Source organism: Haliotis rufescens, unplaced genomic scaffold (genome assembly GCF_023055435.1).
Source record: "Haliotis rufescens isolate VD_foot unplaced genomic scaffold, xgHalRufe1.0.p SCAF_8, whole genome shotgun sequence".
Taxonomy (NCBI): domain Eukaryota; kingdom Metazoa; phylum Mollusca; class Gastropoda; order Lepetellida; family Haliotidae; genus Haliotis; species Haliotis rufescens.
The window spans coordinates 8,199,107-8,271,195 of record NW_025964372.1 but is presented as its reverse complement, the minus strand read 5'-3'; the positions used below and the strand labels follow the sequence as shown (position 1 = coordinate 8,271,195).

At 40.2% G+C, this 72,089-nt stretch overlaps 4 protein-coding genes across 4 annotated transcripts; 3 read left to right on the top strand and 1 right to left on the bottom strand.

Moving 5' to 3' along the window:
- Positions 1-12,207: 12,207 nt before the first annotated feature.
- LOC124119822 (polypeptide N-acetylgalactosaminyltransferase 13-like) lies at positions 12,208-17,671 on the bottom strand. Its single transcript, XM_046482473.2, has 3 exons — positions 17,376-17,671; positions 14,558-15,253; positions 12,208-14,256 (listed from the first exon to the last, which is right to left on the bottom strand). Exons 1-3 carry the CDS (start codon positions 17,561-17,563, stop codon positions 13,323-13,325), a joined length of 1,818 nt encoding a protein of 605 aa, XP_046338429.2. The 5' UTR covers positions 17,564-17,671; the 3' UTR covers positions 12,208-13,322.
- Positions 17,672-37,092: 19,421 nt separating this feature from the next.
- On the top strand, positions 37,093-40,949 carry LOC124119820 (deleted in malignant brain tumors 1 protein-like). Its single transcript, XM_046482471.1, has 6 exons — positions 37,093-37,167; positions 37,649-37,685; positions 38,263-38,514; positions 39,133-39,417; positions 40,450-40,707; positions 40,843-40,949. The coding sequence occupies exons 1-6, from the start codon at positions 37,093-37,095 to the stop codon at positions 40,947-40,949; spliced, it is 1,014 nt and encodes a 337-aa protein (XP_046338427.1).
- A 1,156-nt stretch (positions 40,950-42,105) lies between these two features.
- Positions 42,106-44,810, top strand: LOC124119826 (procollagen C-endopeptidase enhancer 1-like). The gene is made up of 6 exons (XM_046482476.2): positions 42,106-42,350; positions 43,014-43,268; positions 43,471-43,563; positions 43,934-44,161; positions 44,399-44,485; positions 44,735-44,810. The coding sequence occupies exons 1-6, from the start codon at positions 42,317-42,319 to the stop codon at positions 44,740-44,742; spliced, it is 705 nt and encodes a 234-aa protein (XP_046338432.2). The 5' UTR covers positions 42,106-42,316; the 3' UTR covers positions 44,743-44,810.
- Positions 44,811-53,913: 9,103 nt separating this feature from the next.
- LOC124119825 (cubilin-like) lies at positions 53,914-67,035 on the top strand. Its single transcript, XM_046482475.2, has 20 exons — positions 53,914-54,016; positions 54,525-54,561; positions 55,211-55,462; positions 55,830-55,919; positions 56,035-56,250; positions 56,394-56,648; positions 56,901-56,993; positions 58,739-58,996; positions 59,163-59,252; positions 59,484-59,711; positions 60,129-60,383; positions 60,955-61,047; positions 63,417-63,674; positions 63,849-63,938; positions 64,192-64,470; positions 65,194-65,448; positions 65,683-65,775; positions 66,150-66,377; positions 66,615-66,701; positions 66,962-67,035. Exons 1-20 carry the CDS (start codon positions 53,942-53,944, stop codon positions 66,967-66,969), a joined length of 3,240 nt encoding a protein of 1,079 aa, XP_046338431.2. The 5' UTR covers positions 53,914-53,941; the 3' UTR covers positions 66,970-67,035.
- The last annotated feature ends 5,054 nt before the right edge of the window (positions 67,036-72,089 follow it).

Sequence of the window (72,089 nt, the reverse complement as noted above, 5' to 3'; positions counted from 1 at the left end):
ATTGCTTGTCTTTTTTCTGCACCATCATTTCTTTCATCGTGAAGTGTTCCAAAAACGGAAACTTATAATTAATCAAGGAAATAATACTAACCTGACCTGCTTTTATATATGTCTCTGTCATTATTATCGTTAATATGTGTCTACTATGTATGGTTGTATGTATGATTACATGGATGAATGTAAATTATGTGGGTGTGTCTGGGTGCGTGCGTGCGTGCGTGCGTGTGTGCGTGCGTGTGTGTGTATGTGTAAATGTATGTAAGCCTAGATTACAAAATAAATGCTTCGGTCGTTTAAAGCCAGAAGGCCGGGGTATTCCCGGGAAGGAAGCCCACTCTCGCAGTCGGTTACTAGAGCAGAAACTTTTCTCGCGGAATAAGGTGAGTTGAGCCGAGTCAGCTGGGGGGTTATCGGCTGTTGTGTGAAAACAATACTTCTGAAAGGTCAACGTCCTGTCCCTGTGAACAAACCTACAGACAATTGTTTATTTGAGTCTCACCCCGGTAATACAGTATAATATATTTTTTTTAAATTTAAAGTTTACACGATATACGGCTTTTCCATTGGACGAGAGGTCGGTCACATGACTGCGAAAGTGACGTTCATAAGTGTATGAACGACACAATTTGACGTCCATACGTTTTTCACGAGACCGTGTTCATGAAATGACGTAAACACTGACGGACTACTTCCACATTCCTGGGAAACCCCTGGGAATTCCTTAACACGAAAACATGCATTAGCGTTCTTTCTGATCATTTAGAACCTTTATTCTTGGTCTCAGCGTTTCAGTATACATTGAGAAATGTCATAGAGCGTGACTGCATGATTGTTCACGAATATCCTCGCTACGGCCTATCCTAATGAACAAACGAAGAAATGCACATCCAAACTATCGTAATATCGACTCGATCCGTGTCTGGGCTGACATTGACCGTCTCCAGCAATCTATGAATTCACCTTAGTGTCTGTTTGACGCATCATTTAAAAAAAGATAATCTAAGCAAATTCGATATTACCGTGTGTCATATCAGTCATATATTTCTAACTTAGATCACCCGTACGTAACCCAGGTAAAGCATGCATATCGGGGAACATTGTAATGTTGGTACAGTTTATCGTGTCTTCGTCCTTTAGCATTACACATTGGCTTTTCATATTCTTCAAGGTTTTAATGTTTATTTGTTTATGTATTTTTTTATTTATTTTTTTCTCTCCTTTATTTTTTCTGGGTTATATATTTATCTAAATATACATTTAGTTACTTGTGTGTGTGGTGTGGGTTTTTTTATTTTTATTTTTTTTTTATTTTTATTGATTTTGCGGGGTTTTTTTTCTTTTCGGGTGTGGGAGGGGGGGGGGGGGGCACTTTTCCTTTCGTTTTTCATAATAATATTTTTTTAAAGTTGTATATAACGTATGAATCCCTTCTCAGATTACTTTATCTCATTTCTATATGACGTCCTATTTTACTTCTCTGTGTTGTTCTTGTTTTCTCTTCAGTATGAGGTTATACTGTATCATTTTTACTGTTTTGATAATTTGTAATATGTTGTGGTCTTCAGTTATGCAAATCAGTTTCGGTGTGTCTTTTTAACAAGGTGTTCTTCATTTAGATTCACCGCCAGTCCGATTGTAACAATTACTTGTTCACTTTGCTTTGACGATGCCGGTTGATGTTGGATGGCAGTGGGTGTTTTTGAATCTATTCTACATGCTAATCATTTCGGGAAGATGATACACATTTCTCTGTATTTTGGGTTACTTTGCTTATATAATTTCCGATTATCATTCTTAGTTTTACTTTTTGTCTTCTGCTGCGGTGATATCCATCCGTATCCAGGACCTTTGTATAGTCCAGATTTAAAGATTATACATCTAAACGTACGCATTCTTAAAGACAAAGTAGATTTAATCAGTGCTGAATTAGATAGTTATGATGTTGTATGTTTAACAGAAACCTGGTTGCACCATGATATTCTAGCCACTGATATTACACTGATACCATTTTCAAATCGTAGTCTGTATCAAGGAATATATTTTAGATCTTAAATCAGCGGGTAACGGACAGCCTGAGCTGGAGGCGCGCGTGGATATATTGACAGTTTTTACGTAGTTAGTGTTAAAACCGAATGTTTGCGAGGATTAATAAGATTTCTGAATTCAGTTACAACAGTAACCGTACATGTACATTTGTTACATTAAGTCATTTCATTCAAATCTGTTTGGTAAGATTATGTCTTATAATTATTTTCGGAGGGAAGGTACAATTACCAAAAAAAATATGCTGAAATATCAATTCATTATGACCATATTTCATCATCTATTTTTTAAAGTAACCCTCCTTACATTAAAGATAACTATTTAAAGAATATAGTACTTAAAGACATTGCAACAAACCGAATAATCAGGGGGGAGACTTTATACTGAGGGGGGCGCGAAATATATCCGCCCGGGGGAGATTTTATTTCAGAAGAGAAGTTTAGGAGAATCTGTACAGGTATAAAATCTCCGGGGGGAGAATTTGTACGGCGGAGAGTTTATACCGGGACACCGGCTGTGACTTCTCGCTTCTGTGTCGTCTGCTCGCTGGTCGGTTGGCTGGCCCTAGTCACGTGAGACGTGTTTGTAAACACGACCACGTGAACGCGAATCGCTGTGGTGGTATCGCGTGTCTCTCTCCCACGTGATGGCTGTCGAGCTGCGACTGTCCTCTCTGTCCCGGGGCCTGACTGGTGACCTGCTGTCACTGGAACCACTTGACAAGTACTTCCTCCCTCGATGTACCCGCTGCAGTCTGCTTCCTGACAGTTTCAGCTGACTCTCACCCACCGTTTCAACAAGCAACTTCATGTTGTTCTCCAATATTCTCTGATGTAGAGGTTTATCATTTTGAATAATATAATCTTCTTGTCGTCGATGGATCTTCATTTGGCGATTACTACACCAGGATATCGGGAAAGCATAATTAGAACTGATAGTGAAAGACATTTGCCCCTTGCTATGTCCATTCTTTCACCTATCAGTGCTAATTACACAACCCCACTAATCGTAGTATCCATGCAATCCGAAATCTGAAAATGCTTTCATTGCAGGGATACTCTTTTTTATTATTAAACCATAACCATCAGGGGTATTTCCAAATAACGACATCCGATGAGCTTTCGCGGTTCTTTTTGTCTGCTTGTTTAGGCTGAAGAAATTAATTAACATGCGTCCTTTGTCGAAATCTTTATAGATCACGGGTAACCAATCAGTGTTCAAAATCCGTAAAACAAATAATACCTCCAAATTTATTTAGCTATCCTTGCAGATGGTAGCCCAGTCTCTTGTCACGCTCAGTTGCGTTAGTGAGCAAATCGACACACGGCAGCTACTGAGCTAGTGCCCCTTTAACCTAATCTCCCATGTCAGTGACTGATGTCAAACCCTATGTTCGCCCTCGTGATCTAACGTTCTAACATTTCAGGGCATAGACATCCTCTTATACACAACGGATGCGTTCTGGACATATTATCGCTCGGTTCCATAGCCTGTACTGTCTTAAAATGGACTTTATTTGTCTCCGAATGTTACGTCTAGTACACGCAAACAGGACTGTTTAGTCTATAAAAGGAATGTAGCAGTCTTAGCATACTTACTGTTGGTAATATCCGTTTTCTTTTAGCAAAAAAGAGGATAGTTAGTAACAAAAAAAATACGATATACAACGATTTTTCTCACAACTATCACAAAATCATTCGACACTGACACCGCATCAAAATCCGTGGTAGACTGGACACAGTTATTTGCGATTACATTACTAATAATAATATATAACAATAACAATATAGTTTATAACAGTGTCATATGTTACAAAGTAATACAACATTTAGTACATACTTAGAATACAAACACCAGGCCTCAGAGGGCCGAAATGACACCTTAAGATATTACAAATAATAAAATACAATTAGATATAAAAAGTAATCATGCACATTCTTAATATCTACATATACACATATTCTCTAACACAATCACATAATGCATGCATGCATATACACATACATACATACGCACGCACGCACGCACGCACGCACGCACGCACGCACACACAATCAATCATTCTAATATTCTCCCGCACATACTAAACAGACACCCAAACACATTCAGATATCCCCCACCCCCTCACTCGAGACATACACGCACATACACACACTCAACCTCACTCACAAATACACCAATACCCAAATTCCTGCATCTACACACACTCCATATCCTTTCTTCTGACCGTACCAACATTCGAATTCATATCCCAGCCCCACACACACCCATGACCCATAACCTTACACACTCAATTACACTTTTCATATAAAATTCATACTGAATAGTTATTGTACACCTTGCAGCCTTTTGTGATACATTTTCTGAATACATCTCGCCAATTCCAACTGGATACATTCAGTGTTCATCAACCACTTATATTTATCTAACGTGGACAGTTCACAGAAACTACTGAACTGATTATTGCATGTATCAAATAAACATTTCCTTAAATCATTGTAGAATTTGCACACCATAACAAAGTGTACTTCATCTTCGATTAACTGTTCCTGACATAGTTGACAAAGTCTATTTACCAAAGGAGTCACAGGCTCACATTACTCCTACCGACAGGGTTGGGTGGTGGTTCAAAGCGAAACGGATAACCCTGTATGTTGTCTTATAAATGCTGGGCGACGCCCTTGATCTTGCCCCCAACCATGCATGTAGTAGAAGTAAACGATGATTAGGATGGCCTGGAAATAAACAGGATTTTTCTAGTTGCATATCAAGGCACCAATTCATCAGTCACGGGGTTTTGTTATGTATGTATAGCCTAGTGTATCCACAAATAACTAAAATATCTACAAATATATATTTAAGTTAGATATTTGTCCACACCACATATTTATTTGCTTAATTGTGTCAGTGTGGTTTATCAACACTTGTATAACGCTCATTCACGCGATAATAGAGGTCATAAGACATAATTATATTTGCTTTTCTGGCTACAGCCCATGGCATATGAAAACCATACATAAATATGTTTGACTTACATGGGCAGCAGGCTAGAGCATTTATAGCGATACAATGCAAATATTGTGTTCAATAAAAGAAAACGTTGATAGATTTTAACACACATATTTTTGTACTATTAAACAAACTGTGGACTTTGAAGTTATTTTCGCTTAATGTAATAACATCTAGGTAACATTTCATGTCTATCGCTGAAATCCACGTTGCTGTCAAACCTAAGAACATAATCAGGGCGGCCAGTTTTGACTTTTCATGTGCCTTAAAGTGAGTTTATTCTTAAACATGTCAAAAGCTATTGAACCTGCAATACATAGCTCGAAGCTGTATTTCGGACTGTTATGGGTAATGATGTATTTTATAATATTACTGGGGAATGTTCAAGTTAGTTACTGTCAATTACTCCAAAGTTCTAACTGTCAATCGCCGCAACAGACCATCACTTTGGTTACATATCGATTCCCTGTCTCTATGTCCGAAGTTGTTTATCGGTAATTGCGGATCGTATTTATCACCTTATTCATCTATTGTTGCAAACGTGACTGATTTGTTTACACAGTAAAAAATCTAATTGATCATGAACTACTGAGGCAGTCAAGCACCTGAATCAGAAATGTAAAAGCAGCCATGTTACATGTAGTCCCAAAAGCTGGCAATTATTTCGCCACAAGATAACTGCAAATATGCTGGTGTGACGGGCCTTTAAACTTACTCACAGACAATATATTTCGCGCGAGTAAAGCACAATTTTATTATAGTTTTATTTCCAATTTAATAACACTGTAATAATATGAATATCAAAATTCAACATCACTGGTCAAGTTTACTAAAATGACACCAGTTGGAAGATGTCACAGATAAACAATGATTCTAACTAAGTTTGATCGTCTTTGACACAGACGTTTATCCCCACTTTGCCAGTACAAGCAGAGGATTAACAGTTACTGTAAGTGAGTGAGTATGGTTTTACGCCTCTTTTAGAAGTTCCTGTGTCTACATGTATTTATGCCAAAAACGCTCTCAGTAGTCAGCGAATGAACTCAACTGTGGATGTTACAAATATCCATCACAACCTTTGAAAGCTAACATGTGAATTAGTGCAGTGACCAGTTAACAAGTACTCAGTGAGATAGTATTTAAATACTGCGAACGCCAAACAACTACATCATAAATAGACAAATGTACCTGTGAACATTCCACCAGAAATATATGTGTCGCTGACTTTTTGGACACTTTGCTATCGCAAATACTTGAGTATCAAACAATTGGAAAACTGTTGTATATTTGAGGAGATTTGAATAGTAGATGCGGCGATCAGACTGATTTTTTTGAAGGAATAGACAATATCCAAGACAGAAATGTGGTGGATTTCACATGCAATGCAAACGGGCGGCGCTTTGTAGATTTTTTGATTGACTCTGTATTCTCAATGGGAGAAACGCTATTTTGAATGATTTTACATATGTATCATCTAGAGGTCAGTCAGTGGATGACTACTGTATTGTGCCATATGAATAGCTTCCTAATTTTCGGAATTTTGAGGTTATTAGATCAGATGTATTAGCGTGTAATGCAGATATTGTCGGTAAGGTAGACGGACATCTAATCACCAAGTTAGACCAGGACATACGTGATAAAAGTGTCAGAGTGACTAAATACAGTACGTCAGATATACCTTGTGACTTTATGTCATCACCGGAATGTTTGACGACTTTAGATGACATATTCCAGTGCTTGGAGAACTCACATGTGACACAATGTGATATCGACGCAGCCTCAGGCAGTCTGATTGGCTTGGTTAAAGAAGAAATGAGATGTAAGCTGAAAAGTAGGTCCTATATGCTGAACTCCAAGACTTCTAATAAACGACGGAGGAGCAAGAAGCCATGGTGGTCAGATTCACTGACGACTTTTTGGAACGAGATGTGTGAAGCCGAAAAGAAATGGTGTAAATGCAGGACTAAGTCGGATAAACAGTTTCTGAAACACTGCTTTGTGACTTTACGTAAGAAGTTAGATTTGGTCTCTGTACTGCACAGCGTTCAGGTTTCCCTGTATAATCAGCAAATCAGTCTTCTGATCTCCACAAATACCGCCCCACACCATGACATCTCCCCCGCCGAATGGATGGACCTCTCGGATACGCCGGAGCCAAATCGTTCTGCGTCGATAAATACACCTAAACAATCAAAGCAAAAGCTATTCTGCGCATTTATCGACTTCTCAAAAGCGTTTGACAAAGTCTGGAGAGTCGGCCTATGGCATAAATTACAAAAACAAGGTGTTAGTGGAAAATATTCGAATGTTATCAAAAATATGTACCGAAATATTAAATCATGCGTTTGCTCAAAAAAACAATCTGTCAGATTATTTTGTAACCGCTTCCGGCGTACGACAAGGTGAAAACTTATCACCACTTCTATTCTCGCTTTAAACGACTTGGAAAATTACCTATCCGCGGATAATTGTAACGGTGTAAAGCTTGACATAACAGAAGAACATTTCGATATAATTTTACAATTCCTTAATATCCTCGACGCCGACGACACAGTCTTATTTGCTGACAACGCACCTGAACTTCAAAAGTCCCTTGATTCATTTCACAAATATTGCAAAAATTGGAAATGAGAGGTAAACACCTGCATAACTAAAATATTAATATTTGGATCAGGTACCAAAATACCCCAGAATTTGAAGTTTCATTTTAACTCTGTTGATTTAGAAATTGTAAATAGTTATGTCTGTCTTGGTATTTTGTTCCATCGAAACCGTCGTTTTGTATGTGCAATTAAAAACCTCGCTGACAGAGCCACAAAAGCCATGTTCTGCTTATTAAAAAGAGCAAGGAATTTAAATCTAACTGTTGATTGCCTTCTCAAAGCTTTTGATGTTCTAATCTTGTCTATTCTAACCTATGGTTGTGAAACTTGGGGATACGAAAACCATTCAGTATTGGAAAGAGTACATTTGAAATTCATTAAACTTGCCTTCAATCTTAGAAACTCAACACCAGATTATATGTTGTATGGTGAATTTGGGAGATTTCCAATAAGTAAACTCATATATAAGAGAATGATCTCGTTTTGGCACAACCATATAAGTAATAATCGACCTGTTATAAAATTATCAACCCTAATATTGAAATACATAAATTCTATAAATAATATTGATAACAATAGAAGCAACTGGATTGAGTCCATTAAGAGCTTATTAAACAGGTGTGGTCTTTCTGTAGGTTTTAATCAACCGGATTCTGTAAGCCACGGCTTGTTAGTCTAAAAAATTGAGATCATTTTAAAAGATCAATTTATTCAAAAATGGAATATCGATTCAACTACAAGCTCCAAAGCTTGCAACTATAGAATTTACAAAACAAATTTCAAATTTGAACAATATTTTCTCTTATCACCAGAAATCTTTACTCCAATTTTAAAATTCAGAACCCAAAATAATAATTTACCGATTGAGACTGGCCGCTGGGAGGGCATCCCACGCGAATATCGAACATGTAAGCTTTGTACCTCCCCAGCCATAGCCGACGAGTTCCACTACCTCTTTAGATGTAAATTTGTAAATATATTACTTCCTGCACTAAAGTAAACCACTGTTGCCATTTGATCACATTGTATTTTTGTATACATGTATGTTATTATGTTGCTCATATACCTACGGGCGGTGGTTTGAGTAATGGAATTGAATTGATAAACTCGTTCTCTGCCGTCATTTCGAAACAAGTTAAAGCGACTTTCATCAGTAAAAAGCACTCGTGGCCAATTTCTCACTTGCCAGCGTCGAACCTGCCTCGCCCATCGCAGTCTCAGGCGTCGATGTTGAGCAGTCAGTACCATTCCACGGAAAGGACGATACGCTCGGATTCCAGCAGCACGTAGTCGTCGTAGTACTGTACGTTAGCTAATGGGATGTCCCAACGCTGTTGCTGCCGTCGCCGTCGCCGTCACCGTCACCGTTACGAATCTGTTTCGCAGGTGAATGAGCCGTATCTGACCGTCTTCCAGTGGTGTTGTCACTCGGGGTTGTCCGGTTCTAGGCCTGTCCTGTGTCCTCCCTGTCTGCCTGTACCGTTGAATCAGCCTGGCTACTGTCAATGGTGAAGAACCAAACCTTCTGGCAATTTGGACCTGTGTTGCCCCAATTTCGGCCATACCGATCTCTCTCTCTCTCTCTCTCTCTCTCTCTCTCTCTCTCTCTCTCTCTCTCTCTCTCTCTCACACACACACGCTCTCTCTCTCTCTCTCTCTCTCTCTCTCTCTCTCTCTCTCTCTCGGCTGCTGTGACAGTCGTGGCATTTCTTTCGTGTGCTTTCATCACGTGTGGTTATACCCTGCAGACGAACGCATTTATACAGTTAACATGCACGTGCAGTTTATGCCATAGGCGGGAAACCTGTTTCACCATTTTTTTGTCACCGCACGAGCGCCGTTAAAGGTGGCGCGTTCGGGTGAGGTGTTTTTGGGTACCTGTTCCTGGGCAGTCATATTCCCAATACCCACTTTCCACTAGTTATCGCTGTTTTTAGGAAAATTGCAAATTGCCAACCTATACTTTCTTTTGCCGCTTAGTTTATAACCATTCACAACCTTCATTTGATAAATTTTGCACTCTTATGTCTTGCCAAAATGAACATGTTATTAATAAATTAGCTAAATATATTTTTCTTGCTTTTAAGATACCACAACTGTTTTTCAAATGTATGCAATAATTCAATTGTTTCACTGTGTATATCACTTGTGATATCTGGCACCTGCTATTGTTGTAATCCACTGTATCCATATTGTATAATGGGCCGGTGGCCTCTTTACTGAAATAAACTCATTCAATAACTGAATATTTTGGCGTTAATAAATTTCCTAAGTGAACATTTTGCACAGTGTGACTATATATATATATATATATATATATATATATATATATATATATACATATATATATATATATATATATATATATAAGAAACGCAAGTAGTTTTTAAGGAAATAGGTAACAAACACGGAACCATAAATTGATACGAGTTTGAGCATGTGAAGCCTGATGGTGTTATCAATATTTTTGGTTGCATTTTGAGAGCCCCGAGTAAAAACGCAACATAAAAACGAATCGCCAAAACGCACCATTTCAATGAATATGTGGGTATCATGCACCCATTTCTCGCGAAATCGAAAATACCAGAACTGTCACGAACTGTAGTGGTTATAAAACTGTGGCCGATTCTCAGACCTACCACTCCTTGGTCAACAATGCCACGCCTAACTCAAATTCAGAGAATCCAGGCTATCGGACGTTTGGAAGCTGGAGAGTCTGTCCAAGATGTTGCCCGTCATTTCAACGTTAACATAACCACAATTTACCGTCTCCTGCATCGATACAATGCTACACAGACCACAGATGACCTCCATCGGAGCGGTCGTCCTAGGGTCACCACATCTCGACAAGATCGGCAGATTACCCGTCAACACCAGCGAGATCCGTCCCTAACTGCAAGTGAAAGTGCTCGACAGACCATAGGAACACATAATCGACACATTAGCCGGGACACTGTGATCCGACGTCTCTGTTCCAATAACCTCAGATGTCGCCGACCAGCACGTCGTCCTGTTCTCCAACCACGGCATCGACAAGCACGACTTCAGTGGGCACTGGGTCATCACAATTGGCGTCACCGTGAGTGGAGGCGTGTCATCTTCTCTGATGAAAGTCGCTTTTGTGTCTCCCATGCAGACTGAAGAGTCAGAATTTGGTGGTATCGAGGTGATCGTTTGGCTGACAGAAACGTTGTGGAAAGGGATCCATGTGGTGGACCTAGCGTCATGATATGGGCAGGGATTGGACTTAATGCGAGACTTGGACCCATGTGCTTTCTGAATGTTGGTCAAAGTCGGGCACACGGCGTCACTGCTCAGCGGTATATCGACCAAGTGATCAGACCCCACGTTGTTCCATTTTTTGCACAACATCGACAACACATTTTCCAGCAGGACAACGCTCGTCCCCATGTTGCCAGAGCTACCATGGCCTTTCTGCAACAACACAACATCCGTGTTCTACCGTGGCCAGCCCTCAGCCCTGATCTGAACCCCATCGAACACTTGTGGGATGAGGTTCAAAGGCGTCTGCACAATGTGCGCCCAGTCCCTACAACTGCCGATGAACTACGCACAGCTGCTCTGGATGTGTGCAGGAGGACCCCTAGGGCCTTCACAAATCGTCTGATCCACTTTATGTACAGGAGATGTGTGGCAGTGATCAATACTAATGGTGGTCACACCAGGTATTGACTGACATCCCGGTATTGACCCGAAACTGTGTAAGCCCTTAAAATTTGAAAAAACCAACAATTATGTCATATGCCTTTTAATCCATTAAACTGTCTTCAGTCAATTTTTTGTCAATCTAGCCCTATTAGTATTTCTTGTCTTTACTGTTAAAAATAAGTAACATGTATACTGCATACTCGACTTGCGTGTGAGAGACGCAGCTTGCAAGCCAAGCTGTCCAACAAACGATTGAATACGCAGAAAAAGTCTTTGCGTGACACAGCAAACAGACCGCGGACATCTGTTGCCATGGATGCAGCGAGCGTGGTCATGTTAGGACATTACACAACAGTGATCGAACAAAACCAGTAGCAATTATTACTGGTATCATGGTTATCGTAAATACGGTACAGTCACCATGCAACTTATGTTATATATCGTATACTCAGTATAACTACCATATCTACCGTAGCTATCTCATACTTACAATGTAGACCCGTGAAGATCCGGGGTAGAATAGGTCTTCAGTAACCCATGCTTGCCATAAAAGGCGACTATGCTTGTCGTAAGAGGCGACTAACGGGATCCGGTTGATGCATGTCATCGATCTCAATTGCGTGGATCGATGCTCATGATATCAATCACTGGATTGTCTGGTCCAGACTCGATTATTTCCAGACCGCCGTCATATAGCTGGAATATTGCTGAGTGCGGCGTTAAATAAACAAACAAACAAACAAAACATACAATGTAACTAGTATATATCTGTCGAATATTCATCCTTCAATTTTCTTATTCATCGTAGCCATCGTATTCTCATCGTGTATCTATCATATCTTTCGTAACTATCAAATATTCATCATGTACCTTTAACATTTACTGTATTTCTCACATGTTTATTCAAGTGTTCATAGCATAACTGTCATAACTCTCGTACATACAGTATGCAACAGTCGTATATTCACTGTGTAACTATCTTATAAATCGTATCTATCTATCGTGTAAGTGTCATATATACTATAACTATTGTAACATGTAAATGTTATCTCTAAAGTATCATTACTGTAACGAAAATTCCCATTACAACCATTGTGTTTTGATTGCATAGGTATCATGGTACTTTCGACAAAAAGGCAAAATAGTATTGGTTTGGTTGAATGTTTCCTTTGACATTACATTGTGCACGCTTGAAAAATTACACAGCGAATTAAAGTTCATATGTGCGATCGCGCGTGTCATGTATTATGTTTGTAATTTGAAGAAAGACTACGATATCTACAGTTGTACATGGTAGTTGATTACACAGATCATGATAACATAATGGTTGTTGACAAAAATGACAGTCTTGATCGTTCGAGAAGTTTCGGGATTGGTAAGTCTCTGGAAAGCTATCCGTAAGAGCGACAACACTGTTACGGATGCCAGAACAGAGACAGGTTTGTCTTTACAGTAAAACAAATCTGGACATTCGTACATTAATTCTAAGGCATGTTAACTTCATGTACTTATTGATGTTGCCACTTATTTAACCCTTTGTATTGTCTTGTTTGATTGTAAACCTAAAACTGTGTTTCTCAATGCAATTTGTTAATTATTCATTGCTCGTTCGTGGTCCTTTACAGAATTCACAATCTAGTTTTGTACGAACCAATTTCTGGGTTAACCTTCACGTTCCACTTTGAAACTACATACAGATATATCCTCACCTAACAGATGAACATGGTCTATGCAGTTCAATCACATCCTCACTCAGGAGCGAAACAAAAGCAACACTTGCTGTGAATAGCTAAAACAACAGTCATATTTCTGAAGATACAGTCAATCACCCCCTTACTATGCTAATTCTTATATTACACTGATTGAACAGCAACCTGCACCTTGGGTCCTAGTAACCGTTTCCCCACTGCATGATCTACGACTTCATGTTCATGTATTGTAGCACCAGCAAAGTTAGTGTCAGACTACGAACACTTATAAGGCATATCATGGCCTTGCTCATTTGTACAGAAAATGAAACTGAAAAGACCACTTTTGAACTTTGCGTTTCTTATCACAAGCCTGTAACTGAACAATTTCCTTTCCATTATGAATGCTGAAGCCCGAGTTGGCCTGCGTTGCACACAACGTTTCCGACTTCTCCGTCAGCACCAGCTGGTCATTCGTGAAGGACCATGTTATCCCGTCCTTCCCTCCACGTTTACACGGACATTCAGTGATCAGAAGTAAATACGTTCTTCTATCGTATCCAACACATTTGTCTCCATATTTTAACCTCCCAGAGTTATCAAAGGCAAATGAATTTTCAGGAATAATAACAAATGTTTCACATTTTGACGTCATTCCTATGTAGTCGTCATCAAAAACGAAAAAACAGCTTTTCGTCTGCACGTTTTGAATTTCTCCAAAAAAGGAATCGTCTTTCGATGGAATCTTATATTCAGGTATGACATTCTTCAAGAACCAATTAAACGATTCACTTTTACGTCGCCTTCTCATTTTCTTTCTTTCTCCTATTGACTTCCAATCAGCGTCTGTGAACACGGGTAGAGGGTTCTGCCAAGCTTTGACAGCAGCTCGGACTATGTGTTTATATTCATCCATCCAAACCTCTGCCACACGCATATTATTCTTTGCAACGATATAATTCTTATCCTTTTTTTGACCAAAGCTGTACTTATTGCTTTTAAAGATGTGACCCACCTTTGAACAGGGCATGGTTTCAATTCTACCACCCGTCATCCATACATTGAAGGACAATTCAAAATGTTCTCCTCCCCAGATCTCAAGGCCGTCATCGAAGCGTCCGACAGTATGGAAATACGACTTGCTGACTGCGATGCAGGAACCTTGTAGGATGGGAACAGGAATTGGATCCCATTCACTGTTCCGGAACTGACTGTGGTATGTCGGCAGCGGTAACCAGCTGTACCTATATCGGGGCAAACACGACGAACAGTTAGGATTTCTCAGGAATAAGTGTGACACCAAACATCAAGATGGTGTCGTATTTGTATTTAATTACCCAGTTAATAAATAGGATATATATAAACGTGCATGAGTGTATGATTTCTTGATTTCCTGTATTTAAATATACCACGTATAAAGAAAAGTACTTTTCATAAATGAAAATGTGACAATTAGGGTTTAAAAAAAGGAACGTATATACAATGTGGGTGCACGGACTTTAAGGTGGCATTATGCTTGATGTAGGGACAAATATGTGATCTCACCTCGTGTCCCATCCAAATCCTCCTCTGAATTTGACCTTGAACCCTGTGTAGAGACTAAATGTATCACCGTCAATTGCAGCAATGTCAGGTTGCACTACAATTGCAGACTGGCTCTTTATCCTCTCCAGGAGAGGCTCCGCCCAACCCTCACACACCTCCATGTGGGCGTCCATGAATACGACCACGTCCCCTTGTGTCATCACCTCTCCTTTCAATCTCGACAATATCAACCCTTCACGCTGTGTATTTCGAACTATTTGAATTTTGGAATCCAGAATTTTTAAATATTCCTGAAAGTCAGACCCTAGATAGGACAAGGTGCTGTTGTCATCTACTAATATAATGTCCTTGAGAAGTTTCGGAGGTGTCCGATTTAAAATGGCATGAACATGACGTAATAGTGTCGTAAGAGCCTCGTTGTGGAGCGGAGTGACAACCGATAGAGTTGGTAGTGCCGAGTAGTTGAACATCCTTTTCTTGCACTCATCTGGTCTCTCGTCTATCACATCTCGCGTGACTGAGAGCGTTTCACTTCTTGTGACATTGAAACTGTAATAACTATCTTTAGGTCGTTTGTGTGTTTTCAACATTTTACGTAAATGTGCATCAAGCCTGCGCGACTTTTGAACATCAAGTGAATATCTAGTAAACTTATATGCTCTTGCAGTTTTCTCTTCCAACAGTGACTCGATCATCCTGAAATGATATCATAATGAGATTTGTTGTTCGTAAACTATACCTTATATCTGTAGGCTAACTGTAAGAAGTGACTGGAATTTCAGAAAGTTCGCTTTGTTACAATTAACTTGACAGTAACATATATAACTCCAGGGCATACTGTTACTATCAGCCAGGATAACATTCCGGGCGGGCTGTATATACAGCTGCAGCTAATTTATGGTTTAATAGCGTCTGTTCAGTGCACGATTAGGTCTGCAATAGCATATGCCAACTTGTGTTGGAGCGCTTAAACAGTTTCTGACATTAAACGACGATGTTTGTCCCCCACCCCATCGTCTGTCGATACTATACAGGCTGTTTCAAAGATCGATTAGTCGTATTGTTGGAGCAGTAGACTGATAATGGTTTAAGACATGTTCTATGTTCTATGTTCTGTTATGTCCCGTGATTTGTGTCACAACTGACTGTTATGTCCCTTAATGTGTGTTACAATTGATCGTTATACTGACCGCTGAATTTCGCTGAACAATGAAAAAGAAATCACGCTGCAATTGCTATTAATGGTACATAATTTAAAACTCGTATTTCTCTCATCAAATACTGTTTATATATTCATATCGTTTATATTAAACATGTGATTCATTCATGCGTAACAAAGGTTTAAATCGATGTATTCCATTATATGAAAGCCAAATAACGAATCCACGTACGATCACTAATCCTCAAGTGTTCAGGTATGTCCGGAAGTACCGTATCCCAGTAGTGCGCGCCGCTCATATCGACAACAATGACGACAATTTGCTTTGTTTTGAATACTTGGTATTGTTTCACCATCTGTTTTAACATCCGGGTAACGCGTGTTACCAGCATAAATGTGTGGATATCCGATACATAGCGATTCGGTCTGGTAATTTAGATTTTATGATTAATTATACATATTTTTCAATTTAAGCAAAGACATTTGTAAAGGAATAGAAGAAATAAAGTGACCTGCGTTGAATCTCATCGTTTTGTATGAAACTAATTTCATTTTATGAAATTATTTAAAATCATATTTGGGCTCTTTGCGATTATTTATCCATCGTCTTGTATGAATATTGTTTCGGAACGCATGTTGCGGATATGTGCACATTTGGATTCTTATTTTACCTTTCATATTCATTCTCATGTAAAGTCATTATTGTCATCTCTGAAATCTGAGTTTATGAAGTTTATGTCGTTGTATGTAACCTACTGCCACAGAGTAATTAACCGGTGCTCGATTTAATCTGACTCATTTACAATAATGTCTCTAATGGCAGCCAATCCAGTTGACCTACTTGCGTTTATATGAATTTATAGACACGGGAAGGGCCTTATTTGTCGACTTTACTTCAATAAAATGCAGATGAACTTTCTCTTAATAATCCTTTGCTATTGTATTAACTTAATCTTATTTTCCAAATTATCCTGCAGGTCTACATGTTTACAAGGATAGCCTGACCCAGCCAGTCATTACACAAGTACATGTACACAGTGAACGCTATAGACCTTATACTAAAGTAATAGCCTCAAGGAACACTGCCGTCCTGGCAGCTGCCACAGGACAGTACCCCTTGCCCCCATGTTTACATATTCGCGTATTTATTCGCATGAAATGGAATAAATAGATTTGGAGCTTCATTGATAAAATTGTAATATTTATAAAAGTTTTCCTCTGATACTTTTATCATATTATTTGTTGGGTAGGGATGCCGTTGTCTAGGGACAGTTGCCCTGATGCCCACAGAACGTTCCATAAATTATTTTATGTAGGAAATTACAGTGATTTTGAAGTAAAAATAAAAGATAAGAGAATAACAGCAAAAGTAAATGTGCACATACAAACAAATTACCGTTCATAATTATTTTATAAAAAAATCTACGCTTATCTTTGCAAAATGGCGGACCTTGAAGTTTCGATTGTAAATATTTATTGTCTTATAAGAATTACCCCTAAGTTGCCGACCATTCGTATTTCTGTGCTTGCATCATATTTGTGCGATCATAGATGGTATCAGAATTAATAATGGCAATAATGGTACATACGTTTTGACATCACACATTGTTCAATAATCTCAAGATAATCATATAAGTATGTCCTTTATCAGTAACGTACCGTTTGGTGGTGGTGGAAATCCTCGTCTGAGGAAGGTTCCGCCTGACGTTTGTCTCCTCCTTCCGATCCTCCTCCTGTCTATCTTGGTTGACTATGTTGGACAGTATTCCAAAGAGTAACACAGTCGTGAAAAGAAACCAAAGAACTGCGAGGACTGCCCACAGTAACCCATTTACCCGTTTTCTCATGATGTGCTGTGGACAGACTGCACATTGGTGTACAAACTTTATTGTTAGACTGCGTAAGGCTCTATATACAAGCGCTAATAGTTCATAAACTATACACGTAGTGGACAAGCTTGCAATCAAAATCGAAACTGGAGTATGCAACATGTGTTGAAGCTGGATGTAGATTGCTTTACTCTGATCAATACCGCCATTCACACACACATGCAAATGTCGTATATCCAAAATCGGAGGAGAACAATATAGCATGTATTGGATTTCTTTCCCAGACTATAGTTGTCTCATTATGCATGAACACTCCCTCAGAATAACATGGACTGATTTTATTTTACTTGATCATGACAGCAGGGGATACGGCTTTACTCGGTGTTGCATACTCCAAGAATATATACAGGTCGTGTATCCATCACACTGTATTTCCAGAAATGACAAAATGAGCGTGGGAGAATTCGGGGAAATGTATTGAATATGAAATAAATAAATTACCTGATGGGAGCAGTGGTTTTATTATGGAAGTATGCCCTCTAAGATGGTTTGTGTCATGTAGACTACTCTGTTTCTATGTAAGTACCCATGTTGTGTAGGTCATGTGTGTTTTATGCAGGTCCATTGTGTTGTGTAGGTCATGTGTGTTTCATGCAGCTTCCTTGTGTTGCGTAGGTCATGTGTGTTTTATGCAGGTACGTTGTGTTGTGTAGGTCATGTGTTTTTCATGCAGCTTCGTTGTGTTGTGTAGGTCATGTGTTTTTCATGCAGCTTCGTTGTGTTGTGTAGGTCATGTGTTTTTTATTCAGCTTCGTTGTGTTGCGTAGGTCATGTGTGTTTTATGCAGATTCGTTGTGTTGTGTAGGTCATGTGTGTTTTATGCAGATTCGTTGTCTTGTGTAGGTCATGTGTGTTTTATGCAGCTTCGTTGTGTTGTGTAGGTCATGTGTGTTTTATGCAGGTACGTTGTGTTGTGTAGGTCATGTGTGTTTTAAGCAGGTTCGTTATGTTGTGTAGGTCATTGTGTTTCATGTAGTTTCTTTGTGTTTTTTAGGTCATTTGTGTTGACGTAGTTCCGTTGTGTTGTGTATGTCATGTGTGTTTTATGCAGAATCGATGTGTTGTGTAGGTCATGTGTGTTTTATGCAGATTCGATGTGTTGTGTAGGTCATGTGTGTTTTATGCAGATTCGATGTGTTGTGTAGGTCATGTGTGTTTTATGCAGGTCCATTGTGTTGTGTAGGTCATGTGTGTTTTATGCAGATTCGTTGTGTTGCGTAGGTCATGTGTGTTTTATGCAGATTCGATGTGTTGTGTAGGTCATGTGTGTTTTATGCAGGTCCATTGTGTTGTGTATGTCATTGTGTTTCATGTAGTTTATTTGTGTTTTTCAGGTCATTTGTGTTGACGTAGTTCCGTTGTGTTGTGTATGTCATGTGTGTTTTATGCAGGTACGTTGTGTTGTGTAGGTCATGTGTGTTTCATGCAGCTTCCTTGTGTTGTGTAGGTCATGTGTGTTTTATGCAGGTACGTTGTGTTGTGTAGGTAATGTGTGTTTTAAGCAGGTTCGTTATGTTGTGTAGGTCATTGTGTTTCATGTAGTTTCTTTGTGTTTTGTAGGTCATTTGTGTTGACGTAGTTCCGTTGTGTTGTGTATGTCATGTGTGTTTTATGCAGATTCGTTGTCTTGTGTAGGTCATGTGTGTTTTATGCAGGTCCATTGTGTTGTGTAGGTCATTGTGTTTCATGTAGTTTCTTTGTGTTTTGTAGGTCATTTGTGTTGACGTAGTTCCGTTGTGTTGTGTATGTCATGTGTGTTTTATGCAGGTACGTTGTGTTGTGTAGGTCATGTGTGTTTTAAGCAGGTTCGTTATGTTGTGTAGGTCATGTGTGTTTTATGCAGGTACGTTGTGTTGTGTAGGTCATGTGTGTTTTATTCAGCTTCGTTGTGTTGCGTAGGTCATGTGTGTTTTAAGCAGGTTCGTTATGTTGTGTAGGTCATTGTGTTTCATGTAGTTTCTTTGTGTTTTGTAGGTCATTTGTGTTGACGTAGTTCCGTTGTGTTGTGTATGTCATGTGTGTTTTATGCAGATTCGTTGTGTTGTGTAGGTCATGTGTGTTTTATGCAGGTACGTTGTGTTGTGTAGGTCATGTGTGTTTTATTCAGCTTCGTTGTGTTGCGTAGGTCATGTGTGTTTTATGCAGGTACGTTGTGTTGTGTAGGTCATGTGTGTTTTAAGCAGGTTCGTTATGTTGTGTAGGTCATTGTGTTTCATGTAGTTTCTTTGTGTTTTGTAGGTCATTTGTGTTGACGTAGTTCCGTTGTGTTGTGTATGTCATGTGTGTTTTATGCAGATTCGTTGTGTTGTGTACGTCATGTGTGTTTTATGCAGGTCCATTGTGTTGTGTAGGTCATGTGTGTTTTATGCAGATTCGATGTGTTGTGTAGATCATGTGTGTTTTATGCAGGTCTGTTGTGTTGTTTAGGTCATGTGTGTTTTATGCAGCTTCGTTGTGTTGTGTAGGCGAAAGGTGAGAATTCAAATTAAGCTTAAAGACCAGGAACTTTCGTACTTAGTAAGCACAGAGTTTCGTTCATCTCTGCATGGTAGCTGTGCGTGGTCATATGTGGCAGCCCTGTTCACACGCGGAAATCAACGAAACGCAAAAATGTCAAACATAATTGTTCTAACAACTCTAAAGATACCGCGCACCCTACTGTTTAATTGGTCGTTCTGCGTGTTCTGGTTGGGAGGTCGAGGTGTAACTGGTTACTTGGATAGTGTAGCACCGTTGGTCTGGCACTCGTTCGTCTGGACCACCTCGTCAGTCTGAATACACCGTTAGTCTGGACCTTGTTAGTGCGGAAACAGCTTTTATCTGGACCTCGTTAATCCAAACACTCCATTACTCTGGGCCTTGTTAAGGGGGAAACAGTCTTAATCTTGAGTGAGTGAGTGAGTGAGTGAGTGAGCGGACGGGCGAGCGAGCGAGTGAGTGAGCGGACGGGCGAGCGAGCGAGCTAGCGAGTGAGTGAGTGGAGGCTTAATCATTTTTGTTTCTGTGTCTGGTATCGCCTTGATTTAGGCATTCAGTCAGATAATTATTTATCGTGATAACATTGTGGAGATGTATACCTGTCAATACTACTTCCATTTATCCCTCAGTGTCCTAATCTTGTGAAAATGAATCAATGACATTCCCTTCTCGATATTTGCTTTGAAGTAATGTGTTGTTTCTTTGTCTATCAGAACTAGGTATCCGAATCTCTTTCTATACCGGCCTTTAGTCGACAGTAGCTAATAAACTTTACCTTATGAACTGTCCTCAGACCAAGTCCCAAATATGAACTAACTTCATATCACTCACACGGTCATTTGTGATCGCCGTGCAGGGATTCGAACCCATTACAGCCTGATCTGAGGTTGGTGACATCATGTCCAAATGACAATACTGCAAGTTCTGAGGGTATAGAGGGAGGGATGACTCCACCCCCTATGAACACTCACGTGTTCAAAGCTCTGAAGGTAAAGAGGGAGGGATGACTCCACCCACTATATACACTAACGTGTTCAAAGCTCTGAAGGTAAAGAGGGAGAGATGACTCCACCCACTATATACACTAACGTGTTCAAAGCTCTGAAGGTAAAGAGGGAGGGATGACTCCACCCACTATATACACAAACGTGTTCAAAGCTCTGAAGGTAAAGAGGGAGGGATGACTCCACCCACTATATACACTAACGTGTTCAAAGCTCTGAAGGTAAAGAGGGAGGGATGACTCCACCCACTATATACACAAACGTGTTCAAAGCTCTGAAGGTAAAGAGGGAGGGATGACTCCACCCACTATATACACTAACGTGTTCAAAGCTCTGAAGGTAAAGAGGAAGGGATGACTCAACCCCCTATATACACTCACGTGTTCAAAGCTCTGAAGGTAAAGAGGGAGGGATGACTCCACCCACTATATACACTAACGTGTTCAAAGCTCTGAAGGTAAAGAGGGAGGGATGACTCCACCCACTATATACACTCACGTGTTCAAAGCTCTGAAGGTAAAGAGGGAGGGATGACTCCACCCACTATATACACTAACGTGTTCAAAGCTCTGAAGGTAAAAAGGGAGGGATGACTCCAGCCCCTATATACACTCACGTGTTCAAAGCTCTGAAGGTAAAGAGGGAGGGATGACTCCACCCACTATATACACTCACGTGTTCAAAGCCCTGAAGGTAAAGAGGGAGGGATGACTCCACCCCCTATATACACTCACGTGTTCAAAGCTCCGTAGGTAAAGAGGGAGGGATGACTCCAGCCCCTATATACACTCACGTGTTCAAAGCTCTGAAGGTAAAGAGGGAGGGATGACTCCACCCCCTATATACACTCACGTGTTCAAAGCTCTGTGGGTGTAGAGGGAGGAATGACTCCACCCCCTATATACACTCACGTGTTCAAAGGACTGAAGGTAAAGAGGGAGGGATGACTCCAGCCCCTATATACACTCACGTGTTCAAAGGACTGAAGGTAAAGAGGGAGGGAGGACCCCACCCCCTATATACACTCACGTGTTCAAAGGACTGAAGCAAAAACAAAATTCAAGACCTTTCTGGGACAATTTCGTTTTTTCAATAAAATCCCAGCCCCTCCTTATCCCCATTTCAAATATTTTGTATTTCAAATAAAAGGTTTAAAGAAAGTTGAATATTTTCGCATCTTTCTTTGTTACATCTAAATATATGTTTAACCATAAACATACTACTTACTTTGTGTCTTTGTTGTTTAGTGAAAGAGTTGGATTTTACCCCGCCTTTCGCAATAGTCAAGCAATATCACATTGGGGGACACCAGAAAATGTGGGGAATCGAACCCGGGCCCAGCGTGACGAGCGAACGTTTTAGCCACTAGGCGACCCCATCGCCTCCTTTATTGTTCATCAATAGTCTAGCTATGTGATGGCAGCCTACAAATAATCTATCCAGTGATGGAAATTGTGAGCAACGATCCACTTCTCGGTTGCGATTACGCAATCAACCAAGTCCCCCAACCTGAGCGCCCGATCCACTTATTCGCCTCTCACGACAGGCATAGACTGCTTGGGACCTACTCTAACCCGGAATCCCACGAGGGCTGCTAAGCCTAGGACGTTGGGCATAAATATGTTATAACCTTGAAACTGACATTCGATATTGCATTTGAGCACGATGTGTGTAAACACATGGCGATGTCATAAAACAATGTAATTTTCCTGATATATAGTTGAATTAATCAGTTAAATGTGACAACATTGTATCTAAGCGTCATTTGTAACAAAGGAGTTGATCGCCTAGGCTACGACTTCGTCATTTGCAAAATAATCTGAGATTGTGGTCCTATTCATTTCAAAGGACTGATATTTGCCGATTTCCCCAGAGAAGTCACTATAATGAGAGCCTAATGGTGCCACGTTGGAAGCATAAAAACGTTAATCGAATTTTTAGTTATTTTACAAAATTTCGAGTTTTTCGATTATTTTCTCGTATTTCCACATAAAAATGAAAATTCGGGATTTCGAATAAACATTTCTCGTTACTTCGATTAATTTTCGCAATTTCAATTATTTTCTCGTCATCCCCCAAAAAATCGAATTTACGAGAAAATGATGGAAGTAACGAGTAAAGTACTCAATATTTCGTAAAAATATATAAAAAACTATGCTTTTTAAGTGAAAACATTAGGCTATGGTACTATAAAAAGAGGAAAGGGCATGCCTTTGACTGACACTGATTTATGCTCCATTTAATTTTGGACATGTCTGATTGTGAAAAAAAGCGTAAAGAATATATCCACGTAATAACTGTCACAATTTACAATGTACTGGGCGTGGGCGTTTAGGACACAGCAAATCGATTTCACTTGTTCCAGAACAGAGCGCACGTTTATTAATGTTGTTTGTTTGCATGCTTTCAAATCGGTGCGAGTCACAGACAAGTTATTTATGCCATAATCGATACGTTAAGAACGTGTTGATTAAGTTGTTGTGTTTTCAGTTCTAGTCTACATGTTGGTAATGGGCGATCCATCTCTATCTGTATGAAGACTCAGCTATTGAACAATTTTGAAGGTGTAATGAAAGTCTAAAGTCATTGCTTGCACTATCTGTGAATTGTAAATTACTCGATTGTATTGTTACGGCTCTATCCTAACGAGTTCCTACCTGATATCTAGTTACAAACATGCAGAGAGATATTCCTGGAACTCACTGCTTCACATATTTGACGATATTGAAGAAACAGTGCCAGATATTTCATATGAATGACTCTGGGTTCTGTCGCTCTTATTTACATGAACCAAGTCGGTTTGTCAGCTTGTCAGCAGTTTATACTCGAGACATAATGTACAAAATAGAAACCGTTTGGGCCAAGACAGTAAAACTACACACACACACTCCCTCCTCCCCCACCCCACCCTTCTCCATTATGTGTCACAATAAATTGCAAAACTATTTTCATAACTGATCCTCAATTCAACTTTACAGCTGAAACATACTGCACAAAACCTATTGAAGGCCTGTTATCTTGCCAAACTAAAAACGCCATATCTGGCATTGAATGTACCCTTCGTGGATTGATCTAGGTTGGAGAGATTCGTAATTTTGACTCTGCCAGCATTTAAAATGGGTGGATGGCAAATCTGACAGCATGAACGTGTATTTCTCTAAGATCTAAGATCTAAACCGTTTCCATGTTATGATCCGGGAAAAATCATATCAAAGGTATTACTCTCTTTATAACAAATGTTAACAATGTATCTGGTTACTCCTTTGGGAGTGCCGGACAGATGAACAGAAGGGCCAGTCCTGGTAGCAAATGTGCATTCCTCTCACCGTGAAGATCCGGGTTAGAATAGGTCTTCAGCAACCCATGCTTGCCATAAAAGGCGACTATGCTTGTCGTAAGAGGCGACTAACGGGATCGGGTGGTCATAGATCCCAACTGAGTGGATCGATGCTCATGACATCAATCACTGGATTGCCAGGTCCCGACTCAATTATTTACAGACCGCTGTCATATAGCTGGAATATTGCTGTGTGCGGCGTTCAACAACAAACAAACCAATCAACATATGGTTATACGGTGGGGATCTTAACTGTGTCAAAGTTATAAACTCCTTTTAGCCCCGCCCCTTAGTCCCCGGGGATGGGGGAAGGGTTCAGCCCCTCCATTTCTCCAGTTGGAATCCCCACCATTAGAGAATGCTTCCAACAATATATGGTTGATATCTGTCTCTTAGTTCCAGAGAAGAAGTCGCTTAAAGCAACATAGTCAAATTACCCCTATTTGGCCCCGCCCCTCACTCTTTTCAATCTCAGAAAAGAACAAAGTTCAATTTTGTCAAAACAAATGATTTTTCAACTAGTACGCCACTATCCCACATGACAAGCATGAGGAACAATTTCATTCCTTCATCCATGAGGCTTTGTTACAAAACTAAGTGACCAAAGACACAGTGACATGTCCAAAGGTTCAGGAATTGTGGGTTCGAATCCCGGTTCGCCCCGATTATGTTTCTAGGTTTCTCAGCACCATACCCGTGCTCGTGGGTTTCACCTTAGTGGTAAACGTCTGTGACCTTCATCACTTCGGGCTTTCCTCCTACATTAAGCTGACACGCCGCGATATAACCGGAATATTGTTAAAAGCGGCGTTAAACCCAACTCACCCACTCACTCAAAGGTTCAGGGCAATTTGTGAAATACTGCACTTCCTCACTGATAACACTAATGTAAAGTTTCAGGGAAAGACATTCAGGCAAGAAGTAGACATCCACATGGGGACCAATTATGCCTCCCTCCTTGCTGATCTATTTCTTTATGCATCTGAATTTCTGCTCGGATTGGTAAAGTCAAAACAAGGTAATTTTGCCCAAACGTTTAACTTCAGCTGATATCGCTCACTGGTTTACCCACCTGAACTAGAATCAAATTGGGGCAGTGAGACCACCTCATCTGTTTCATATTTAGATCTATGCATAAGGGTTCAGAGTTTCTACACACTCTCCACAAGAATGAACGACAAGAGGGATGACTTCAATTTTCCAACAGTCAACTTTCCCTTAATGTTGGCAATATTCCAGCTGTTCCAGCCTTATGTGTTTACATTTCACAATTTTGGAGGTACAGTCGAGCATATGCTCTTTCTACCAAGATTTCAAAGAGTGTCATGTCAATCTTGGAACATTACCACATTGATTAAAATTAGCAGATACTACAGTGGTTCGATATAGACATATACATTCTTCAAACAGGGGCCGCACAAAAAGGATACTTTCTTCAGACAGGGGCCGTACAAAAGGGATACATTCTTCAGACAGGGGCCGCACAAAAGGGATACATTCTTCAGACAGGGGCCGCACAAAAGGGATACTTCCTTCAAACAGGGGCAGCACAAGAGGGATACTTCCTTCAAACAGAGACAGCAGAAAAGATAGTTTCTTCAGATAGAGCCACACAAAAGGGATACTTTCTTTAAACAGGGGCCGCACAAAAGGGATACTTTCTTCAGATAGGGGCCACCCAAAAGGGATACTTTCTTCAGATAGGGCCACACAAAAGGGATACTTCCTTCAGATAGGGGCCACACAAAAGGGATACTTCCTTCAAACATGGGCCGCACAAAAGGGATACTTCCTTCAGACAGGGGCAGCACAAAAGGGGTGCTTCCTTCAAACACGGACCGAACAAAAGGGGTACTTTATTCAGATAGGGGCCACCCAAAAGGGATTCTTTCTTCAGATAGGGCCACACAAAAGGGATACTTCCTTCAGATAGGGGCCACACAAAAGGGATACTTCCTTCAAACATGGGCCGCACAAAAGGGATACTTCCTTCAAACAGGGGCTGCTCAAAAGGGATATATTTTTCAGACAAGGGCCTCGGAAAACCCCGGGGATTCATTCTTCAGATAGGGGCTTGCACAAAAGGGATGCATTCTCAAAATAGGGCGAACAAAAGGGATACTTTCTTCAGGTAGCGTAAGGACATCACTGATCGAGTCAAACTTTTTCAATTGTAAAAGTTGGTATTACTACTTCAAACAACCCAGCGTTTCTAATTGAGTCCCTTCATCAATAAAGTTTGAATCTGAGTTTTTGGTGCAAAGACCATTACTTTACAATATTTGAAATATTAGGATGACGCCGTCAGTTGTATGCCATTTAATGGAATTATCATACTCATTGCTTCTCATACGCTCCATCTTTTAACAATTTAGTGTGACTTCACTGGTCTATTCATATTCAATTTTCACAACTATTGTGCTCTTTACGCCAATCTGAATCTGTATCGGCGGATAATCGTGACTGTTTTTTTCTTGCATTGACAATTTATATTTACTATGGTGAACTACACACGTGGATATAGAATAAACTATGGAACAACCCTGAGTGTTCAGGGTAACATCTGTTACTTAATGGATTTGTTCAACACACGTGAAGCGACAACTAACGTATGGTCAGACATAACGCGAAACAGCTTTCCATACAATAATCAATAAACAGGTAGTTTAACCACAGTAAACTAGTTAACCTATAACTATCGTATCGATTTTGTATCATTGAACAGATCATATGATCGTAGTTATATGATATGAAACTACATTAAACGTTTACCGGGCCTTTCCAAGGTATAAGTGATTGTTTGTTTACCCTGTAAAATATATTCCTGTTATTTTGCTGCAGCATGTTAATAGCATGGACCATGCAACTATAGTTTTACAACTTTTACTTCTACTTCTACTTCTTCTATTACTACCAAGTAAGGATAAGATATATGGATGAACAACTTCTATTTTACAATTAGGAGCGACGTTTCGGTGAAGGTTCTTACACCGTTATCAAGCTAGGATTACTAAATGCCTTAAGGGTATTAATTTCGTAATGTCATTGTTATGGAATTGTAAAGGAAAAGCGGTAATGTGAACATGGTGTTGGCAGGCGTTAAAGCCCCAACATCCGGTCAGCCTAATCGGGCAGCATGCGCAGTAAATATTTTAGGTATAAGGGAAAATGGGCGGAGCTTGCTATTTATAGTAACCCACGTGTGGTAATCGGCATCGCGTGAACACCATTATGCACATCATCGTAGGTAACAAATTAACGTTGTTAAACCTTTAACATCGTTATGGAAAATGTACATACGTTTACTCGAGGAAAATGACGACGTAGTCCTTCCAAATATGACCCGTGAAGATTCCGGGGTAGAATAGGTCTTCAGCAACTCATGCTTTCCGTAAAAGGCGACTATTCTTGTCGTAAAAGGCGACTAACGGGATCGGGTGGTCAGGATCGCTGACTTGGTTGATGCATGTCATCGATCGTAATGGCGTGGATCGATGTTCATGATATTAATCACTGGATTGTCTGGTCCAGACTCGATATTTACAGACCGCCGTCATATAGCTGGAATATTACTGAGTGCGGCGTAAAACAACAAACCAACCAACCAAGCAACCTTCCAAATCTGATCCCACATGTTGTAAGTTTACCGTTTGAGAACTTAAGTCTCGTCCCTGGCAATGGTGTTTCTAGTATCCATGACATATCTTGATGATGTTGTTGGTCTATTTACACGTTCATTCCAGTCTAAGACAGTTATATTCGTCCGAAAACGATAAACATCGTCATTGTTATGATATTGCAGCAATGAATTGTTGAAACTTTCAGCGAAAGTGTCCATACAATGAACGTAGTCGTCGGTATGTTTATACACAATAGTAGTTTTCAAAGCTTGATACAGAAGTAGCTCAGCCTTTGGGTATAAAATCAGTGTTTTGGATGATTTATAGTGCGCGTCGAGTCTACATCTAGACCTTTCTGAACAGTTATTATGGATATCCTTGTAATGGTTGACCACATTCATAATATTATCGCGGAGTTTGTTAGCATCTTGATCGCAGTTTCTAATGCACCAATAGAAATGAGTTTTGATACTTCCTGCTTTGTCCGATAACTCATGATGTCACGTCACACCCTCTTTGTATTGGGACCTAAACACACACATTTAACCTCCTTTGTAACATTTATCGTAGCGTGCCGTGTGTCGTTTGTTGACGTTGTAGCGGGGCGCTCGTCGCTGATAAATGTATTGATGACCAGATTCCTGTCATGACAACGTAATTTCACATGTACTGAGACACCATTGTCAACACTATCAAGCTATTCATAGAAACGCTGAGTTCCAATAAGTTCGTGTTTTTGTGTGCAGGCATTGTCTACTTTAGATACAGTTTCCGTCCTGATAACTTTCTGAGTGTTAGCTCCAATGCAAACAACGAGAGTTTTTCCGTGTGCCACGGCGAGCGTCGTCAGTAAGAATGTTAATTCCAACCATATTCGGGCAGGTCACATCTTTTTCTAAAAAGTGCATCCTCGCATGATTCACGACTTAAATCAAAAACGACTTCTTTATAGATTGAAAACATTTCAGATATGTAAGCTGAACCAAGTCTTCCAATATCAGCACCAAGTCTTCCAATATCAGCTGCTTTCGAAAATCTGTCGTACTAATTGGGTAACATTCTAGACACAAGGTATCAATAACACATGCGAGAGTTTACCAAATATACTCTTCAAAAAAGGAAAGGCAATACGGATACTCTGGGCCATAAAAGCAACATTAGCGGCCCAAGAGGTGCAAAATGAAGAGGTTTAATGTTTTAAAGTGTCAGTGACTAATTTCCCGGATCAAAATGATCACAACAAGGACATGCAAACCATTAGCTGGGAAACACGTACGATTCGGAATAAAACGCACCCAGTGCATTAACAAAAGGGCCATGAAGCTGCACCTTCCTGCACGTGCAGCAGCACTATTAAAGTGCAGAGTTTTTGATTGCCTGACATCTGCGTCAGTCGAATAGTGACTGTTCAACAACATGCCAAGATTAACAGAAGTGCAAAGAAAAAACGTCATAGGCCGCTTGTAGGCAGGTGAATCAAGATCAGCTGTAGCCAGAGATTTCAATGTTACGCCCAGCACCATCACAAGGCTATGGGATCGGTTTCAACAGCATGGGTCAACACGTGATCGGCAAAGGTCGGGACGACCAAGAGTAAGCACCCCTGCTAAGATCGCTACATCCGACTGCACCACCTACGTGAAAGGACGACCACAGCTACCTCAAACGCATCCCAAATACCTGGACTGCGCAGAATCTCCGAGCAGACTGTACGAAACCGTTTAGGACGTCCTTGTTCGACACGTCATATTGAGTCGACAACATCGTCAACAACGACTGCATTGGGGCGGTCAACACAGGGTAGGGCATCAACTGCGATAAAGAGATGTCTGGTTCAGCGACGAATCAAGATCTCTCCTCCGTCGAGGTGATGGAAGGGCACGGATCTACTGACCACGGGGAGAACGTTACGCCGGAAACTGCGTACAGGAAGTGGCCAGGTTTGGTGGGGGTAGCGTTATGATGTATGTCTCCTCATGGCAGGACAGGTTTGGCCCATATCCAGGGCAATCTTACGGCTGAACAATATATCAACGAAATTCTCCTACCACGTGTCCTCCCAATTTCAGCCAACGGCAACGGCGTTATCCAGCAGGACAACGCTGACCGCATACAGCACGGATCACAAGAACCTATCTACACAACAGCAACGTTGATGTTCTCCTCTGGCCCTCCAGATCCCCGGATTTGAATCCGATAGGGCACCTGCAGGATGAATTGGATAGACGGCTACAGCGACGTCAACCACAACCCCAGACGTTGAAGCAGTTGGCTTTTGCGTTGCAGGCAGTGTGGGCTACCATTCCCCAGGATGTGATTCGCATACTCGTCTTTCCATGGGCAGGAGAAGTCAGGCCGCTATCGATTCCAACAGGGGACATATGCGTTATTGATGGTAGCTGAACTTCACCTTGGACTTTTCCTATGTACCGATAACTGAGATGACTACAATCACCAAATATTCTCTCCACATTATTTTGGCTCGATACCTTGTACGGTCCCTCGTATAAATGTATTTTCCTACCTCACACAAATCTGGCTTTGCGTGTTTTTTTTTAAAAGTATATGTGTTACCAAGATAGGGTGAACTTGGCCATATTATGGCATGCTTTTCTCGTCGGAAAGTAACATAGGCAATATGTCCAATCATTTTCATGTCCAATTTCTGAGCAGGAAACGAGCATGATAAACCGTGCGAATAAAATCGATCACAGAGCTCTTCAAGAGCATTTTCAGAGGCACAAAAAAACCTTTTGATTGCATTCGTACGTATTTTCACACATGCAGAATGAAGAATCACGAGTAAAAGATTCGTCAGTCATATTCTCTTCGTTTGCATCATTCGTTATGTGTGCATGGACTGGATCGATATTTTTCTGAATATAATATGAGAGAGTATTATCGAGAAGTTGTTTGTTTGTCACAAGACTAGTGTTCCCTTGTCTAAGAAAAGTTTTGATTTTCTTCGCTTGTTCATAAATTAATCTCGTCTCTGTTTTCAGCTGAAATGTTATTTTTTCCTTGTGGCGAAGTTTTTCTCTCCGAATTTCTACGTTTCACAGCTTCCGGATTGTCTTTCGAATATTTTCTCTTAATCCCGTTAACATTCTAGCAATACCTGCCATTTTTAACAATATTCGTTACTCTATAGATCGGTTGCATAAAATCAGCAGACAACAAATAGAGAAAAGCGAGCGTGGCTTATGTAACCAACCCATAGGCGTGTGACTGGTGACTTTCGCTTTTGATAAAAGTTTAACTTTGAAACTTTTGAGAGAACCTAACTTGAGTTGCATATGTTATTTCGTTCGCCACAGGTTTTGTAAATATAATACACCATAAGCAACAGCTGTCCAAATCAACGCGCTACTAATATTTGTAGGGTTGTAGAGGGTGCTTTCCACAAGTTGAAATTTTTATTGATGATTACTATCCATGCCTGAATATGCTTATATGTTACTAATTCTTGGTAAATAATGAAAATTTCCTTAAATCGCTACAAATCGTATATTCATGAAACTTTTTCAGGAGGTGTAATATATCTTTCATATAATGAGCTCTTCCAATTTCAATCGGTTTTTAATGGGTATCACAACCAAGAAAATTTTGACAGGTCGCTTTCAGGTTCCTTCATTGCTCATATATTTCAACGCTTTCATGATGTCATCCAAGTTCGCTATTGCACTAAATGTTGATGAAATGCATCAAGAAGCCATTCGACGTTCATTCAATTACTCGGGATGGGATTACGATGCCGCAGTGAAGGACGTTTCGTCGTGTGAGGCCAGTGTTCAGACGCGGGAAAGTGACGCAACGATTGATGAAGCCATTGAAGAGAAATTGACTTAAATTGAAATTGATGACACCCGTGAAGAACATTCGTCAGAGGAACCCCATAGTTTTATTAATGCTGTGGATGGAGTGAACGTTTTAGATTGTGATCTGAATGTTAGTATCGACGATCGTTTCCAGGAAATTCAGGAATGTGCATTTTGTTTTTGCCGCCCGTGTATGACAACATTTCCTCAAAGATGGCTTGGCCGAGGCTCCGCCCCTCACGACAGAAATATTGGAGTTCGGAGAACCATTGACAAGAACTATTGGTCGATGTTGGACAGAAGAAATACTTGGAGGAATTCAAGGTATCTTTCAAGTCAAGACTGTTGAATCGTGACCGTTTGGACAAAACTGTTGTTAGTGTGCGCCGGGAAATTATGGAATATACGTGGTGATAAATGTGCTAACCAGGTATACGAGTCTACATATTTCAAATTGATCATTTTATTTGTAGAAATCGAATCGAGAATAGCTTTATATTTTGTATCTTTACTGGCATGTCCAAAGATGGTAGATCTATGTATAAATAAACTACACATTATCGACATTATGACTTCTTTTTTTTTTTATAAGTTAATTTATAGTCGCTTTTAGAATGACGAGACTTGTCGTGTTTGTCCTTCTGGCGCACAAATGTGAAAAATGGGAAAAATTTAAGCAAACTGTTATGAGGTTTCAGTTTTCATATATTTTATTTGGAATTCCCTTGTCAAAAGGTGTTGGTTCTGGCTCAAAGATTGTTTCATAGGGATGTTACATGTCAATGTAAGTCAACATAGTTTCCATTCTGACATTTTCAACGAAATAAACTGTATATGGGTATGTGTTCATTGTGGTATTGTGGTATTGAACTTAACGTCTTTGTAATACCATTTGGTAGTTTTTTGGTTGTTTCGTTGCAAGTAAAGAGACACTTCGAGAAGTTGTGCCATGTGCGAGTTCGCCACGCGGTTTACTCGAATTAGATTCGTTCGCGCAGTAATTGTCAGCTGACCGAAGGCTAACTCTTATATACCACTTCAGTTGTGCAAAGTTGTTTCACAAACGACTGGCGTTTTTGCAACAACATATCAGATCGAATGTAATGATTTTTTTAATCCTGTGACTTTTGTTACATTGACTGGTATAGGGCAAATCTGTCTGCCAAGGTTTAGATGTCACCCAAGTTCACTTTTACACCAAAAGCTGATGAAATGCATCAAGAAGCCATTCGAAGTGTATTCAATTACTCGGGATGGGATTACGATGGCGACGTTTCGTCGTGTTTGGCCAGTGACACTTCTCTCACTCTCTCGTTCTTTAGTTATTCAAGATTTTCGGTCACCCATAACTCGCTGACCGATCATCGCAACGTCTGTCAAACAGTAAGATCTCGCAAAATACCGCGCTACTTATAGTCCGGATGAGACTCGAAGCGTTAAGGCCACCACCAAGCATTAAACGCTGAGTTTAGGGGTCGATCATTTGGTGGAAGTGTGGTACAGGATCCCAAGGCAGTTGTCAGGTAGTTGTCATGGTCACGGGGGTTACAATCACTCACCGTGTCGCGTCCGTGCTATAACATAGCTCCTAAACATCCAAGTCCTTCATTTCCATTCAAGTCATGTGATCTCTTAAGATTTTAGTACATTTCCATCACACACTGCATTTCTAATAATGTAGCTGGGGCATATTATAATACAATCATGTAGTCAGAACACTAGCACATGACAAAGAAACCTATCAACGTGTATCATGATGGGTGCCTTCATTGCGCAGCTGACAGTCTTCCCTGTAACACCATACGGACGCGAGCACCACGCAATAACACATAAGTATCCACGTGACAACACCTGGCCCACTGAACTGATGTCTTGTCAGGATGGACAACTGGACCGTTTAATGTTACTTCGTTTTGTTCATAGACATGTGGGGCGATCGGGTAGCCTAGTGGGTAAAGCGTTCGCTCGTCACGCCGAAGACCCGGGATCGATTCCCGACATGGGTACAATGTGTGAAGCCCATTTCTGGTGTCCCCCGCCGTGATATTACTGGAATATTGCTAAAAACGGCGTAAAAACGGCGTAAAAACCATACTCACTCACTCACTCACTCACTCATATACATGTATATATTTTGTCACAGGAACCGATTGAATTGTACATTAACATCAACAATATGTGTGTGAAATGCGGGACGTGTTTTTTTGGTCGATAGATATATACTTTTCGGGAGTTCTGTTTCAATTGGTGTTTTAAGTTCATTGATCAGTTCAGCTATGTGACGGTAATGTACACATGTGCCTTCATTGCGAGCAAAATAAATTTCTTACATTTTTCACATTTGTAGTGTATATATACATACATATTTGACAACGTACGTTTACAGTAACTGTTTATACGGTATAGCATTTCTCAACAATGTTTGAAAGTAGAGGGACTCATTACTGAGCCACCTTTCCCCTGACTCTTTTGTACTTTTTCGACAATAAAATATCTTTAAGTCATGAGTGTTTTTCTTTAGTGGCTATCCGTTGTTATACCATGGAGATGGCACAAAGTAACCAATGGAGTGACACATGCACAAACCGCCTGTAAATACACGTATTCCGTGTTCTCAAAAACATTTCGTTCTTGAAAAATAACTACATTCTATCATATCCTGGTGTAACAATAAGACCATAGTTATCAGTTACATTCGGGTTTTACGACTGTATGTGTATAATGCTATTTCATAAAACAGGAAGAATATGTAAAATGTTGAAGGAACGCCGATAAGATAAATATCACGACCTATTCAGTTTCAATTGGGAGAAGTATCAAGAACTCAGCTAATAACAATTTCTATCAATGTATCCTTCGTTGACTGTTCTAATGTTTACACATACATTCCACTCGCAATTTTTACCTCTACTCTATGGACCTAAGGCCTCTCAATTCGTAAATGAACATATACATTGTGTCATAGCGACTGATAAAACGACAACCATTGTCTGAAGAACATTTTACCCAATTACCCAATTACCCTGTAGCCATGACATGTGCATGTCTCATTAACTTAATTGTCATTATGTATTAGGCGCTAATCCCGTTGTTAATCCTCACCACCATTTCATTGTATTATTATTATTATTAACTTGGTATTTATATAGCGATAGTTTCCAGACTGACTGCTCAAAAGCGCTCATTGTATATTGACTGTTAGCCAACCTGGGCTACCATATAACTTCCCGTTAATTACTGTTCCACTCACAATTTTTACCTCTACTCTCTGGACCTAAAGCCTCTCAATTCGTAAATGAACATAAACATTGTACACAAAAAATATTCACATATCAAATAAGGTTGTAGCCGTGAACGAGTTGCAGTATTAGAGAAACACCACTGAAAATAGAATGCACGCTTAACACTCCAGATGATCAACTACTTGTGGATATGGAGAACATATACAATGACTTAAAACCTTTCGTAACTGTACAAAATTATACACGTTATTAAAACGTTTCAAGGCTCCAAACAGTCGCCGAAACATTGCAAACTTAAGATCCAAAACACAGCTGTGATCCCCTTATAAAATACATCACAAACAAATAACTATTTCTTGTTTGTTTCATTTTAGCTATACACAGGCTCGAATTTGTCAAGATTATAATTTTAATTGGACAAGAGACCAAATTAAATACATTTTTGTATATCTGAGGGGTATGAGTAATACTTGGTGTAAGCGCGTATGGCTCGTTCAAGTTTCGTTCATGTACATTACAGTAATTATTTTAACTTTGATAATACGTTATGAAACGACATGCTCCTTTCTTCTAACTTTGTTCTTACTCTCCCCGAAATATGGACAACGGCTCCAGTTGTATTACAATATCAATCAGTGAGCTAGATTTAGCACTGCGTTAAAAGGTGAATTCCGGCTGGTTAGCCTAACGAGAAAGGAATGACCGAAGGGTGGAATTTCGCTCAAAACGCCAGGGATATTGTGCTGACAGGCCAAAGATGTTACTCAGGGCGAATCTGGGATTCGAACTACAACCAGCTGAACCTGGAACAAATAAGGAACGCAACTCTTCACAGCAAATTGTGGCGCCTTGGACCTTTTCGTCCATATTGGTATATCAAGTACGAACGTCAGCGTTGTCTGAAATATATATGTAAACATAACCAAAGCTATACTTCATACTTGCAGGAACAAAGAGTTTAAAAATACTGACTTGGGATATCTAAAAAAATATCTATTAATTCCGTATTCCCCACAAACAATTAAGACACAATTTGATTTCAGGTTAAACAAAGCAGAGACTACAATCAAAGGTCGCAAGAATCTAATTTTCCTCCAACAAACAGTCTTTCCTCTATGAGTGGTTAGTGAGGAGTAATACCCCATATGTTCGCTGCCGTCCTGTTGGAACTGTGGGCCTGTTGAAACACCCATCAGAACCACGTGTCCCACCATCAACACAGCACATTACATACAACGACATGAAAAGTGACTGTTTCAAAAATCATATTTGTCATATTGTGAATTTTTAGACTGAATATCGGTCACGCTTTCCATTATGTCAAGGTACATTAAGTAATCGTTTTATTTACATGTGTACACAGTCGAAGAAAAACCTTCGAAAGTTTTACTTTTCAGTTATCAATAATAACTTTTGGATATACTAGTATATCATGAACATGAATCAGACATGCTAGAAGACACAACACAACCCCGGCTGCAATTTGTAAAACCTTAAACGAAAAGATTTGGGAAAACATTAGAAAAATACCACCCTTCTTCGCACATCTGTCTTTGGCAATCAACAAAAGGAAGGCACATTGTTCTTCCGGTTGTCTGTCGTCTCTAGACCAGGCACGCCTTCAGCCTTGTAGAACAAACTGTTACTTAACACGAGGTTATTACATAGTTACCACGTGATATTTTTGCTGATTATGAAATCTTACTCATATCAATATCTGTAGAGTAATGGTATGTCAATAGTGACCATCAGCGTCTGTGATATCAAATTCTGCAGATGGTACTGTTGGTATATATGTAATCGGATTGCCGGTGGGTGGTCACACAATTAGCACAAAATCTACGTGTCTGTATGCTATAACTTCCACAATGTCGGACGCTACCCCCACAGTATCGACGTTACTGAAAATCAATATGCACCTTTAATTTCTTGAAGCTCGGAGACTATATAAGTTTCAGCAATTGTCTGGAGGTACAGAGTACATCAAGATGTCTCCACGTGCAGTGATCAGCTTGCTGGTGGTTTGCCTCTGTCTGGCCTCCACAGAAGGACGAGCATTCAAAGTAAGTGTAGTACACGGCAACTTATCTAACGTTGTACCGAATGCCATGATTTACACATTAACTGTGTTACTGTCCTCTTCAGTACAACTGCAGTTGGTCGTCATTCAACTCATAGTTTACAACTCTTGGTGACAAACAACATTACGCCAGTTACAGAGCAAAACATACCACTCTGTCATGCAACGATAGATAATTGTAGAAATATAAAAGAATTGGATGTTACCTAACTTCTTTTGAGTAGAAAATCTAGGTTTCTATTGCAGAACGAGATACGTAATGTCATTGTTCACACTTATGTTATAAATGGTTTGTAAGTCGTGTTCGGCTAAAAAGATCTAGAATTCTGGGCTGTAAAAACTTTTAAAGCGATTTTTTACTGAGTGATATTTTGCAATGTCTTAAAAGCCTTTAAATATACAAACCATACTGTTATGGAGGCTTTACATATCCACAGTCAATATATTTTATTTTTCTCCAACAGAATGAGAAAGCACGGTTCAAGCGACAAGCTGGAAGTAGTAAGTTCACAGCTTTAACGGGTTATGAAATGAAAACGCAAGAAAACATGAAACGCCATCAGATATCCCGAACTGTTTGGACTTATAACATTGATCGAGTTTTGATAGATATGTTGGTACAAGAACCCTGAATGCAAAGAAGCTGAGGAAGCATTTGAAAATTTGGTCCAAAATCTATGTTAGCAGTTACAAAGCGTCATTAGTTTCAATGTGGTTATTTCACACTAACAAAACTGAAAATGAAAAAAGGATATGAATTTTAAATAATTTCAAGGTGTATATATTTCATTGAGTTTTGATCAATTAGTTCATAGTTTGAAGTCTGATGATATTTTGATGAATACAATATGTACCTCTATTAATACATCAAGTGTATATACATGAACGTGTTTATGATATCGTTCAACAGGGACCTATCATTCATGGGTATTTTAACTGATGATGGACCTTGCAGTTGAAAGAGAGGTACAACTAGAACTAAGATCTCCATGAAGACCAGCACATATTTTGATAAAATATATGTTCAGTCCGTACATGTATATTAAAATGTGTTCCCATAATCTTCCATGATGTTCAGGATGTGTTGGGGGCGTGAGGGAAGATCTCATTGGAGAGATAGAGTTTGGCTCTGGTCAATACCAAAACAACGAAGACTGCTGCTTCGAGCTCCGTCCTTACTTTGGCGGTTCTTTCACGGTCGATCTGGAGTTTAGTGTCTTTGACATTGAGCAAGGTCCTAGCTGCAGTTATGACTATGTTACCTATGGAACAAGTGACGGTATTACCGAGATCGACTGTGGCACGAAGGATTTCGGATACATTAGATCGTGTAAGGAAGAATATATTTTCTTTTGGTTTTCTTTTCTTCTTTTTGTTTTGCAAAGTGTTAGAATTCACAAGCTTGACGTACCTATGACTCCGTTGTCAACGCAACACATGGCGGCAGTATACCTCAAGGATATACAACAATATTCACATACTATTACCATAAACGTTTTATATTTATATGCTCAAAGTACTAATCCGTCAAATTATTTTTAAAATGGCCATATAAAAAAACTTGTTTATAAACTATTCGTAATTCCGATATAGAAACCTTATACAGACCTTCCGATCTACCTGTTTGGGATTTGCTGAAAGACTCACCATCGCAACAACACTTAATAGACATCTTGTATTATACTACAATCAGCAACTTACTTAATAATGAATGATTGTACCATGTTGGTTTTTCAGTCAACAGTACGGACACTTTCCAGTTGTGTTTCCATAGTGACACCTCTATCGTTGGTCATGGCATCAATGTCTTATATATCACTCTCCCAGGTGTGTACATACTGTGTTGGTTTAAGAACGCAAAACAAATTTCAACTTCCATCGTTTTTCTGTATGCAAAAGGTATGACGTCAAATTCCAATATATTCTAAATTTGTTTTCATGGATACAGTATCTGAAGAAAATAGTTCTCTGCCAGCCTTAAACTACAGCACCACTCCATCCTTGAACGTGACAGCCTCGCCTTCCCTGAACTACAGCACCGCTCCGTCCTTGAACGTGACAGCCTCGCCTTCCCTGAACTACAGCACCGCTCCGTCCTTGAACGTGACAGCCTCGCCTTCCCCGAACTACAGCACCACTCCGTCCTTGAACGTGACAAACTCGTCTTCACCGAATTTTACCTTTCCCTACAACAATGCAACATCTTCTCCCGAAACTACCGGAAATGAATCTCGTAAATATAGTTTCATAGTTGATTTTAAGGCTATATATGAAACAAGAAACTTTTCCCTTTTCTCTGAACTTTGTCTCATCGCAAATGAAGGCACAAATCGTGAAAACTACTCTTCCCGACCAGCTTTCGTCAGTGGGTTTAAGTAGTACGTTGAACCACGGAGCGGACAGGATAGCATTTGAATATTTATTTGAATAATAAATAAAACCTTTTCCATAACGATAAGTCCATTGTGAGATTCCGACCATATCATAAGCATGTGTTGATGAACCACTTCCAAATATTGAGGATAGTAGGTGTTAACGAACAGATGAGCGTAACCGACTGTCACCATCACATGCAAAGACAAGTCAATTGCTTACCTGAAATAAACAGGTACATATGATACAACTAAAAAAGGAATTGCATCATACATAATTTTTTTAGATATCCTACCATAAAACTTTTGAAAGTTTTACTGAGGCCATGACTGTATTAACCTTGTATTGTGAATACTGAATATTTATGCATATATCTAAATATCAAACAGATGTAGCGATTTCACTGGTATCTATTATTTCTGGCTCACGTGAGCAACTCAGTGGAAGGTAATTGGTTATTTGACAATTATTCAAAGATAAGAGATTATTCATATACCTGAAGCGTAAGTTATACTTTTTGGCCAAATTTCCTTGTTTTGATTTTGCCAATCCGAGCATAAATCCTTAGGTAATTAGGAGCACAACTGGTACCCATGGGGATGCCTATTTCTTGTCTACATTTCATACAGATATGATATACATGTATGAGGAAGTCCAACATTGAGACAGGGATTCGGTTATGCATTTCCCTAGGCCATGCTATATTTCCCTCTTTGTACGGAATTTTATGAATACATGAGACTTATTTCGAGTAATTTACGATATGACTGTATTCTGAATTGACGAGATGTCGTCGGCCACTTTCAAGAAATTGAATGACAACCTAAAAACATACAAGCTGCAAGACTATTCTGCTGTCTTCCCCTGATAGAAGCCTATCTTTGTGTCTTAGGGGGTGTTCCCAGGAGCCATCGCAACTGCACCTTCTCTACCCGGGCTGACCATGGCATGATCCAGAGCCTGCCTGGTACAGGGGAGGACTACCAGAACAACCTCAACTGCAGCTACGTCTTCAATGTGCCCAGGAACAGCAGTATTCACTTCAACTTCACCACCTTCGACCTCGAGGGCGGTAATGGATGTCCCTACGATTATGTTCAGATCAATGGTGGACGAAGATGGTGTGGAAGTACCATTAACGGGAGGCAAGGTAAGCTCATAGAAGTGGTCAATATCAAATGAGAGTTCAACGTCATAGTAACGCACTACTTGAAATCAAAACCTTCACTAGATATTTATTTTGATTTGGGTCTCTTGTCAATAGGTTCCACTGTTTCTGTTACAGTGAACGGAACTGGTGAGGTTGTGCTGAGATTTGTCACCGACGGTTCAGTGACAAGCAGAGGTTTTGTTGCTCGCTTCAACATCAGGATGGGTACGATACACTTCTGAATGTGTGGCTATGAAAAAGATATATGATCGAGTTCGTGAGTTCGTAAAAACCTTTCCAAAAGATTTACCATTTAATAACAAACTTCTGAATACGAAGATCATTGAAGATATGTGTTATGTCATCTCATGACTCATTACTGTGTGCATGTATTCACACACAAGTTATATTGGAGTCGTTTTATCTTTTTTCTTTTACATTTTACTTTACTTAAGAAAATGGAACATCTCCGAACACAACAGTGGCACCAGCCAACACGACCGTCGCACCAGGCAACACAACCGTCGCACCAAGCAACACGACCGTCGCACCAGGCAACACGACCGACGCACCAAGCAACACGACAGTCGCACCAGCCAACACGACCGTCGCACCAGGCAACACGACCGTCGCACCAAGCAACACAACCGTCGCACCAAGCAACACGACCGTCGCACCGGGCAACACGACCGTCGCACCAGGCAACACAACCGTCGCACCAAGCAACACGACCGTCGCACCAGGCAACACGACCGTCGCACCAAGCAACACGACCGTGGCACCAGGCAACACGACCATCGCACCAAGCAACGCGACAGTCGCACCAAGCAACACGACCGTCGCACCAGGCAACACGACCGTCGCACCAGGCAACACGACCGTCGCACCAGGCAACACGACCGTGGCACCAGGCAACACGACCGTCGCACCAGGCAACACGACAGTCGCACCAAGCAACACGACCGTCGCACCAGGCAACACAACCGTCGCACCAAGCAACACGTCCGTCGCACCAGGCAACACGACCGTCGCACCAAGCAACACGACCGTCGCACCAGGCAACACGACCGTCGCACCAAGCAACACGACCGTGGCACCAGGCAACACGACCATCGCACCAAGCAACGCGACAGTCGCACCAAGCAACACGACCGTCGCACCAGGCAACACGACCGTCGCACCAGGCAACACGACCGTCGCACCAGGCAACACGACCGTGGCACCAGGCAACACGACCGTCGCACCAGGCAACACGACAGTCGCACCAAGCAACACGACCGTCGCACCAGGCAACACAACCGTCGCACCAAGCAACACGTCCGTCGCACCAGGCAACACGACCGTCGCACCAAGCAACACGACCGTCGCACCAGGCAACACGACCGTCGCACCAGGCAACACGACAGTCGCACCAGGCAACACGACAGTCGCACCAAGCAACACGACCGTCGCACCAGGCAACACGACCGTCGCACCAAGCAACACGACCGTGGCACCAGGCAACACGACCGTCGCACCAAGCAACACGACAGTCGCACCAGGCAACACGACAGTCGCACCAAGCAACACGACCGTCGCACCAGGAAACACGACAGTCGCACCAAGCAACATGACCGTGGAACCTTCCGACGAAACGACATATGGTAGGTCATTGTCACCTTACACACAAATAAAGCCTTCATCTGTAATGGATATTCATCGTCTAAATATGTAGAACTTTGAAGATGGACACATTTAGCTGCTAAATAGATAGTGGGTGGGAGCAGTGGGATCTCGTAAATATGTTCGTTCACGTAGAAGAAAAAGAATTTCGTTTCAGCAACTGAAATATTAAAAGAGAAGTAAAGGCATCGGCTATCTTATGATTTTCTAAATGCATATTATTTGCATTTTCCGACAAACCACAGAACAAAGTTTAATTCCTTGATCAGGATGTTGTTCTTTATGGAAGCTTGAAGTCATACGGTTCCAGCACAATACTATTATGATCATAAACAACCCGAGAGTCATGTAAATGTTTTTGTGTGTGTTTTTATAATTATTTATACTTTCATAATAATTTCAATATTTCTGCCACAGGATTTGGGCCTTGTCAATATATCCCACAAAGTTTGACTGTGTTATTTATAGAGGAAAGAAACTCACAGTTCTGCCTCCAGTTGTGCTGTTACATGCATGAAGTCAACTTTATTTAGAGTTGCACAAGGAAAACATAGATGACAAGAGCAAGGGTTTGTCCCCAAAGTTACTTCATTTGAGGGTTGGCAAACGTGTTTTATGATGCAAGTTCCCATCTCTCATTGCAGCCTGCAACTACGACACTGCCTCCCTGGAAGGAAGAATAGCTCTAGCAACTGACATTGATGGTTTCTACGCAAACAACGAAGAGTGCCGCATCAATCTATATTCACCTGCTCTTCCCCACGTGACCACGGTCAACTTCACACGCTTTGATGTTGAATATAATAGCAACTGTCGTTACGACAGCCTGTCAGTGAGGCTTGGAAACAACACCATCGACCCACTATGTGGAAACAACAGAGGTCCCTTCGTGAAGCAATGTAAGCACACTGCAAGCGTTAATATCAATGTTAACACAGGTACATTAGTACATTTATGCAAGTGTCTTCTGATATCGCCTTTTAGCATATGCATATTTGTGTCCCCCGCTCTGATATACTTGAGATTACAGAAACAAGATTTTTCACATCACTTTTATAAATTAAACTCCTCTTTTATCTGATAAAGATTTCTATAATCCAGACTCTAACGCAGAACCACTACTCGCCATGACATTCGTCAGTGATTCGAGTGTTTCGGGTCTCGGTTTCGCCTTCGACTACCAGACGGAAGTAGGCAAGTACAACCTTCGCATCACATACGTAATCAGTGATTATTAATAAACCATTTACATTAACGTATATTTATCATTGTATCACGCACCATTCAGACCATTCAGATGAACAAATACTGTGATCATTTAAAAATGGATTGCTGGGACGAACTTTCAAGTTGATTTCATCTCAGCCAAACAGGCGAATATCACCTCACAAGCATTATTCCGCTTTCCTCCTTGGGATTGCACTTTTGATAACCCCAAGCCCTCATTAACAGGAGAGACACTTGTTTGACCCCAAGATCCCAAGCTCAGTTTCGTCTGGTCAATGACACTAAACTGAGGACATGAAACTAATTTTAGGGTGTTCTGCCTTTTTATCGTATTCAGAGTACTGTAATGCTGTGATCAATGGTACATCCGGGTCATTCGCAACTCCCCCTGGTGGCTACAGTCCCAACATGGCTTGCACATACACCATCAACACCCCCACGCCAGCTGAACTGCACTTCACCTTCGAGGAATTTGACATTGAGAGTGCAAGCAGATGCATGTACGACGCCGTCACCATGGGCGAAGACAGACTGTGTGGAAGCAACCCCGGCAGCAAGACATACCGTGAGTGTAGCTCACCTTCCACCTCTGTAATTTCTGTTACATGTTTATCATTTCTGCTTTCCGTTACCTTGAAACAAATGATGAACAAGAAACACTAACATAGAAACAGTTATAGTTAATTTGAAGTATTTTGAAATTAAAAATAAAAAGCTAAAGCTAGCATACTTTCACATATGAATTTCTTTCTGTAAAACCTGTATTAGTACTTCCAGTAACTTTATGTTTATTGCTCCTCAGAATCTGATGGAACCTTTGTGATCACCTTCACATCTGACGGCTCCGTGCAAAGGGAAGGTTTCTACGTGTCCTTCACATCATCGCCAGGTGAGCTTCGCACATATACTAGTAAACAATATGGATCCGGTAATACAAGTTTATTTGTATGGAAGTGCCCATAAATTCAAGTCTTAAATATTATTTAACCAATTGTTTGGTTTCAAAAACGTAAACATAAAACTATCTTTACAAATTGTGGAATCCACAATCAAATTTATTGTTTGATGTGGTTTTTTTGGTAAACAAGATACACTGACACATACTTTTTAACTGATATTCCTATTTTCTTTTACGCAGTGGCATAAACAGACTGACCTACGCGGCGAGATCTAGTTGACAACAATATGAGTAAATAAACTCCATGTGCTCTAAATTTATATTTCATCTCATTATTTCAATGAGTGACTGACTGTGTGAGTTTGTTTTTATGACGCTTTGAACTGTAAATTAACTCATCAGGACGTGGCATACGGATGCGACGAATAGTCTTTCGTCTATATGCCGCAATTCGCTATGCAGATTTGTGAACATTTGTTGCACCAGAGACCTCTGATCGTCGGTTCGAATCCAAGATTCACCCTGATTATGTTTCTAGTGTTATGTTTCTTGTGTGTATCACCACAGAGGCAAACGTCTGAGACCTGCCTCACTTTGGGTTTTCTGAACACAAGAAGCTGACACGCCGTGACGTAGCTGAAATACTCTTCAAAGCGGCGTTAATACCAACTCATTCACTCAATCGTAAAGGCTGTACATATGTTATAAGGCTCTCTTCATCTTTCTGATATTGGAGAGTCCATCCATGGGCCTATTGAAATTTATTGTGAAGTGCACTATATGAAAAAACAGGTGCTTCCGTAATGGCAAAATATCCATGAGGATAGGCCCAGGAGACGAACTCTAACACGGACCGCCAATTCCTAACACGACACCTTGATGACGTCCGCTGATTGGTATGTATGACGCCTCTATAGTTGGGCCTGATAACGTTCCTTCACGATTTCGTCATGCTCTGTGTGCACGTATTTCAACACCTAAGCCCACATGTACAGAACAATCTTATTCAAGCGATCTTAGGCGCCTGCAATCAACTTGACAACCACCGTTCAACTATCCTATTCCACTTGCACAAACCGATTGTAAGACGGCTTGGATTTAAGATCGAAATCCTTAACGGTGGAGGTACGATTATGTTTAACTCGACTCCTGCCTACAGTTGTATGCAAACGCGCAAAGGTTGCTGCGCATAGCAATGGTGGAACCCGTTACGACACACAACACGCACCTCTCTCCATCGCTCCTTGCGCAGTTTTTCAAAAGGTTCAAATTATTTGATCGAAACGATTAGTAGAATGATGGCATATAGGTGTTTATTTGTGGTGAAATACCTACCCATGTTTTGGAAATATTAAAATAAGAATAAATACATCCATATTTAGTAACAAAATCATTGTGATTTTTTTTTTTTTTTATAGCAATATATCCTTATAACATGACCCGTTAATGTATGATCGTCAAATGGTTGTCATCAGGTCACTATTTAATGCGGGTCTATTTGCGGGAAGGGTATTTGGTAAAATCCTAAATATATCCTATATGTATAGGTAATATATTAATATATCGAGAAAGCATTGTGTCATATGTACTGGATATTAATTATTTAACAATATTACATTGATGCTTGTTTTTAAATAGTTGTATTACAAACATTTCAAATGTCCCTTTATGTATATATCCTTGTTAAATAGATACTTTTACGTAATATTCATATTTTAAAACCGATCGTCTCTTGTCCCACTGTAAGATTTAGCACTTCAACTTGTATTTAAATGTAGATCACAGTACAAAATTACTGACAGGAATGTGACCAAAAGAAGTATAGGCGGAGGTCAGCGATTTTACAACAATAATACATTAGGCAAGGTAGATTTGTCTCTACGGGGGGCATATACAAAGGAAAACCACTCCCATCTAGAGTATAAACTAAGATTATCTGCCCTTGTTATCCTAAAGGTCACGGACATTACAATAATCACTTGAGGACCCCTTCCGTTTTTATCCTTCTGTGGTGCGTTCTTCGTGTTGTTGAAATGCCCATTCGGATGTAAAAAGGTAAAGCAGATTATTTTTATGAAACGAAACCCTTTCATACACGCCATTTTATTCATCAAGTTAATTCAGTGGCGACAACGATATTAGCTACTTAACCTTGTTCCTGACCAAGTTCCGATTGTAGCTTACAGTGATCTTAGCCAGCAATCGCTTTGTGCAACTGGATGGCGATTGTAGCCGAAGATTACTATCGCGATTGTAGTTATTTACAATTATTGCAGTGCTGAGATTGTTTTGTGCAAGTGGATCCTGGTAACGTGATGTTCGACTCGGGCTCGCTCGTCGCAATGTACACATTTCAAAATGAACTTTATGCACATGAGCACAGTGAGTGAGTGAGTGAGTTGGGTTTAACGCCGCTTTTAACAGTATTCCAGTCATATCACGGCGTGTCAGCTTAATGTGGGAGAAAAGCCCGAAGTGATGCAGGTCTCAGACGTTTACCACTTCGGTGAAACCCACGAGCACGGGTATGGTCCTGACAAACCTAGAAACATAATTGGGGCGAACCGGGATTCGAACCCACAATCAGAGGTTTCTGGCGTGCCCAAGGGACGCAACTCTGCACAGCGAATCGCGGCGCCTTAGACGACTGGGCCACCCGTGCCCCCCTCATGAGCACAGAATGCATCCTGTATAGAAACCCAATATAATCAACATCTTGCAGTGGGTACTGAATTGAACAAACACATGTACAACAACCTTAGTTTTAAAAGGTACCTTGAAGGTTTTCAGATTTTACATACTTTGCAATGTGACGTAAGACTTATCTTGATACACGTGCAGCTTACATTCAACATGTAGCCCAATGATATATGACTTATCTTGATACACGTACAGCTTACATTCAACATGCAGCCCAGTGACATATAACTTATCTTAATACACGTACAGCTTACATTCCACATTCAGTACAGTGACATATGTCTTATCTTGAAACACGTACAGCTCACATTCAACATGCAGCCCAGTGACATATAGCAGCCCAGTTGAGTAGGCTATGCGGGAGAGAGTGAGTGAATGAGAGAGGGAAAGAGGGCGAGAAGGGTGGCTTACTAATAGAGTAGCGGCCAACCCTTAAAACGAAGCTGATTTAAGGAGTAACCCCTCCCCACAGTAGAACAAAGCACATCCACATTTTTCTTCACAAGATGTCATTAATGCATTAGAAAACGATGGTTGTGGTGATTTCTTTTGGTCGCAGACATGTATTTAGGTGGTAAAATGCATATTTGTGTCTAAACAAGTCAGTTTGCATATTGCAATGTTCATTTTATAAGCAAAATCAGTGTGCTGACTTAGGAAACCTACGAAAAAACATTTAGCAAAATTTTTAACGTCGAGTTATGTGCCAAAATGTGTCAAAAACAGGATAAAATACTCAATTTTCATTTTCAAAAAAATTCAAAACTAAAGGTAATGTTAACTCCATATTGACAACTATGTCGTGTGATAGCTCAAAATCTGCCTGAATGCTTTATGAACTTAAAAAAATATCCACAATTAATGTAGGTATAATATAATGTATGAAAATTTAGTAAATGTGCTCCGGTCCCCATCCTGTGAAGGAAACAACAGATAACAACATAGTTTAAAAATTACACCAATGTTTTTTATTTGAACACATGAATCGTTTAAGTATCTTACATATATGAGCTTAAGAAATTTGATTTATCCAATATGGCGGACAAAATGGCCTCCAAGATGGCCGCCAATACAGGAACATGATACTATTTCGTCTTCACTTCGGAATGTATGAGAACTTTAGATGTCAAAATTTTGGTTTCGACCAGGAACTCCATCTAGCATGTATAAGATATTATCGCCTGTGTTATGTACTATAATTGCTGATCATATTGACTTACTTTGAAGTGTCAATGTGAAGCACTTATATGCTCACCGTAAAAGGCGACTATGCTTGTCGTAAGTGGCGACTAACGAGATCGGGTGGTAAGGTTCGCTGACTCGGTTGATGCATGTCATCGTATCACAATTGCATTGATCGATGCTCATGATGTCAATCACTGTATTGTCTGGTCCAGACTCGATTATTTTACAGTCCGCCTTCATATAGCTGGAATATTGCTGAGTGTGGCGTTAAACAACAAACAAATAAACAAACAAACAAACACTTGTCAATTTTGTCAGAAACTCTTTACCAAATCCATTATTTTTCTCCAATGCAGTAAGATACATATAGTCTCTGCCACCACTGCACTGTCACTCAAGCCTCAGGTTCAAATGACATGTGATCTGTCACTGCAGATGAGATGAGTCATATATCTGCAGCCATATTGTCGTCTGAAACATGGCTCTCAACATGTGTTGCTTGAAAGCATTTTCTATAGGTGGAACTTCTTCAACATTTAATCATGTGTCAGCAATGTCGAGAAAGCTGTCTTCTTGGAATTTATAACCAGTCTTCACCATAAGAATATCATGTTTCACAATGTTCTTCTAGATCACACTTACCAGCGTGTAACTGACTTTCACGACTCACTTAGGAGATAAATATTTCGTTTTGTAAGATTTGCGTAATGTTATGCTGAATGGATGTACGGAAATTTCATTTGAACATTCCGCCTTACGGCGTCGTGTTCAAATGAAAAAAATTCGTACATCAATGCAGCATAACATCACGCAAATCTTACAAAACGAAATATTTATCGACATTGTAACATGAACGTTAATTTAAATCGATATTTAGGAGGAACTAATTTACTGAGCGCATGACACAACAAAACTGTCGTTAGCAATACGTCTCCTCGTGCTCAACTTCGAAAAGATGCATGTTATGGGGTGCCGCGAAACCGATCAATGGTTTCGAGGTACTCCAATAATGATGGTTCGTTTTACGAAAGGGGTGGTCACATGTTCAAGCCCATTTCTCAGAAAAGAACAAACAACAGGAAATATCACAAATTCAATTCTTTATCACAGTTCCTCATCTTACTTGAAATTTGTAGTTATGCGTATCTATGAAATACAAATAAACAAAATTAGAAAAGACGTACATACTGTTTGGCCCCTATAAAAGATAGTGTCAACTCGCCTGAGACTAAGGTGGTGACAAGAGACGTCAAACATGTGCGAGATTTTAGACATGCAGCTTAGCTGGGATGGAAAAAGTTTACTGTTACAGTGGAATTACATATGTGAAAGAGACCATGGGAATTAGCAGAAAAATTAACCTGGAAGTTATTCACGGGAGCAGTGGACAGTGGCAGGATATTTGTATCTTGGACAGGAACCAAATTACGTTCGTTAGCGAGCTGCTGCTGTCCCTGAAGAATGTTCGAATAATGTCGTCTTTGAGCCGAGCTCGAGTCAATGGAATACGACTTCAACGATTCATCGGTTTTGTGGCCGGTAATTTTGCAAATCTCGCGATTTTCAATACGTGCGTTAGACAGCAAAGTGACGGCAGTTGCCCGAAGACAATGGTTTGTATACACTTTGAAACCAGCGTTGGTAGAAATTTCTTTCATCATGTTGCCAATGACATTTACACCAACTGGCCTCGTGGTGTACCATTCGGTGTCGTCGACATGGACTCGTCTCTTGCGAGCCTGGTAAAAAGCACCATTGCTGTGATTGAGGAGAGCCTGGTAAAAAGCACCATTGCTGTGATTGATCGTCATTTTTTTAAATGAAAGTACAGGACAGAATTGGTCCGATGTTGCATAAATGCATTTGTTGGGCCCATTTGAGTCTTTGAGCCCCCCCCCCCCCCCCCTGTGATTTTTAGTGACTTCGGAGTGTGTCATTTCAATAAACTCGAACCCCTGTTCATCAGTGGATACACGAAAGGAAGATGCAGTTAATTCCCTTTGGTTTTCTTTACCACGACGAGCGAAACCGAGTGTGAGGTCGAACCACACTTTACGAAGCAAACCGGAAGGAGTTTCCGTATCCAAACTTTCACGAATTATTTTTAAATCATTCTCGGGGATGGCAGCATGATGTGTTGTCTGATCAAGGCCATCGCGCTTAAGTTTTTTTATCATGGACAGAAAAACATTGTCTTGGATAATGTTTATGCTGCGCTCAAATGGCGGTCCCCTGATGTGCCCGTGCATGGAAGCACGCAACCCAACAAAACTCGATTTTGAGTAAAGATCTCCCTCAGCATTTCTGACTTCGGCATAAAAGAACCTCAGTCCCTCATTCAGTTGAAAAGCAGGAAGCTCTTCGAACTTGGGTTCAAAACCTCGGAAACCAAGCCATTCTGGAAGTGAAAAGATTGCCTTTTTCGGGGTACAAATGTGACAGTAACTGGGAGTAATTTGTTATTATTACAGCATTGTGTTTGAATGAAATTTCCGTATATTCCGTTTTGCATAACATATCTCAAATCTTACAAAACGAAATATTTAATTTACGTTAAGATTTTGGTCAATCTCGTTATATTATTGCCAATTTTTGCGATGACACATTGGTCACGCTTTACATTGCTATCATGGCAATGGTGTAAGGGAGGTAACTCGCTGATATTTTTGGTATGTGTTTATGTATTCTTTAATGTTTCAATGGCTTACGTCGAAATATTTTAACTCCCCAGGAGGTATTACGCCCAGTAGATTTGGAGAGGTGCCCATCCACGATGTCCTGTACTGCTTTTGCATCAGGGGACGCGAAACGGTCACTGGACGCTTGAACTTTGGGCTCTACGGAAACGCTGGCTGTATTTCCTAGTTCAGGGGCCATCTCAGAACGGTTTTCAGCTTCAAAAGCTGTTGTGAGTAATAATAATAACAAAATTAGGTGCGTGTATGAAAGTCATAACTATACTGAACAGCATTGAAACGCACCACCATGAAAATGGATGTATCTTTACCCGGGCTTAAGTCATATGAAAATATATAAGTGAATGAGTAATATACGAGGTTCTGGACGAAGCATGAATAAGAACAGCTCGTCAAAACACATTCCTAAAGTATTTGTGAGCGAAATCGCCAAAACGCACACATCATGGAAAACGTGTTTTGTTTCACGGGAAGCAAGCAGAATAGGGCTATAAAAGACAGACTTTTAAAAGCCACATCACTTGTTGCTGCAGACGTTAAGGGTACTGACACAAGAAATGCCAAGATTAACAGCAGAGGAACGTGAACGTGCCTTGGGCATGCTTCAAGTTGGTACGTCAAGTAGAGTCGTTGCACAACGGTTTCAATGCCATCATTCAACTGTCCCCAGGCTACTGAGCAGATACCAGCAGACAAGAACCACCAGAGATCGACCACGTCCGGGTCAACGTCGTGTAACTACACCACGTCAAGATCGCCATATTGTTCGTCAGTATCTTCGTGATCGTACACTTTCGGCTACCAGGACAGCAGCAACCGTACAAGACCGACGGAATTGATCAGTGCTGACACCGTACGTCGACGTCTCCGCTCAGCAGGGCTACGTGCTCGACGTCCATATGTTGGACCCATACTCACTGATCGACATCGAAATGAACGTCTGTGTTGAGCCAAAGGCATCGTCATTGGAGATTGCGGCAGTGGCATGGGGTGTGCTGTTCTCTGATGAGTCCCGTTTTCATTTACGGAATGCTGACGGTCGACTGCGAGTGTGACGTCGACGTGGAGAACGTTACCACAATGACTGCGTTGTACAGACAGATCGATGGGGGGGGGGGGGGGAGGGAGTGTCATGGTGTTGGGCGGCATCAGTCATAACCATCAAACAGAGCTCCATGTTTGTCGTGGATGAGTTAATACCCTTTGCTACAGGAATAACATATTGACAAATCACGTCATCCCATTCTTTCATCAGCACCAGGGTATGCACACCTTCCAGCAAGATAATGCAAGAGCGAACACAGCACGTGTTTCAACACAGTACCTGGCGAAGAATAATGTGCCTCTGCTTCCATGGCCAGCATTGTCACCAGATCTATCGCCAATTGAACATCTAAGTGATTACCTGGGTCAACGCCTCTCACGTCGTCCGCAAGTACAGAACCTGAGAGAACTTGAAGATACACTCTGTCAAGAGTGGAATGCCCCAGAACACTATTCGCAGACTTATTCGATCAATGAGAAGACGTTGCATGGCCTGTGTTGCTGTCAGTGGCGGACATACCAGATATTGACTTTTCATTTTAACCCTATGTGTCTTCCTTACACTGATGACGTAATTGTAATTACTGTGTGGTATTCCTGTTTCCTTTGTCGTCTTTCTTAATAATCCGCCTATGTCTGTTCTAATCAAAATCGGTCATTGCTCAAGTTGTTTTTGTAATATTTCAAGATTTATTGCTGGTGCGTTTTCAATGCTGTTCAGTATATTATAGAGTTGCAATAAATGTTTTTTTACTGTTAAAAATTGATTTTGTTTTGTTTTTTCCTTTGGCCAAGCCCAAGAAAATTACATCCATAAGATGGATCCACTGATCGTAAGTTCCAACCCTGGATGACCTCCGATTCTGACCCCTGGTCTCTGTGACGCATCTCTGTGCTCGCGGGTTCCACCAAAGCGATATTCTGAAATAATGCTAAAAGCAGCGTTGAGCCCACATTACTCACGTCAATTAAGCCTGGTTATTGGGACTTTGAAAATAAAATATCGTTAAGTCATAACCCAGTGATTTTCTTCAGTGGCTACCCGTTGTTATACCATGGAGATCGCACAAAGTAACCAATGGAGTGAAACATGCACAAACCGCCTGTAAATACACGTATTCCGTGTTCTCAAAAACATTTCGTATTTGAAAAATAATTACTTTGCATCAAATCCTGATGCTATTTCATTAAACAGGGGGGGGGGGGGGGGGGAGTAGCCTCGTAAGAAAACCATACGCAAGTTTTACTTTTCAGTTATCAATAATAACTTTTGGGCATACCAGTATACCTTGTACATGAATCAGACATGCTAGAATACACAACAGCTAGCTACATGTATGTTACATCCAATTTGTAAAACTTTAAAATAAAACAGTCGGGAACACATTAGAAAAATACCACCCTTCTTCGCATATCTGTCTTTGGCAATCAACAGAAGGAAGATATATGTCTCTTCTGTCGTACTGAACATACTTTTACTTAAGGTTATCACGTAGTCACCACGTGATATTTTTGCTGATTGTGAACACCTTGAACATATCAATATCTGTAGAGTTATGGTATGTCAATAGTGACTATCAGCGTCTGTGATATCAAATTCTGCAGATGGTCCTGTTGGTAGATATGTTAGCAGATTGCCAGCAGGTGAACACACAATTAGCACTTATTTTAAAAATGTACGTGTCTGTATGCTATAAGTTTCTGTATGTCGGAAGCTACCCACATTAGGGCCATTACTGAAAATCAATATGATTCTTTAATTGTTGAAGCTCTGAGACTATATAAGTTTCAGCAATTGTCTGGAGGTACAGAGTACATTAAGATGTCTCCACGTGCAGTGATCAGCTTGCTGGTGGTTTGCCTCTGTCTGGCCTCCACAGAAGGACGAGCATTCAAAGTAAGTGTAGTACACGGCAACTTATCTAACGTTGTACCGAATGCCATGATTTACACATTAACTGTGTTACTGTCCTCTTCAGTACAACTGCAGTTGATCGTCATTCAACTCATAGCTTACTATTGTTGGTGTCAAACAACAGTACGCCAGTTAGAGAGAGCAAAATATACCATCTTTCAAGCAACGATATATAACTGTAACAATATGAAAGAATCGGGTGTTTTTCAAATTCGTTTGAGTAGTATTGGTGTACTTAATCTAGGTCTCTATTGCAGAACGAGACACATTAAATCACAGTTCAGACTTATGTCATATATATAAGTCGTGTTCGGCTAAAAAGATACAGATTTCTGTGCTGTTAAAACGTTTATGGCGTAAATTCACTGTGTGATATTTGGCAATGTCATGAGATCATACTGAGGTTATCAAAACCTGTTGAATATACAAACCATGCCGTAATGGAGTCTAAACATATCGACAGTAAATATATTCTATTTTTCTCCAACAGAATGAGAAAGCACGGCTGAAGCGACAAGCTGGAAGCAGTAAGTTCAAAGTTTTAACGGGTAGTTAAAAAATAAAAACGCAGCTAAAAAATGAAATGCCATCATATATCCTAAACTGCTTGTTCCTATCTATCATTGATCGAGTTTTGATAAATATGTACCTATTGTACAGTTGGGACAAGAACACTGCATTTTCACTTCTGAAGGTCGCAAGTCGTATCATGTGATGCAAAGAAGCTGAGGAAGCATTTCAAATAGTGGTCAAAAATCTATGTTAGCAGTTACAAAGCGTCATTAGTTGGCCGATTACGGTTTCTACATTTCAATGTGGTTATTTCACACAAACAAAACTGAAAACGAAGAAAGTTACAAAAATAATTTCAAGGTGTATGTATTTCATTGCTAATGAATTTTGACCAATTAGTTCTTAGTTTGATATCTGGCCACATATTGATGGATAAGATGTGTACCTATATTAATACATCAAGTGTATAACCATGAACGTGTTTATGATATCGTTCAATAGGGACCTATCATTCATGGGTATTTTAACTGATGATGGACCTTGCATTTGAAAGAGAGGTACAACGAATACTAAGATATACATGAAGACCAGCACATATTTTGATAACATATATGTTCAGTCCGTATATTATAATGTGTTCACATAATCTTCCATGATGTTCAGGATGTGTTGGGGGCGTGAGGGAAGATCTCATTGGAGAGATAGAGTTTGGCTCTGGTCAATACCAAAACAACGAAGACTGCTGCTTCGAGCTCCGTCCTTACTTTGGCGGTTCTTTCACGGTCGATCTGGAGTTTAGTGTCTTTGACATTGAGCAAGGTCCTCGCTGCAGTTATGACTCTGTTACCTATGGAACAAGTGACGGTATTACCGAGATCGACTGTGGCACGAAGGATGTCGGATACATTAGATCGTGTAAGGAAGCATATATTTTCGTTTTGTTTGTTTTTTCTTCTCTTTGTTTTGCAAAGTGATTAACGTACAAATGACTCTGTCGTCAACGCAACACGTGCCGGCAGTATACCTCCAGGATATACAACAATGGCCCACTTTTACCATATACGTTTTATATGTTCAAAGTACCTATATTTATAATGACCATATAAATACTTGTTTATAAACAATACGTAATTCCGACATAGAAACATTACACAGACCTATCAATCTACCAACTGGTTTTTGACTCAACAACACAACATCGCAACAACAATAGACATCTTGTATTATACTTGAAACAGCAACTTACTTAAAAATGCGTGATTGAACCATGTTTGCGTTTCAGTCAACAGCACGGACAGTTTCCAGTTGTGTTTCCATAGTGACGGCTCTCAAGTTGGTCGTGGCATCAATGTCTTTTATATGACTATCCCAGGTGTGTACAGGTTCGGTTTAAGAATGCAAAACAAATTTCAGCTTCCATTGTTTTGACTGAGTGCAAAAGATCTAGCGTCGAATCCCAAATATAATTATTTTTTTCATCGATACAGTACCTTCCCTGAACTATAGCACCACTCCGTCCTTGAACGTGACAGCCTCGCCTTCACTGAACTACAGCACCGCTCCGTCCTTGAACGTGACAGCCTCGCCTTCCCTGAACTACAGCACCACTCCGTCCTTGAACGTGACAGCCTCGTCTTCACCGAATTTTACCCTTCCCTACAACAATGCAACATCTTCTCTCAACACAACCGGAAATGAGACTCGTAAATATATTTTCATCGCTCTTTGATTTTAAGTCTACATATAAAACACAAAACGAAACGTTTTCCCTCCTCTCTGAATCAGTTGTATAAAGATAAAAACATTTGGAGCAAAAACAAAAAAACACATGTAACTGTTATTTCAGAGTCCTGCAACAGATATCTGACTGGCGAGAGGGGCAACTTTTCAAGCCCTAACTACAACCAGACCTACCCCAACAGACAGGACTGTGCGACTGTCATCAGCGGACTCACTGGGGACTACACATTGAGGGTCAACTTCACTAGGTTTGATCTGGAGAGTAATAGTGCCTGCAGATACGACTGGCTTCAGTTCAGCTGGGCTAACAACCAGACCGAAAAAGCCTGTGGTCACGAGTGGGACAACCGCACACTGGAATGTACGTTGCACTATTCCCTTTGTTTACTTGTTATTATAATGATACAACACACTATTATGATGTGCACAATAACGAAGTCACATTTACTGAAGAGTTGCCTGTACTGAAGTCAGATATGTTCCCTATTATAAGGCTATAACCATTATATATGGATATATATGGAGTACCCCGTCAAAACTATCCTATGTGCTTCAGTTCTGCCTCTAACCAATCCAGATGTCGATGCTCTCAACACTGGTTCGTTTATTTCAGTCGACGTCGACGGTGGTAACGTCACAGCAAGCTTCCACTCTGACGGCAGCGTTACAAAGCCAGGATTCTTTGCAACATACGAAATCAAGCCAAGTGAGAGTGACTTCATAACTCATTCCTCTGTTAGTGGGCCTTTAGATTTAAACTGATTGTAGGTCAGTTTTATAGTTCACATACTTTTTATAGGTACATTATAGGTATATGGACACATACGAAATCAAACCAAGTTTGTTTTAACGAACTCTGTACTTCTTTGTCATTGAGCCAAGCCATTATGTTATGTGTTGGTTGATAAAAACATCTGCGTTCAACGGCTCACTACGATGAGGCATTGCCTCCTAGACGATTAAGTAACATTTTCACTGCATTAAGTATATCAGTACAACAGAAGAAATTGCCTCATATAAAATGAAATAACATTTTCACTACATTAGGTATGTCAGTACAACAGAAGATATTGCTTCATAATATTTTGACTAGATGAAGCATTGCGGTACAACGAAAGACATCGCCTCATTGACAAAATTTTAACTACTGCCCCTATCTTCACATTCTGTATGGTGTTTGATTTGAACCGACAACAAATGTTAGTGAAAGCATGAAAACTAGTCTTCAAGACAAGATATTCGTCAGCGGGTTTAAACACAAACTACTACGTTCAGCCACAGGGAGGGACATGAGATTCTATATAGCATTTGAATATTCATTTGAATAAAAACAAAAAAAACTTTTCCATAACCATAAGAATTCAAATTCGACTGTTCGATTCCGACTACATCATAAATATGTATTTATGAACAACTACCAAATAGTGATGATACCACGTATTCGCGAAATGATGAGCGTGCCCTGCTTCACAGATGACACAAACACGTGCTGAGGCAAGTCAATTGTTCACCAGAAAAAATACGGGTATATATGATACAACTTAAAATAAGGAATTGCATCATACATCATTTTAGGAACTTACCTTCACATATCTCTCAAAAATCTTTTGAAAGTTTTACTGAGGCCTTGAATGTGGTATCTCGATCAAACAAACTTTGAGCAAGAGTCGTATGACGCTCTTCAAAATCTTCGGAGAAAGAGCATGCTCGATTGTACCTCAAACGTTGTGACATGTAGATACGCATTGGAATATTGCTCGACATAAGGAGACAGTTATTGGTAAGTTAAAGTCATCTCTCTTATCATAGTATTGTGAATACCGATTTTTTATGAATAGATCTGAATATAAAACAGATGAGGTGGTTTCACTGTTATCTTTTATTTCTAGCTCAGGTTGGCAAATAAGTGGAAAGGAATTTGCTATTTGACAGTTATTGAAAGATATGTGATCTTTTATATACCTGAAGCATAAGTTATACTTTTTGCCCAAATTTCCTTATTTTGATTTTGCCAATCTGAGCATAAATACTGACTCGAATGCATAACAAAAACAAAACAGGTCAGGTAATTTCGAGCATAACTGGTACCCACGGGAATGCCCACTCCTTGTCTAAATGTCCTATCCCTACATTTCACACATATGTCATATACATGTGTGAGGAAGACCAACATTTCATATGTGTTTTCTCAATAGACGTACGGTGAATCTTTAAGACAGGAATTAAGTTGTACATTTCCACGGCCATGATGAATTTTGCCCTTTGTACGGACTTTTATAAATACATTTAGATTAATTTCGAGTAATTTGCGATATGACTGTATTCTGAAATGACGAGTTGTTCTCGGCATGTTAACTTACCACTTGTACCATGCCCTTTCAAAACAATGCATGACAACATACATGCTACTGGGCTGATCTGCACTTGATAGAAGCCTATTTTGTGTTGTAGGGGGTGTTCCCAGGAGCCGTCGCAACTGCACCTTCACTACTCGGGCTGAGCACGGTATGATCCAGAGCCTGCCTGGTACAGGGGAGGACTACGAGAACAACCTCAACTGCAGCTATGTCTTCAATGTCCCCAGCAATAGTAGTCTTCACTTCAACTTCACCACCTTCGACCTCGAGGGCGGTAACGGATGTCCCTTCGATTATGTTCAGATCAATGGTGGACGAAGATGGTGCGGAAGTACCATTAACGGGAGGCAAGGTGAGCTCATAGAAGAGGTCAATATCAAATGAGAGTTCAACATGGTTGTAACGCACTACTTTAAAAACAAACTTTCACTAGATTCTTACCACAAGGATCTATGCATATTTATTTTCATTTGGGACTAGAAGTCTATTGGCAGTAGATTCCACTGTTACTGTTGCAGTGAACGGAACTGGTGAGGTTGTGCTGAGATTTGTCACCGACGGTTCAGTGAGGAGGAGAGGTTTTGTGGCTCGTTTCAACATCAGGATGGGTAAAGTTCTCTTTTTTTTGTATTAGGTTTGGCAATAATATATATTCACTTCTACTGTATAAATGTGAGCATTGATAATTAGTATTATTTTGGAGGATTTGCATGCTCCAATAGGACTGAATCTTTCATGCATCCCTTCAAACAGCAGTACGCTATAACTCTGCTGACAAAATAATTCATGTCAAAACAGGCGCTGTCAAAATGATGTCATAATGATATGTTTTCCTTCAGACAATGGAACATCACCAAACACAACAGTTGCCCCAGCCAACACAACAATCGTCCCAGCAAACACGACAGTCGTTCCACCCAACACAACTGTTGCCCCAGCCAACACAACAATCGTCCCAGCAAACACGACAGTAGTTCCACCCAACACAACAGTCGTTCCACCCAACACAACAGTTGTACCAGCCAACACAACTATCGTCCCAGCCAACACAACTGGAAATGGAAGCCGTAAATATCATACCACGTTTATGTATACGTATTAGTTTAAAAAATATTCTGGGAACTATATTGTCTGAGAAATATAAAAAATTCAAGTCTCTGATGGGCATTTAGAAGTCGGAAGAACATGAAGACATTCAACTTTTTGTGGATAACAACTTCTTTTATTCTTTGTAACGACCTTTCAGGATTATTCAGGTGGATACTGAATAAGCGTATTGAGTTAATATACATATATATATATATGCTGGCATGTGAATATTGTCTTCATGTAAACTATTCACTGAAATCAATGTTTGTGGAAAGACACTCCGTTTCTGTCAACAGGTTCATTGTAAAAGTTGTTTTCTTCAATGCTTACGATGCTCTAATGAATCATAGCCAAATATAGTGGTTACGTATCAAATTATATCTGTTTTACATTAGAATCCTGCAACAGATATCTGACTGGCGAGAGAGGCAACTTTTCAAGCCCTAACTACAACCAGACCTACCCCAACAGACAGGACTGTGCGACTGTCATCAGCGGACTCACTGGGGACTACACATTGAGGGTCAACTTCACTAGGTTTGATCTGGAGAGTAATGGTGCCTGCAGATACGACTGGCTTCAGTTCAGCTGGGCTAACAACCAGACCGAAAAAGCCTGTGGTCACGAGTGGGACAACCGCACACTGGAATGTATGTCGGCCTGGTTGATATGATACCGTTATTACTTTACACGTTAGCATTACAGTCACTTGTTAACGAAACGAAGTCAGTAGTAATGAAAACTTGATTAATCTAAGTTACGTAAAACAAGCAATTAATGATAATGAAGCACGTTTCTATAAGGAATAACCAAACTGATTTTGAAATTACTAAATGTGTGTTACATCGTAACTAGGGAGGAGTACGTGTTCTATTCAGAGCTATGTCATGTTCTACTCGTTCAGAAAATAGCTTTCTACTTATCCCCTAACGTTCATGCAGTCGCTCTTAGACTTTCAAATAAACCTTAGCTGCGAAGTTATATTCGACAGAATCTTACAAAGGATTAGAAATGTGGTGATAGTTTATTGTTCATGACCGACAGAATGAATGTGTGATTCTTTTCGTAGACATCGGTCTGAGAGTGTATTTTAATAAATCTCATGATCATGAAAGTGGTTATTTTTTATCTAACCTCCCTTTGTATCAGTGGCATGCATCTTTAGGTTCCATTCGTCGAAACATTCAGATCCTGCCAACAATATGAGTCTGTTTGTTTCAGTTGACGTCGACGGCGGTAATTTCACAGCACTGTTCCACTCCGATGGCAGCGTAACCAGGCCAGGATTTTTTGCCACATACGAAATAAAGCCAAGTGAGAAAAGCTTCATAATTCACTCCTCTGCGATGCGCAATGAGTTTTAAACTGATTGTAAGTCATGGGTTTTATGGGTAAAGGACATATTCAAGGAACTATTCGTCGATCATTTGTCGCCCCCCTACATTTCCATACACAGTATTATATACACAGTGAGGTAAAACGGAAAACACATACGTCAACCTAGGGAGAATGTTTCATTTGTTCTTGATGCTAAATTGACGAGTAATGTCAGTGAAGATTATGAATGATACAGGTTAATACTTGACCCCACAATATATATATATAACTGCCGAGGCCGCTCAAAAAACGTCTATTCCCATGACAAAATATCCGTAAGCTCAAGTAGTTTGAAACTGTTATGGCGTTGAGTCTCGTGAAGCTGCCGTATATGTATATTTGAACACACGAGATGTAGTTCGAGTTACTTACATTGCCTCATAGAAAATGAAGTACCATTTTCACTACATAAAGAATGTCAGTACAACAGAAGATATTGCTTCATAGGCACTGCACTGATATTCTAACTATATGTTATTATTGTCTTCAGACTGTATTCTGAATCTTGCGGGGTGTAAACTACTTCTACCGTGCCGTTTCAGAAACGTTTTTAAAAAAATCAGATGAATGACAAAAGTATTTTTCTCTCTTTGTACGGAATTTAATGAATACATTAGACTTAATTCGCATAATTTACGATATGATTGTATTCTGAATTTACGATATGAACTTTGCATGTCAACTTACTACTTGTACCATGCCCTTTTAAAAAAAGTGAATGACAACGTACATGCTACTAAACTGACGGCCAAAAGAAATCGTTACCAACGATATTTCTAGGATAAAATTTGACCAACATAATTTGAAGCAGCAATAACAATTGTATTGTAGAAATACATCATTCAGAACAGTAAATTTACTAGTTCAACAACAAAGTCCTTGACCTCCAACAGGGACATTTCTTGACAAGGTGTCATTCGTCCAGCATTCGATCAACAACATTGGTTACAACTTTAAGGTGACGACGGCCCAGACCGTTCAATACAGGATATGACCTCCATGGGCGGCAATGCATCTTCGAATGCGGCGTCAAACTGAGTAGACAAGCGTCCTCACATCGACTGCAGGTATCCGATTCCATTCCTCACGGAGGGCAACGATCAACGCTTGTTTCGTGAAGGGAGGATGTTGACGTTTCCGAAGACGACGCCCCAGCTGGTCCCAGAGATGTTCTATGGGTGACAGATCTGGTGATCGAGCTGGCCACGGCAGGACAGTCACGTTGGCGTTGATGAAGTCCCCGGAAATCGGGCTTTATGGGGCGTGGCGTTATCTTGTTGGAACAACGTCCGTTGTTGACGCTGGATGAAAGAAAGAACCACTGGCCGTTAGATATTGTCAATGTAGCGTTGTGCTGTCAGATTGCCTTCGATGATGACAAGTTCCGTGTTCTCGTCCCCGCAAATGCCGCCCCAGACCATCACACTTCCACCCCCGTAAGGTTCCACCTCCTGGACACAACAACAACAAGGTACGTTCACCACGTCGTCGATAAACTCGCGTCCGCCCATCAGGTTAGAAGAGTTGGAACCTGCTCTCGTCACTTAACAGCACTCGCCGCCATTCCCTTTGTTGCCATCGCTGAGTTTGCCTGCACCACGTCAATCTGGCGCGTCGATGTTGACGGGTCAAGGTCATGCCCTTGAAAGGGCGATAAGCCCGGAGACCATAATGTCGTAGTCGTCTGGTCACTGTATGTCTGCTGACCGGATGCCCTAAGCTGTTGGCAGCTGATGACGTCACAGTAAGAAATCTGTTCCTCAGATGAAGTACCCGTAAAAAGCGGTCATCCTGCGGGGTCGTGGCCTTTGGTCTGCCACTCCGTGGTCTGTCTGCGGTTCTGCCAGTCTGTCGGAGATGTGCGACCAGTCTGGTAATGGTCATCTTGGAGCAGTTCATGTTAATGGCAACCGCTCTCTGTGTCGCGCCCATCTGCAGCACACCTATGGCTCTCTCCCTCTGAACAGCGGTCAGTCTTGGAATGTTCGTTAGTGTTAATAATCGCAATGATAGGAAACAGATCCGTGCGTAATTTAGACCGGGAAATTGCACGATAATTTGGGAAAGAATATTTTAAAAATTACTGAAAAACACCAATATCTCCCAAAATCCGCAAAGCACGTGCAAAGAACGACAGAGAACATGAAGGCTGTATTCGTGAGATGTGTTCTTTACTGTTTTTGAACAGGTTGGCATCTTTGTTTCAAAGTGGCAACTCAGTTAATGTTGGTAACGTTTCTTTTGGCCCTTAGTTTAGATGTTTTAGCTCTCTGTACTATCTATTGAAACCTATTTTTGTGTTTTAGGGGGTGTTCCCAGGAACCGTCACAACTGCACCTTCACTGCCCGGGCTGAGCACGGTATGATCCAGAGCCTGCCTGGTACAGAGGAAGACTACGAGAACAACCTCAACTGCAGCTACGTCTTCAGTGTCCCCAGCAATAGCAGTCTTCACTTCAACTTCACCACCTTCGACCTCGAGGGCGGTAATGGATGTCCCTACGATTATGTTCAGATCAATGGTGGACGAAGATGGTGTGGAAGTACCATCACCGAGAGGCGAGGTGAGCTCAAGTGGTCAATATCAAATGAGAGTTCATATTAACGTCGCTATAACACACAATTTGACCAGCGAGAACTTTCACCAGAGTGTTGAGTATTTTATTTAGTTTGGGACTGGAAGTTTCTCTCAGGTGGTACTGCTGTTGCTTTTTACGTTGTTTGTGCTGCTTTTACAGTGAACGGAACTGGTGAGGTTGTGCTGAGATTTGTCACCGACGGTTCAGTGAAAAGGAGAGGTTTTGTGGCTCGCTACAACATCAGGATGGGTACGATACACTTCTTAATGTGTGGGATAATGAATAATGGCTGGCTATGAAAAAGATATACAATCACTAAACATCAAGTTCGTGAGTTCGTTAAAACGTTGCCAAAAGATTTACCATTTAATAACTTATCACTAATGAACATGAAAATCATTGAGGACATGTTTCATTACTGTATGTAAGTTAAACTGGAGACATGTTTATCACTTTTTTCCTTCAAATGCTGCATTACTTCGAACATCTTCCAACACAACAGTCGCTCCTGCAAATACGACCGTCGCACCAGGCAACACGACCGTCGCACCAGGCAACATCACCGTCGCACCAAGCAACACGACCGTCGCACCAGGCAACACGACCGTCGCACCAGGCAACACGACCGTCGCACCAGGCAACATCACCGTCGCACCAGGCAACATCACCGTCGCACCAGGCAACATCACCATCGCACCAGGCAACACCACCGTTGCACCAGGCAATTACACCGTCGCACCAGGCAACACAACCGTGCAACCTTACGACGTAACGACATATAGTAGGTTATAGTCATGTTATACAAAAAATAAAGCCTTCAGTTGTAAAGATTATTCATCATCTAAATATATGTGGGACTGTGATGGGCACATTTAGATTTTCAGTAGATTGTTGAAATGGGAACAATGGGAATCTTGTAAATCCATTCATTCACGTCGCTTATTAGATGTAGAGACATTTGGTTTCAGCAAAAGAAATATAAAAAAACAAATAACAAATTGTTGAACTAAAGCCATCCGTTATATTATGATTTTGCATTTTCTGGCAAACACGGAAACATGTTTGTCTCAGACGCAGCCTTATTTAATGTTTTGATCAGGGTATAGTTCTTTATGAAAGCTTGAAGTCGTACGGTTCCAGGACAATGCCATTTGGATCGTAAACAAAACACGACTGGATGAGTAATGAAAACGTTGTTTGTTTTGGGATTTGTTCAATTATTCATACTTTCATAACAATTTCTATATATCTGACTCAGGGTTTGGGCCTTGTCAGTATATCCAACAAATTTTGTCTCTTTATGTGTTATTTTAAGAGGAAGGAAACTTATTTTTAATGATTCATAGTTCAAAGTTCTGCCTTCAATGGTGCTGTGACATGCATGACATAAAACAAAGACGACCAGGGCAAAGTTTTTTCTCCAAAGTTACTTAGTTTGAAGGTTTCCATTTGAGTGTTTCTGAAAGACGATTATAAACGTGTATGTTCCCATCTCCTATTGCAGCCTGCAACTACGACACTGAATCCCTGGAAGGCAGAATAGCTCTGGCAACTGACATCGATGGTTTCTACGCAAACAACGAAGAGTGTCGCATCAATCTATATTCACCTGCTCTTCCCCACGTGACCACGATCAACTTCACACGCTTTGATGTTGAATATAATAGCAACTGTCGTTACGACAGCCTGTCAGTGAGGCTTGGAAACAACACAATGGACACACTATGTGGAAACAACAGAGGTCCCTTCGTGAAGCAATGTAAGCACACTGCAAGTGTTAATATCAATGTTAATATATACAAAACACAGGTAGGTTAGTACAGTTTTGCATGTGTCTTCTGATATCGCCTTTTAGCTTATGCATATTTGTGTCCCCCCCCCCCCCCCCCCCCGCCCTGATATTTGTATACTTGAGATGACAGAAACAAGATTTTTCACATCACTTTTATAAATTCAACTCCTCTGTTAACTGATAAAGATTTCTATAATCCAGACTCTAACGCAGAACCACTACTCGCCATGACATTCGTCAGTGATTCGAGTGTTTCGGGTCTCGGTTTCGCCTTCGACTACCAGACTGAAGTAGGCAAGTACAACCTTCGTATCACATACTTAATCAGTGATTATTAATAAACCATTTACATTAACGTATATTTATCATTGTATCACTGAGATGCCCCAGAGACCATTCAGAGGAACAAATACTGTAATCATTTTAAAATGAATTGTTTGGACGAACTTTCAAGCTGATTTCATCTCAGCCAAACCATCGAATATCACCTCACAAGCATTATTCCGCTTTTCTCCTTGGGATTGCACTTTTAATAACCCCAAGCCCTCATTAACAGGAGAGACACTTGTTTGACCCCAAGATCCCAAGCTCAGTATCGTGTGGTCAATGACACTAAACTAAGGACATGAAACTACTTTTAGGGTGTTCTGCTTTTTTATCGTATTCAGAGTACTGTAATGCTGTGATCAATGGTACATCCGGGTCATTCGCAACTCCCCCTGGTGGCTACAGTCCCAACATGGAATGCACATACACCATCAACACCCCCACGCCAGCTGAACTCCACTTCACCTTCGAGGAATTTGACATTGAGAGTGCAAGCAGATGCACGTACGACGCCGTCACCATGGGCGAAGACAGACTGTGTGGAAGCAGCCCCGGCAGCAAGACATACCGTGAGTGTAGCTCACTTTCCACCTCTATAATATCTGTTGCATGTTTATAATTTCTGCTTTCCGTGACCTTCAAACAACTCATGAACAAGAAACACTAAAATAGAAACAGTTTTAGTAACTTTGAAATATTTTAAGATTTAAAATAAAAAGCTAAACCTAGCAAACTTTCACATATGAATGTCTTTCTGTAAAACCTGTATTAGTACTTCCAGTAACTTAATGTTAATTGCTCCTCAGAATCTGATGGAACCTTTGTGATCACCTTCACATCTGACGGCTCCGTGCAAAGGGAAGGTTTCTACATGTCCTTCACATCATTGCCAGGTGAGCTTCGCACATATACTAGTAAACGATATGGATCCGGTAATACAAGTTTATTTGTATGGAAGTGCCCATAAATTCAAGTCTAAAATATTATTTAACCAATTTCTTTGTTTCCAGAACGTAAATATAAAACTATCTTTACAAATTTTGCAATGCACAATCAAATATAATTTGGCAATTTTTTCAAATATATAGTTTTTTCTAAGCAAGATACACTGACACACACTTTTTAACTGATATTCCTATTTTCTTTTACGCAGTGGCATAACCAGACTGACCTACACGGCGAGATCTAGTTGACAACAATATGAGTAAATAAACTCCATGTCCTCTATATTTATATTTCATCTCATTATTTCAATGAGTGACTGACTGTGTGAGTTTGCTTTAATGACGCTTTGAACTGTAAATTAACTCATCACCACGTGGCATACGGATGCGCCGAATAGTCTTTCGTCTATATGCCGCTATTCGCTATGCAGAGTTGTGAACCTTTGTTGCACCAGAGACCGCTGATCGTCGGTTTGAAATCCAAGATTCACCCTGATTATGTTTCTAGACTTATGTTTCTTGTGTGTAACACCACACTGGTAAACGTCTGGGACCTGCATCACTTCGGGTTTTCTGAACTCAAGAAGCTGACACGCCGTATTGTAGCTGAAAGCGGCGTGAATACCAACTCACTCACTCAATCATAAAGTCTATAAGTATGTTACAAGTCTCTATTTATCTTTCTGATGTTGGAGAGTCCAGCCATGGGCCTATTGGAATTCATTGTGAAGGTACATACAATCCGCCATAGGGCACTATATGAAAAAACAGGCGCATCCACAATGGCAAAATAAGGATAGGCGTGGAGACGAACTGTAGCCCGGACCGCCGATTCCCAACACGACACAAACCGCAGATTGGCGTGTCTCCAGCTAACGCCACTACAGTTTGGCTTTATACCGTTCTTTCACGCTTTCGTTATGCTCTGTGTGCATGTATATGAACACGTGGGACCACATGTACAGAGCAATCTTAGTTACAAGCGATCTTAGGCGCCGAAGATCAACTTTAGAGCCACCATACAACTGTGTTATTCCACTTGCACAAACCGATCTTTGCACGATTGTCAGATGGCTTGGGATTCAGTTCGAATTCTTCAACGATGGAGATACGATTATCTTTAACTTGACTCCCGTCTACAGGTATCTGCAAATGCGCAAAGGTTGGTGCTTATAGCAATAGTGGAACCGGTTACGACACACAACACGAACCTCCTTCCATCGCACATTATAAAGTTTTACTAAAGGTCCCAATTATGTGATGAAAACAATGAGTAGGATGATGTCATGTAGGGTTTTTCTGTATTAATACTGCAGTGATTTGTGAATTTACATCACAACAAGAGAAATACCTACCCATCTTTCATGGAAATATTGAAATAGGAATAAGTACATGCATAAATTTGTCTCCAGGTTTAGTGACATAATCATTGTGAAAATTAAAATAAGCAGTTATAATGTTTCCTTATAACATAACACGTAAATGTATGATTCGCCAATTGTTGTTACAAGGTCACTAGTTTATACGCATCTATTTGGGGGAGGGGAAGGCTTTTCGTAAAAATCTAAATATATCCTATGTTTAGATTTTGCTGCTATAATAAAAGATGCTATGACTACTATGGGACTGTGAATGAAAGGGAAATAGGAATAATATATAATATTTCGGGAAAGCAGTTGTTTAATATATAATAACTAGGTATCAATTACTGGAACAAAATTACATTGATAATTTTATTTTATTTTAAATGTGAAATATGCTTTTGCTTTTTATAAATTATTTAACAAAAGTACAAATGTCATGTGTATGCCCTTGTTTGATGAATACCTTTATTTAAAATTCATATATTAAAACCGATCGTCACGGGTCCCACTGCGTGATTTTGCACTTCAACTTTAAATGTAGATTATTTTAATGATAAACTGAAGACAAATCGCAGACAGTAATGTAACCCAAAAGAAATATAGGCAGAGCTAAACGATTTTACAAAATTAATATATTAATTTACGCACTGCTAACATTCAACACGCAGCCAAATGACTCGTGACTTATTATCTTGATACACTTACAGTTCACATTCAACATGCAACCCAGTGACATATGACTTATCTCCATACACGTACATCTTACATTCCACATTCAGTCCAGTGACATATGACTTATCTTGATACACGTACATCTTACATTCAACAAGCAGCCAAGTGACATATGACTTATCTCCATACACGTACATCTTACATTCCACATTCAGTCCAGTGACATATGACTTATCTTGATCCACGTACAGCTTACATTCAACAAGCAGCCAAGTGACATATGACTTATCTCCATACACGTACATCTTACATTCCACATTCAGTCCAGTGACATATGACTTATCTTGATCCACGTACATCTTACATTCAACATGCAGCCCAGTGACGTATGACTTATCTCCATACACGTACATCTAACATTCCACATTCAGTCCAGTGACATATGACTTATCTCCATACACGTACATCTAACATTCCACATTCAGCCCAGTGACGTATGACTTATTTGATCCACGTACATCTTACATTCCGCATTCAGTCCAGTGACATAAGATATATCTGAATACACGTACAGCTTACATTCCACATTCAGTCCAGTGACATATGACTTATCTGGATACACGTACAGTTTACATTCCACTTTCAGTCCAGTGACATAAGATATATCTGAATACACGTACAGCTTACATTCCACATTCAGTCCAGGGACATATGACTTATCTGGATACACGTACAGTTTACATTCCACTTTCAGTCCAGTGTCATATGACTTATCTGGATACACGTACAGCTTACATTCAACATGCATCCCAGGGACATATGGCAGCCCAGTTGAGTAGGCTTTGCGTGAGAGAGTGAGTGAATAAGAGAGGGAAAGAGGGAGAAGAGTAGCTTACTAATAGAGTAGCGGCCAGCCCTTAAAACGAGGCTTATTTGAGGAGAAACCCCTCATCACAGTAGAACAAACCACAACCATATTTTTCTTCACAAGATGTCATTAATGCATTAGAAAACGATGGTTGTGGTGATTTCTTTTGGTGGCAGACATGTATTTTGGTGGTAAAATGCATATTTGTGTCTAAACAAGTCAGTTTGCATATTGCAATGTTCATTTTATAAACAAAATCAGTGTGCAGACTTAGGAAACCGACAAAAGAACAATTCGCAAAATTATTAAAGTCGCGTTATGGGCCAAAATGTGTCAAAAACAGAAAAAAAATTACTCAATTTTCATTTTCAAAATATTCCAAAACTAAAGGTAATGTTACCTCCATATTGACAACCATGTCGTGTGATATCTCAAAATCTGACTGAATGCTTAATGAACTTACATTAATATCCACAACTAATGTAGGAATTATATAATGTATGAAAATTTAGTAAATGTGATCCGGACCCCCATCCTGTGAAGGAAACAACAAATAATAACATACTTTGAAAATTACTATGACAATACTAACATTCTTGTACACCAATGGATAGGTGTACAATCACTGGATAGTCTGGTCTAGACTCGATTATTTTACAGTCCGCCGTCATATAGCTGGAACATTGCTGAGTGCGGCGTTAAACAACAAACAAATAAACAAACAAACACTTATATGCAACCGCTTCAATATTGTCAGAAACTCTTTACCAAATCCATTATTTTTCACAATGCAGTATATAAGATACATATAGTCTCTGCCACCACTGAACTGTCACTCAAGCCTCAGGTTCAAATGACATGTGATCTGTCACTGCAGATGAGATGAGTGATATATCTGCAGCCATATTGTCGTCTGAAACATGGCTCTCAACATTTGTTGCTTGAAAGCATCTTCTATAGGTTTCAGCAATGTCAGGAAAGCTGTCTTCTTTGAATTTATAACCAGTCATCACCATAAGAATATCATGTTTCACAATGTTCTAGATCACACTTACGAGCGTGTAACTGCCTTTCACAATTCACTTACAAATAAATTACAGAGAATACCCAGTCCAGTTTAACTCAGCTCAGTGTAATAATGCTGTATCGTCAAGTTACACAAGAATGTGAGTTCACACAATTTCCATAAGATCTTATCCTTATCATTATCTCAGCTAATGTTTACTCATCTAATATGATCTCTGTCTTCATATTAGAGGTGGGCACTCTCCAGCGACCCACCCAACCCTCTCTCTAACCCTCTAAACCATTTAAACAGTTTTGGTACTTGGTATATCATGCTCTGAGATGCTTGCAATACGACAACATCAATACCAAGCAAGAGCTTAAACATGTCCGATCAAATATGGACATTTCTACAATCCTTGCTCGACTCTTGCTTGCTGCTGTATTTCTCAAAGCAAAGTGATGAAATATTCAGATAATCAAGTAGTTAATGTCTAAATGTGTTTCGATTGGACATCGCACAACAGTTGACATTTCTCTTATGACTCTTCTAGACGTACCTCGTGGTGACTCGCGAGCGGGAGGGGGTAACTAATGAATGACACCAATAACTATATTCCACACTTTTCATGAACATGCTATGTTGATATTTTGGTATATTGAGCCCCTGACATGTGATAAATGTCATTAACGTGTAGAGTTAAAACACACAAATATTTTGTTCCTTTCAGCGACATAAATCCAAAGCTAAGTATGTTTAAAACCTATTTCATACCACATTATTACAGTCTACAAATGTCGTAACATCTTATAGACACGACCCTTAAAATTCAGTATTGCAGAACATAATAGAACAAAATATTTTTTTAAAGTTATAAAACGTCAACAACCAGGCTCGATTGTCCGCCAATACAGATTCCCTTGGGCGTAAAGCCAAAACAGTCAAAGCGAAAAATGATATGAATAGATCACTGAAAATCAGTGAAAAAGGTAAAAGTGTCCTGCCCTACCGGTAACACATGCCACTCATACAATTGTATGTTGCCTTCCATGCGACAGTTGTCTTTAAAGAAACCAGAGAGTCAAGTAATGGACCAGATAGATAGTCCAGTGACACCATTGTGCATTTACTGCTTTATGTGGAAACTAAAAACCGATATGTTAATTTTTTATTACGTCTGCCGTGAACAAGTTCAGAAGTGTGTTTGGGACGGAGCATGGCAACATAACCACAACATTGTTCTATGGCATGAGTAAAGATATTTCTCGGTTACATCTCGATCATATTCATTTTTTGTTACTTTTGACTACATTTGAAGTCTAGTCATACCGAACTGTACGCGTTTTGCGGTTTAAGTGACTTTCTCTTATGAAGAATCATGTATGTAATTACAAATATGATCATAATAGTTCACTCCTTTGGGTATT

What these genes read in the sequence shown, in the direction of transcription:
- LOC124119825 (XM_046482475.2), top strand. Translation starts at nt 53,942, where the DNA reads ATGTCTCCACGTGCAGTGATCAGCTTGCTGGTGGTTTGCCTCTGTCTG. An exon ending in CACAACTGGAAATGGAAGCC is followed by an intron (nt 59,712 to 60,128) that starts GTAAATATCATA and finishes GTTTTACATTAG; the next exon opens with AATCCTGCAACAGATATCTG. An exon ending in CACATACGAAATAAAGCCAA is followed by an intron (nt 61,048 to 63,416) that starts GTGAGAAAAGCT and finishes TTTGTGTTTTAG; the next exon opens with GGGGTGTTCCCAGGAACCGT.
- LOC124119826 (XM_046482476.2), top strand. Translation starts at nt 42,317, where the DNA reads ATGACCGTGGAACCTTCCGACGAAACGACATATG. An exon ending in CGACTACCAGACGGAAGTAG is followed by an intron (nt 43,564 to 43,933) that starts GCAAGTACAACC and finishes TATCGTATTCAG; the next exon opens with AGTACTGTAATGCTGTGATC. An exon ending in CCCCGGCAGCAAGACATACC is followed by an intron (nt 44,162 to 44,398) that starts GTGAGTGTAGCT and finishes ATTGCTCCTCAG; the next exon opens with AATCTGATGGAACCTTTGTG.
- LOC124119820 (XM_046482471.1), top strand. Translation starts at nt 37,093, where the DNA reads ATGTCTCCACGTGCAGTGATCAGCTTGCTGGTGGTTTGCCTCTGTCTG. An exon ending in CAAGCGACAAGCTGGAAGTA is followed by an intron (nt 37,686 to 38,262) that starts GTAAGTTCACAG and finishes CATGATGTTCAG; the next exon opens with GATGTGTTGGGGGCGTGAGG. An exon ending in AACTACCGGAAATGAATCTC is followed by an intron (nt 39,418 to 40,449) that starts GTAAATATAGTT and finishes TTTGTGTCTTAG; the next exon opens with GGGGTGTTCCCAGGAGCCAT.
- LOC124119822 (XM_046482473.2), bottom strand. Translation starts at nt 17,563, where the DNA reads ATGAGAAAACGGGTAAATGGGTTACTGTGGGCAGTCCTCGCAGTTCTT. An exon ending in ATTTCCACCACCACCAAACG is followed by an intron (nt 15,254 to 17,375) that starts GTACGTTACTGA and finishes ATATCATTTCAG; the next exon opens with GATGATCGAGTCACTGTTGG. An exon ending in GGATTTGGATGGGACACGAG is followed by an intron (nt 14,257 to 14,557) that starts GTGAGATCACAT and finishes GCCCCGATATAG; the next exon opens with GTACAGCTGGTTACCGCTGC.